The following is a 72,089-nucleotide window of genomic DNA, read 5'->3' as shown; positions in this document are numbered from 1 at the left end:
AATATGAAGTTTCCCGCCATTTGAAACACATCAAAAAAAGTTTTGCTCACTTCGGTTCAAATGGTTCAAATGGCTCTGAGCACTATGGGACTTAACTTCTGCGGTCATCAGTCCCCTAGAACTTAGAACTACTTAAACCTAAATAACCTAAGGACATCACACACATCCATGCCCGAGGCAGGATTCGAAACTGCAACCGTAGCGGTCGCGCGGTTCCAGACTGTAGCGCCCAGAACCGCTCGGCCACTACCGCCGGCGCTCACTTCGGTTCCGAGAGTTCCGGAGCCTATACAGAAAATTGGAATAGAGGTCAACATAAAAATCATTTCCGCCCTTTTTATTGCTCATGAAAACCACACATTGCATGTTATACTACCATAAAGCGAGACCTTCAGAGGCGATGGTCCAGATTGCTGTACACACCGGTACCTCTAATACCCAGTAGCACGTCCACTTGCATTGATGCATGCCTGTATTCGTCGTGGCATACTATCCACAAGTCCATCAAGACACTGTTGGTCCAGATCGTGCTACTCCTCAACGGTGATTCGGCGTAGATCCCCCAGAGTGTTTGGTGGGCCACGTCGTTCATAAACAGCGCTTCTCAATGTATCCCAGGCATGTTCGACAGGGTTGATGCCTGGAGAACATGCTGGCCACTCTGGTTGGGCGTTGTCGTTATCTTGAAGGAAGTCATTCACAATATGTGCACGATGGGGGCACGAATTTTCGTCCATGAACACGAATGCCTCGCCAGTATGCTGCCGATATGGTTGCACTATCGGTCGGAGGATGGCATTCACGTGTTTTACAGCGGTTACAGCGCCTTCCATGACCACCAGCGGCGTACGTCGGCCCCACATAATGCTACCGCAAAACACCAGGGAACCTCCACATTGCTGCACTCGCTGGACAGTGTCTCTAAGGCCTTCGGCCTGGCAGGGTTACCTCCACACACGCCTCCGACGATTGTCTGGTTGAAGGCATATGCGACAGAAGAGAAGAAGAGAACGTAATGCCAATCCTGAGCGGTCCATTCGGCATGTTGTTGGCGCCATCTGTACCGCACTGCATGGTGTCGTGGTTGGGAGTGAAGTTGCGCTTCATGCAGCCTATTGCGGAGAGTTTGAGTCGTAACACGACGTCCTGTGGCTGCACGAAAAGCATTATTGAACATGGTGGCGTTGCTGTCAGGGTTCCTCCGAGCCATAATCCGTAGGTAGCGGTCATCCACTGCAGTAGTAGCCTTGGGCGGCCTGAGCGAGGACGACATCGTCCGTTCCTGTCTCTCGTGATCTCCTCCATGTCCGAACAACATCGCTTTGGTTCACTCCGAGACACCTGGACACTTCCCTTGTTGAGAACCCTTCCTGGCACAAAGTAACAATGCGGACGCGATCGAACTGCGGCATTGACCTTCTAGGCATGGTTGAACTACAGACAAAACGAGCCGTGTATCTCGTTCCTGGTGGAATGACCGGAACTGATCGGCTGTCGGACCCCCTCCGTCTAATAGGCGCTGCTCATGCATAGTTGTTTACATCTTTGGGCGCGTTTTGTAACATCCCTGAACAGACAAAGTCCTGTGTCTGTGATACAATATCCATAGTCAACATCTATCTTCAAGAGTTCTGGGAAGGGGGGTGACGCAATACTTTTTTATGTGTGTATTACAACAAATAATGTAATTAAGGACGGGTTTTCGAGTGATCCTCAATTTGCTGATGTTTAGATACGACATATGTAGATACGATTTTTTAGTAAACACAGTCGTGGTCGCATATGGGCACTTATTTTTTATTTTGATGACCGGTATCGATCTACTACAGAGATTACCATCAGATCTACATTCCTTGGCGATAGTAGGATTCGCTTACGTGGAGCAGGCCCGTTCGCGCTGTCGTAGAGATCATATGGGCTTCAACTGAAAGCCATCATGGTGTATCGCGACTTTGTACTGAAGAGAGATGGCATGCGAGGCCCACTACATCTGTACAATGTTTAGTTCTTGTGCAATAAATAATTGAAAGTGTTCCCGGAGTTTATGTGCATCCTGTACTGCTCAGTGTGTCTTTCACGCGATGCCGAGTGTTGACGGAAAGCGTCATTTTGTTTTCCGCTGTGCAAAAGTATTGGTACCTGTAGCTTAGGAAAGGGTGGAAACAATGGACTGAGTGACAGATACATTACATAAAACAGACTCATTGAAAATTTCAGCGCACAGTAAATTACAATTGTGTGTTCCATGGAACAATTGCCTTTCGTCATCACACCTTTCCTAAGAACAAATTATTATGCTGAAATATGATAATTATTCAAACCGGCAGTAGCTCGAGATTATTAAACTGCTCTTATAACAATTAATGATCCGACAGCGAAGAGGCTGACTGCACGTAATAAGCAGCTATTCACGAGAGCATCAAGTAAGTTGTCTGAATTGAAATTACACTATAAACACCAGACTATTCACACGTCCCAATCTTTGGCTAACGTAACTGCACAGCTGATAATCCCACTAAGGCTTCAAGTTTAGAAGAAAAACTCCAGCATAAACGTAGTTTAGGGTACCACAAAACAGATTTACAACATTTGAATCTTACACCGGTTGTACTCATAACACTGACTAGCAATGAGCAAAATCTCATATTGAGCGTATTATGCTTATTTCATCTGGCAGCCAGAAGCCATTAGAAATTATAATAATTATTATTATCAACCGAAATTATCAGAAACGATTCCTTCCCTTTTGCAATGCTCATTCACTTTCCAGGTGCCGTGCGTTAGATGCAAATACTCGTCTGATCGGTTTCCAAGTCCTTCACACTGTATACAAAATACTCACGATTCGCCGGAAACAACGCAGGTGAAGAATAGGCACTGCGATATTTCACTAATGTATGCCCTCGGCAAGCTTGACATAAATCAGCAGAACCAGGTAAATACATTGCACCGTTTTAATGTAATACCGGCAATGCCGCAGTAATAAAGCTGAGACTAACGGAACATGCGCAAATAACAGTTAACATGGCGGTTATCAATTTTAATCAGCGTAGTAACACACTCTGGTGGCGCAGCGCCTATGAATACCTGTGATGTTCTGGTTTTCCGACAAAAGAAACGCAATGCTAGCTATCTGCCTGGAACCATCTTCCTTACAGACGCCATTTCAAAGGGGAAGTATAGTGCCGCTATCTATCGAAACTTCATGAAACTATAGGGGCTGAAGTGGGAATATTCAACGATGTACCATGACAAACTCCGCATTTTTTCAAGGGAAAGTGGCCGAGGAAAAAAAATGAGTTGCATTAGCCTACTTACTGAACTCGCCTAGCACTTTAAGACTGGACAGCTCAGGGCACAGTTGCTTGTGGCGCACAGAGGACGTGCGTAATCCTACATTTCATTCATCTCGCTCTAGAACTGAAATCAGTTTCTTCTGGAAGAGCTGATGCGGATAGCTTACGAAAAATTATTTTCTGGCGGCGTTACCGAATTTTCCATACGCGGAAAACTTTTTGTCCTTCAATTTAGATGAACATATTATGCGAGCGAAATCTTAAGAGTGCATTGTATTTTCATGTATTTCTAACCTGAACTCTGCTGGATGTTTCTTACACGAAATAATTTGTGTTAAAAGCGACGCATGATCCTGCGCTCACGCGTCAAAACCTCAGCGGTCTCCCATTTCCTTACACTGCGAGAAACACAGCACTAGCATTATAATTAACCTATTATTACGTTTTGTCATCAAACTTGCTAGTTATTTAACATAACAAAAATGTTGCCTGTTGATTCAGGTGCGAAAATTTATTGTATCAGTTTGGGAGAAAGAAGAACAGTGTTAGCATAATACACTACATTAATACTGCAACAATTACAATGTAAACAGTGCAAGGGATTTCTTTTGTGGATGAACTGATTTCATGAGATGAACTTTAATCGGACTCAGTTGGTCATAACAGGCTTTTTATTAATGGTCAAAACTTGGGAAAACATAATTTTCGTAAAATGGAGACCAACCGCCTTCAGTCACAATCGTGATTTTATTTCAATACACGATGTATATCGAGACCTGGGGCCCATTTTCAGGTGCTTTAACAGTCTACATCAACATTTTTATTTATTTTTTAGATTTAGGTTAATTGGTTGGTTGGTTGGTTGTTTTGGGGAAGGAGACCAGACAGCGTGGTCATCGGTCTCATCGAATTAGGGAAGGATGGGGAAGGAAGTCGGCCGTGCCCTTTCAGAGGAACCATCCCGGCATTTGCCTGGAGTGATTTAGGGAAATCACGGAAAACCTAAATCAGGATGGCCGGACGCGGGATTGAACCGTCGTCCTCCCGAATGCGAGTCCAGTGTCTAACCACTGCGCCACCTCGCTCTTGGGTTAATTCTTGTCCTGCTAAGATTAGAGTGGTACATCGTGAATATAAATTTACAAAACTAAGACAAATTGAAAAATAACTCACTGTTTCTAGTAGTGGATACATGGCTTTAAACACAGTGTGAGTAAACACGTTTACGTACATGTATACGCTTTTCAATCTACAGCGCATTTGTAAACACAAATCAAAGTAAGTCAAAGAATTCCAAATGCAAAGATGCTCCATTTTCATAAATTCACAGGTGTTATTATTTCAAAAAAGATAAAAAGCTGTTACATTGTAATTATACAAATAAACTGTTAATAAAACAAATATTAGTGAATATGTAACATGTGGCTGTAATTTATCAAGTGGTTGCACTGTTACATACGTATTTCCTTGGGAAAATATACCTTTTAGAACTACTGAAATAATTATGGCTGCTGAATTCCGTTTGCTGATTCAAAATGTTTTGTTAGAGTTACATTTTCTCTAATTGTTCTAGCAGATCAACTTCTTTTGTCATAGTTTTCTGTTTGGAGCAAAGCTAGTTTCTTGTGGATGTCAGTTAGTCTGTGTCTATTATCGCACATGTGGTTAGTTATTGTGGATTTATCGAAATGGTTCAGCTTACCATCTTTGGTGTCATTCATGACCCTCTATTCCTATTTGATAGCACAAATAATGAAATAGAATATCGATCAACATAATATATGGAGTATACTCTATGTCGTAGTCTTAAAGTAAATTGATCTGATTCGCGTTGGTGGGCTTACACTCAAGTAACAGAATTCACTCTAGATTGCTCGTGATGGTGCTGAGAAACGCTCGCCGTACACGTGTAAAAAACTCCAGGTAGAGTTTTCAGTGCGCCTCAGCATGGAGTCGGACGGTGGATCTCTGTCACCGGATGCCCCTTCGCACCCAGATTTCAAGTTAAAAAAATCAGATCTCCTTTGCGGGATGTGACCAGATCTCGTCTGCAGTCCTTCGCAGCTCACCACCGAAAACTGTAGAAAACTATCTGCACTCTTGTACAGATCGTGACCACATCCCTTCCTCCTTACACTATCTACAAGACCATGAAATGTTCCCAAGGAGTTTTCGCCAACAAAACTAAAACCGCCAATTGAAAACACGGAAAACACTTCGCGTACAGCCCCCCTCTATAAGATAGGAAAAACTGTTCCTCCAATCCCAGCACATAGGCGTCCGCTGTGACTATTTCTGACGTCACGGACCGCTGTCCAATCAACAAACTGGAAACTACGAGGTCCGGAGCGTTTACGTGACCTGAAAAAAAAAAAAAAAAAAAAAAAGAAACGAAGACGCCACAGCAGTCTCGGCTACCCACAGTCCACTGTCCGGTCCAGTCACCAGCAATGCTTCCACGAAATGTTTTCGCTGGTCTAGCCGATACCGGTCTTAGCAAAAGCAGGAAGCAGTATAAGCCCCTTGTCGAGACAGTGGATTGCACTGCGCCTCGTCCAGGAACAACTGCTGCTCTCGCATTCTTGTGCAACTCTGCGGAAGAAGTTGCTGGGGGCCCCGTGCTCCTGGCTCTTCGCTCCCACCTGTGACCACTGACTCCCGTGGCTCATCCGCTGCGGCTTCAGCCATGCATAAGTACCAGCCTGGCTGCCCTTCTCAGAAATGGCACGATTAAGTCTCACCTGCTACAACCGTGGCTCAAAAACAGAAACTCGTCTCCTCCACCGCAAGTAAAACTGAGTGTGTAACACTTATTTTGTATCTGTATCGACATTTCTATGTCAGTTGAAAGGTCTCTGTTGGATTCCTTTCATGTTAATTTCTTAAAACTATTGTCAAAATGGCTCTGAGCACTATGGGACTCAATATCTGAGGTCATCAGTCCCCTAGAACTTAGAACTACTTAAACCTAACTAACCTAAGGACATCACACACATCCATGCCCGAGGCAGGATTCGAACCTGCGACCGTAGCAGTCACGCGGTTCCGGACTGAGCGCCTAGAACCGCGAGACCACCGCGGCCGGCCAAACTGTTGTCATTTACGGCATAAATTCCTCTCCTAAATTTACTGTGGTGTTTCTGACTATCTGGGAGGAGACTGAGCGGTGGAACGTGTTACTTTTACAGATAAACAAGGACGATCTGTCACACTGCTACACATTAAAACACAGTTTATATGTAATTCATGTCACACAGTCTCATACGGAACTTACATCCGCTTTCTTTTACATACTGTGTATGATAAGATACTGTCATCCCCCTTCCCGTCTGTGTGAGAGGATGAATGGGCAAATGTATTTCTAGTTGCATGCTTGACGGTAGCAGACAAGGCTGTCTGCTAGAGAACAGTAGGACCAACGTCGGAACAGGTAGCTACACTCTCTAAAAGCAGAGAGGTTTCTATTCTTAGTATGGTCCAGTCCGTCCCTTGTAGTGTTGGTATAGGAAGCTGCCTCTCTGGTCACTTCCGTTTGTATCTGTTAAGCACCGTCAGTAGGGGCCCAGGTCAGTCTGTCCGCGGCGAGCGTCTGAAGTGGTAAGATCTTCGGCTAAGCGCGTGTCTACTGAGTCCGTAGGACAATGGATTTCTTAAGTTCAGCCTAACTGAAAATTTAATATCCTTCATTTCAGGTTTATCTCTAAAATATCTTGTCGTTGTTGTGGTCTTCAGTCCTGACGCTGGTTTGATGCAGCTCTCCACGCTACTCTATCCTGTGCAAGCTTCTTCATCTCCAAGTTCGTACTGCAGCCTACATCCCTCTGAATCTGCTTAGTGTATTCATCTCTTGGTCTCCCTCTACAATTTTTACCCTCCACGCTGCCCTCCAATACTAAATTGGTGATCCCTTGATGCCTCAGAATATGCCCTACAAACCGATCTCTTCTTCTAGACAAGTTGTGCCACAAACTCCTCTTCTCCCCAATCCTATTCAGTACCTCTTTATTAGTTATGTGATCTACCCATGTAATCTTCAGCATTCTTCTGTAGCACCACATTTCGAAAGCTTCTATTCTCTTCTTGTCGAAACTAGTTATCGTCCATGTTTCACTTCCATACATGGATACACTCCATACAAATACTTTCAGAAACGACTTCCTGACACTTAAATCTATACTCAATGTTAACAAATTTCTCTTCTTCAGAAACGCTTTCCTTGCCATTGCCAGTCTACATTTTATATCCTCTCTACTTCGACCATCATCAGTTATTTTGCTCCCCAAATAGCAAAACTCCTTTACTACTCATTTCCTAATCTAATTCCCTCAGCATCACCCGACTTAATTCGACTAAATTCCATTATCCTCGTTTTGCTTTTGTTGATGTTCATCTTATATCCTCCTTTCAAGACACTGTCCATTCCGTCCAGCTGCTCTTCCAAGTGCTTTGCTATCTCTGACAGAATTACAATGTCATCGGCGAACCTCAAAGTTTTTATTTCTCCTCCATGGATTTTAATTTCTACTCCAAATTTTTCTTTTGTTTCCTTCACTGCTTGCTCAATATGCAGATTGATCAACATCGGGGAGAGGCTACAACCCTGTCTCACTCCCTTCCCAACCACTGCTTCCCTTTCATGTTCCTCGACTCTTATAACTGCCATCTGGTTTCTGTACAAATTGTAAATAGCTTTTCGGTTCCTGTATTTTACCCCTGCCACCTTCAGAATTTGAATAAGAGTATTCCAGCCAACATTGTCAAAAGCTTTCTCTAAGTCTACAAATGCTAGAAATGTAGGTTTGCCTTTCCTTAATCTATTTTCTAAGGTAAGTCGTAGGGTCAGTATTGCTTCACGTGTTCCCATATTTCTACGGAATCCAAGCTGATCTTCCCCAAGGTCGGCTTCTACCAGTTTTTCCATTCGTCTGTAAAGAATTCGCGTTAGTATTTTGCAGCTGTGACTTACTAAACTGATAGTTCGGTAATTTTCACATCTGTAAACGCCTGCTTTCTTTGGGATTGGAATTATTATATTCTTCTTGAAGTCTGAGGGTATTTCGCCTGTCTCATGCACCTTGCTCACCAGATGGTAGAGTTTTGTCAGGACTGGCTCTCCCGAGGGTGTCGGTAGTTCTGATGGAATGTTGTCTACTCCCGGGGCCTTGTTTCGACTCAGGTCTTTCAGTGCTCTGTCAAACTCTTCACGCAGTATCATATCTCCCATTTCATCTTCATCTACATCCTCTTTCATTTCTATAACAATGTCCTCAAGTACATCGCCCTTGTATAGACCCTCTATATACTCCTTCCACCTTTTTGCTTTCCCTTCTTTGCTTAGAACTGGGTTCCCAGCTGAGCTCTTGATGTTCATACAAGTCGTTCACTTTTCTCCAAAAGTCTCTTTAATTTTCCTGTAGGCAGTATCTGTCTTAATCTTAATGAGATAAGCCTCTACATCCTTACATTTGACCTCTAGCCATGACTGCTTAGCCATTTTGCACTTCCTGTCGATCTCATTTTTGAGACGTTTGTATTCCCTTTTGCCTGCTTCATTTACTGCATTTTTATATTTTCTTCTTTCGTCAATTAAATTCAATATACCTTCTGTCAGCCAAGGATTTCTACTAGCCCTCGTCTTTTTACCTACTTGATCCTCTGCTACCTTCACTAATTCATCCCTCAAAGCTACCCATTCTTCTTCTACTGTATTTCTTTCCCCCATTCTTGTCAATTTTCCCTTATGCTCTCGCTGAAACTCTGTACAACCTCTGGTTTAGTCAGTTTATCCAGTTCCTATCTCCTTAAATTCCCACCTTTTTGCAGTTTCTTCAGTTTTAATCTACAGTTCATAACCAATAGATTGTGGTGAGAGTGCACATCTGCCCCTGGAAATGTCTTACAATTAAAAACCTGGTTCCTAAATCTGTGTCTTACCATTATATAATCTATCTGATACCTTTTAGTATCTCAGGCTTATTATGTTATCTTAAATTGCAACGCAGTGTAATTCGAGTGTGAAGTTTAGAATATCTTCCAGTAGTTGCTTTGTCACTACTTTGTGAGTAAAGTGGAACCACGTGTTGAGGATCCGTAACTCTAACTAAGATCATCTATCTTAAATGCGAATGTGTGTGAGATTATAACGTCTCGTTTTGACAATATTTTCCAGTATAGCAACTTTTCTTTATGTTCAACCCACGTGGGGTATACTTTGTGAGACCAGTACCATGTGCTTATACAATTGTTTGACCCATCAGGTTAATAATAAGACGATAGTAACCAGTTCAAGGTTTTTCTTTTGTAAATTGCGTTTCGATGTAATTTATTTTAATTATCAAAAGTATTGTGGAGTTACACTCTTGGTGTAAACCAAGTAGACCTCGTGTAGCTTGTGGTGTAATCATCAAAGCAGCCCTCAGCTATTCTTTTCGGGAAGATTTCACAGAGAGTTAGTATGCATTTAGTATACCAGTGTGTGGTAATTTCATGATGGGCAGGATTTTGCTACGAACGTAACTTCTTTGAGTGAAAATTGAATCGGTTGGTTGTGGTTAATTTCCTCTCGCATATGTTTCAACGTTCTTCGTGTCTTATTTTATGAATGCAGTGTTGTATGCAGTCTCCCAATCTTGGCTCTATATTTGATGTGTTCCATAAGTTTACCAACTCACATTTTCACAATCCTAAATAAGGCACCAGTTTAGTTATGAATCAAGTTTAATATGCTGAAATTTTAACGGAACAATGATCAAAGTTAATATAAATGTCCAAACATAAACTGATTTATTTCTTTTTATTTAAATTTTCCTTTTATGTATATATATCACCGGTTGTCTTAAGATGACTATTAACAGTTTCTAATTAATGTTCGTCTGGTTGGAAATTTGGTAAGCTAGACTGGATACCTGGTGAAACAGTTGCTCAGTAATGCAAGGATTACTTCCCAGATAGCTCACGGCTTTTAACCCGCTTTTATTATCTTGAACATCAGCACAGCTTTCAGAACAAACTAATGCAACAACATTACACAGTCTGTAGTATTGCTTATGTATGATGTTGTATCTGTCATGGAAATTCTTTGACTATGTATACGTGTTTCAGTTATGTGAATATTTGAACGTTGTTGTTAAAATTATGCTTGTGAATTTAAATAACTACTGAAACGATTGGTATGTAATGTACTGTAAATGACTTGGTCCATAGTTAGGGAACAAAGAGTTGAATGTAAAAGATGTAGGGAAGCCCCACAGCTACGGAAGTAGCCGGGCTGAGTGGAAAAGGTGTGGTTGGCGCGCAAGTGACAACTCGTCGTTTGTGATGGGAAGGAGTCTGGGCTGAGCAGTGCTGTGGTTAACACCTCGCTAGCAGTAGCGGATCATTGTGCCTCATATCCCTGGAGTTTGAGGCCAGAAGGGCTTAAGGGCAGTATTTATGAGTCTCGGATGCTGCATTTGGCGGTACCATTATCATGGCATGGTTTTTGGCCCTATGAAAATATAATTCTGACGCCAAGAAGATATGTAACAGGGCGAGGCCAACAGTATTGCTGTGATTGCATTGCCGCCAAGTTAATAACCACAGAAAATTGCGCCACCAGCCTTCACTAAATTGTTTATATTTGCCACTCTGTAAATGGACGAGGTGTTTGTGACATTTGGTTGATTTTAATAATAATCGTGTTGTTGCTAAAAACTCTGTCTTATACCCGTGATTATCCTAAATCACAAACCTGGACAGGAATCCTATCCTAGTAAATTTAATTCCGGGTGTCCTAATTTATTATCAGAAAGTGGTTGACCTTGAATTTAATGTTGTCTTGTCATTTGCACAACCAATTATAATTCTGAGTACGTGAAAAGACTGCTTATGAAATCACATTTGTTGTACTTCACTTAATTGACAATTAATGATAAGAATACTTACCATTTCTCATACATATGATGTAGTTTTGTTAATGGGCATGGTTCTTCTAACCATGAAAGTTTAAGGGTCGTCATGGACCAGCCTAGTTATTTAATGAAGCAATCCGAAGGCTCCTTCAGAGCCATTGTAGTTAAATTTGCATTCTGTTTAGTTACTTCAAACTGAGTTTAAGAAAGAATTATCTACTGTGTTATCTATTCTAATGCAAGTTGGTTAACGCACAGGCATAGAAACCCTGTATTACGCAATGAAGTTATAGATTATGGTCATTAGTAGACCCCTGATTTAAAATTAGAATCATTTCAAGCTTCTGCCTGTTCAGTATTGCCACTAGTTTCATGTGTGTCGGTATTTGGTTTTATAAACTGTTGCACTTAGTTCATTTAAGGTACATGTTATTGACAGGCATATATAGCTATGTACTATCTCATTGGCCATTTGCTTATCTGACGTACTAGTTATCAGTACATTTACTTGCAACGTCAGGTTACTATGTTGTAGTGTGAACAGATACAAGGAAAGAGTCTAGTGTGTATGCGTGTCGGGGAGGGTTGAGTTAATCTTAGCACTGCCTTCTGCTTCATCATTTTGCTTGAAACAAGAGTGCCTAATTAGGCTGGCGGCCGGTTTTATTATGTAATGTTACAGCATGCTTTTATGGTGCGAGAAAGACTGTTCCTGACCCACCTGTTGACTGCTGTTTATACTCTGCTCGAGTGTTTCGGAAGTGAATCCCAGTCTGATTGTTCTGTTTCCATTGGGCTATCTCGTGGTCATATTTTCAAAAATTCCTCGCAGAGGTATAAAGTTAGCATTGATAGCCTTTTAAGGTGGTCGGCGGTCTCGTTACACGTGCATCTAGTTATGACTGAATGCAGCATTACAACCACTGTCAACCCTCTCTAATAATCTCATTGAACAAAACGGATGTGATTATCAGTTTGATTCAGTAATGAAGTGGAATAAAGGCGGGTCGAAAGGACCTACCATCTTCACAGTTACGTTGTGTGCTGAAGAATAGTCATGGTTTGCGGGCTGAAACACTAGCCATTGAGTTCTCCAAGTACCTTCTTGGGAGATGTAAGTCATCTTGTTACAATTTCTGTCGGGTAAGATTTTCAGTAATATTTTTGTTACATTGTCTCACATATTAAAAACGTCTGACATTTCGTGCAATCCTTTTCCTATTGATAGTACTGTCGAACTGTATAATTATACCTGATCCATTGTAGAACTTAACTAGTTTTAAAAAACGTTTTTAGCTACAAAAAAGAATGCTCAGGTTTTACAGCAACCATAGCTTTTGTTAGATATATCGTGAGGTATTTGTATAACTCAGGGTAAATAAACATCAGATCTGATAAGTCTTGGACATCTGAGAGGTGGCAGCAGCCCCCTCTCATATTTCTATCTTACTCTCAGTAATTCGATTTTCCTCTCTAATTGCATGTGGTGAAAAGTTGCTATTCCTTCACATGCGGACTTCCCACGCAGCGTCTCTCGTCACCCAGGTGGTCCGGTGACAGGCGGGCACTGCTGATCTTGAAAGGGTTAAGCTGATGGGTGTGAGGGAGTCGAGTGAATGCTTTCCAGACGCCGACATTGTCATAATAGCGGCGAAGACATGCCTGCAGGGGCCTGAAGGAGCGGCTGGGCTAGAGGTTCTGATACTTTGCAGAAACTTAGCGAAAACACTTTCTGACGGGCTACCAGCGAGGCGTGGGAATGACTTGTATACCCAGGCAGTCTTGTCGGGCAAATTCCAACGTTTTCAGAAAAATCGTAACTGTGATTGGCTTGCTCAGGGCATAGCTCCGTGACGTAGCAAAATCGGCGCAGAAATCGGCGCCAAGAATCTCCATTGGTGGAATGGTAGTGCTTCGGCAATAGAGGGGAATTTTTCCGCCAGTTTTCGAGTTGCTGATTGGAACGTTTAACCACGGCCAGTCGTGGGGGCGGGAATGTTCTGTGTTCGGTTTGTACGGGTGCTCTTGTGAGAGTCGGCTCTCGCCTTTCGGTCGGAGTAGGTTACAAGACTGAGCTCTCGCTGCTCCGGACAGCCTGCCTTCCATTGGCTGTCTAATATACTTTTATTTAATTGTAACGGTTTGACGAAGTTGCTGAAGTTTCGACTTGAACGTAACTTTTCGAGTACATCCGGCAATTGAGCGTTCTGCGTACAAGCGGCTTATGTTGTCTGTCTTGAGCAGTTTTGGCTAATGTTGACTGTATCGGAGTTACTGGGTGACATCGCTTGATAAAATCAATCACTGTACCGTCAGTGATTGTGTGGCGAGCCTTCTTCATCTCCCTCAGAGACGCATTTGTATTGCTAGGAAGTCTTTAGTGTGGAACAACCAGATCAGGATAATTTGTTTCAGGCTATACTCTTGACATTATCATCACCACGATGGGACATCGAAGCAACCAGCCATCGCCTACAGTACGCCAGGTCATGTCCTTGCAGTTAAGAAGAGAGCTTGGTAATGTATGTCCGCAGCACCGGCAAAGCATGCAATTTTGCTAGGTGATAATCAGAGCTCAGCAGAGCGCGCCTGTTGGTCTTTTCTAACTTTGTTCTGTCTTGGGTGTTCATTGTCTGAATTCTCACTACTGTAGCAGCAATTAATGTTGGGATGGCTGTGTGCTTCTCTTAAGATTTGAGTTGCAAGGAATTGGCTCCACATACCACTTCGTCATAAATGTCACAATCTAGTTTAGGGACACCTTCACCTTCACAGCACTTATTTGAGTATCCAATTTGAGCCAATTTGATGTGTTGTAAATGTTTCATGTGTTTTGTTCATTATTTTGAGTTTAGTCATAATAAATCATATTGTTATTTTGGACAGAACTTTCATTCTGTTAATCAGTAGCACAACCCTATCATTTCTCACTACATTAATGAAACTTTCCTTTATTTAACTTATTTATCAAATTAAATTATTGCAGGTGCCAAACTCTTTTCTACTCCACTTGCGGGGTCGATTACAGTCAGTTTGCGTTTCTTTTTAATCCATGTGCAACAGCAAAAGTCGGAGTTAGAATGGGGGGGGGGGTGTTAGAGCAACATTTACATATGTAGATTCTAGAAGAATTTAGTGTTAAATACACTGCTACCCCTGGCACCTCGCATAAAATGGCGACCCTGCCAGGATCTTTCCTGTGAATCGCTGATAAGCGAGCAATATTCTCAGTACTAACATCCATATTTTTTTTACTTATTTTTTTAATGATTAATACCCAAGTTCTTTTTCTTGGAGTTCCACGATTTGTTTTTAAGTAGCCACACATTATTACAGTTTTTGTTTTCAGTGTATATATTTTTGTTTGTTCATTGTTTTTTGTGTTTCTTAGATTTGGTGGCCGTACCACATCTCACTTTGTCAGGTTTGTGTGTAGTTTCTGTACCACAGCAAATCATGCATGTAATTACAGCGTTGGAACGGCGCTGTTGAAATTTTATGTCTATGTGTAAAAATATAGGGAGTAGATTATTTTTATTGTGCATTTTTGATAAAAAATTTTTCATGAATGATCACGAGAAGTAAGGCACGACTATTAGCGAGGGAAGCTAAATCAAAAGAGGATAGCATAATGGACAAGAGGCAGGTTACTGAGGGGGATAGGTTCGGAGATGAGATGGGCACATTTTTAGCTGGACAGGATGACGGGCTCATTGATGAGCAAGATGATTTTGACGCGATCTTAGAGCAACGTTGCGGCCGTGATTATGATAGTGGGGTAGAGGATGAAACAGAGAGAGGCACACAGGTCGAGACGGTAGCAGAAGTTTATAGTCAAACGAACGAGAGCAGACAGAGGCCAGCTCGGTCATGCCAGAGCTCTAGCGCCCAGGTGTTCAGAGTTACATCGCCCATGTGTGACGAGGATCAAAAAGATGGCATTAACCCAATACTGAGCTTCCTACGATCAATGAAAGAAGAAGACTAGAATCAGCGTAAGAAGGATAAGGAAGAAACTGACGAACAGCGTAAGAAGGACACTCAGGCAATAATTTCGCATATAGGGGAAATTCGTGGGGAATTACTAACAATAAAGAAAGAATGTGGAGAAGCAAAACAAATGTCAATGGTAGCACAAAAAGTCGCAGGCCTAGCCAAAACGGCAGCAACAGGGACAATGAAAATCGCAAAAGTAACTTCTCAACTCGCAGGGCGCTTGCTTCGTGCGACACAAACCCAATCAAAATCCCTAGCGTTCTTAAAAACTCAAGGTAATATCGCGGTTACGAACATCACGAAACGAATGAAAGAAGTAGAGAGTCGGATCGCAAAACTAGAGCGAAACGGGCACACGAGCACTGCGCGTTGGGATACCACTGATGGAGTACACAAAATTGTGCCTTCGAGGAAAAGACCGCCGTGCTCTAGCCCAGTGACAGAGTACAGAACTAACAGTGCTTATGCAGAAACAGCGAGTAATAGCTCCAATAATTGCAGCTCACTTAGAAGAGTGAATGCTGAATGCCACTTCCACTGTGATACAGAGGTAGCACATCACAGTTATCAGCAAGATAGATCAGGACACTCAGCAGACGTGCAAGTATCGGAAACGAGTGACAACGCCAGTGCGAGGATCGGACAGGATTTTGATCACAATCACTTCCTGTCGATACTAAAATTCCAAAAGTTCAGAGATAATGGAGGGTCGATGCATCCGAAGAGCTGGGTGATGCAGTTTACAAATTCATTACCGTAATCATGGGCAACCCTGGCAAAATTAGAATTCATGTGTGGACACGTCGAAGGCCAAGCCGCGGAAAAGATGCGGGGTGTGGCAGCGACGTGTCAGACTCATCAGGAATTTGTTGATGCGTTCCTGGGGATCTACTGGTCAAAGGAAACTCAAGACAAGATTAAAGAGGAAATAATATTTTGTCCTGAAGTGGAAGTGTCCGGGCAAAGGAGCGCAACCAAATTTTTTGATGATTTACTCAAGAAGAATCAATTTTTAGATAGTCCATATAGCAAGGGAGAAATCATCAAATTTTGTTTTTCCTAATTGCCAGTTAGGTACCAACAGACACTTGTCGGGAAGTGTGGATCTGACATAGAAGCATTCAAGAGTCTATTGCGTGAACTCGAAGTTGTCTTTGACAAACAAGACACAAAGGACAGGAAGAATGGACAGAGTAACAAATACCAACGACCAGCAAGGGAAGACGACAACAGATGGCATAATCGCACTGGGCAGTTAGGAAACCAGGGTTACGGAAATCAAGATTACGCTAACCAAGGTTTTGGAAACCAGAGACACGGAAACCAGAACGTCAGGGAACAGGGTCATGCTAGACAAGGAAGCGGGAACAGGAGGAATATCGAACGGCAAAGCGACCGTAATTGGAGAGAGCGAAATCAAGGACAACAGGAGAACCAGGAAATTGAAATTAGACCTGCAAATCCTAATGCGCGTCAGAGGAGGGGGGAGTCTAACAAGGGATTGGCGCTAGTCCACAGGACTCCACCGCATCTCTCACACAAAGAAGTTCGTGGAATAATAGTAGTTTAGGTGGTGTACGTAGTAGAATAGACAAATATAAGAACCTTTCTTCGGGGAACAGTAAACGTTGCATTAACAGATTAAGACTGTTAAAGTATTAACACGCTGCGTTGTCTTGTAAAAGAATTTAGTGCTGCTAGTCTTTTTTTTGGTATATGTTCGCGACTTCCAATGTCGATGGAGTAGGAGGAACTACCATTCCATGAGAAATGTTTTTGTCCTTTCCTGTCTGGTGTCCATGTTGAGGGATAATGATGAGTGAGGAGATGTCGCACAAACGGGCGCAAACAAGAACGTGCTCCTAGAAGCGTTCTCGGATGTCGTGATACGCTCCATAGCGGCCACAACCAATTCGTGAGACGTTCATACCAATGCTTGCAGGCACACGTCAGTGCACTGCAAGATTGTGGTATATTGCGTGATTTCGAGGATGAATATGAGCAGTAAAGTTTTTACAGAGATGCGCCAGCATCGTTGTCTTGCAAGTCGGGGTAAACCTGTGAGCGTTTGACTCCAATGGTGCCCTAGACGGTAGAAATGCGGGCATAAAGCCTTCCATGCCAATGTGCTGGTTGGGGATTTAGCGTGCTGCTTGTGACTGTCACAGATGAATAACCAAGGAATTATACTTGGAGATTCGTGACATACTGTGTAGCTGGTGTGTGGTGGGCGACGGAATCCTCAACAGGAACCAGTCATATTACATTGCCTCTGGAAAGGTGTGCTTTGATCGCGAAAACCGCATCACATAGAAAAAGAAGTTGGAACCATAAATTTATTGTCTTGTATAGCCATTGCCAACCCAGTCTCTGGAGTTTCAGTGAGGTGTAGTGAGAATTCGGAGGCCATGTCGTACGGCGCGCACATCACTGTCGTCAATAGCGGCGAGGAGCGAGACATCTCAGCGCAACAGGAATTATGTAAGAGTGTTGTATAAGGAAAGAAAAAAAGAGAGAGAGAGAGAGTACCATATACTAGGATAAGTTAAACTTTAGGATTTAACAATAACTATATCCTTAATATTGTGGGGGTTTTCTACCACAAGTGTTTGGCGCGCGCCTGTTGGGATGCTATTTTTCAGATCAGCAAACCACAGACCTGAGATGGAGGGACGACGGGCGAGCGAAAGTAGAATAGTTGCATGTTCTTTATAGCACAGTAAAACTTCGACCTGCATAATAACACAATTTATTCAAAAGACATAGAATGTAGATCGTTGGGAAATGGTAGTTAATTCTTGAGCATGTCTACTGTCGATCTATATAATTAATAGTAATATTAGTGTGGGCCCGCACATTTAGTTGTTCATCCAATATAGCGTCACACACCATGTACAGTAGTGAGATCGGTCTCTACACAAATATCAAGATAGATTATTTCCACGTCTAGATTAGATATACCAAGATTTTGTTATAATGATAGCCATAGATTGATAACTATGAAATTAAAATAAGAGTGTCTGAATCGACAGACCATCAATGTATCGTTATCTAAATTTATTATAACGTAGAAGGTCATGGGGAAAAGTTAGGCATTAGATTTTTGTCAGAACTGTGCAGATGACGGGAATCGTGGCAATGCAGAGACCGGCCAGAGCAAAAAAAGAAGAGGTCATCAGCTATCTGCAAGAAGGGGAGCGCCAGCGTGCCACCTGACGAGAGGGGTGTGGCAGCGTCCGGTCCTACAAGCTGACAGTCACCGAGCCGTATACCTGAGGGATTAGGCGGCAGACAGCCCTTGCCGGGCCACAAGGGAAAGTGTGGCTGGCCGTTGACACTGACACGCGACCAGCACGCAACAGCCAGCTAGATCTCCGGACGCGGCAGCCGTTTGGAGGGATTCCCTGTGGCAGACCATGTTGTCGTGAGTACATGAAGATCACATAAGGAGCCAGAACCTGCGCCTCATGTGCCTCAGGACAGAAAGGGACGCTATATAATCACCTATTTGAGTTTTTTCAACTCACTAGCATTGGCCAATCTGCATACACAAAGCAGTATCATGCCACAAACTCTAACAAATGAATTGTCTCATTTCTAACTTCTCCTCTCACTTAGACAGCAGTTGTAGCAATCGTCGCTCCTAGTTCGATCCTGTCTGGATGACCTTCTTGTGGAGTCACTCCACGTGCCATCATCCCTCGTCGAACTGCAATATTGGGAAATGTCAAGTACTGTCCGGGGAGAGAAGAGACCTGGACTAGAGATGTAAGCCAACTAGTAGACCTCAGAGACAATTAATCGACGTGAGGAGGGCCTATCACTACGTCTTCCTACCGTACTGCCGTGATCATATGCGTGGGTCTTGCAGCAATCTCAACAGAGTACTGCAGATGCTCCAGCACACCCTATTGCTGTTGCAACAACGTAGCAAGCGCGACTTGACACCCCATGAACCCCGTTTTTTTTCTTAAATTTCTTTCTCTAGTGTTGTTTTTGTAATGTATGTTATACCTTGTATGTGTTTGTGAAATTGCACTGTAATTCTTATGTAAGTGATAGAGTAGGGCGCACAAATTACTAATTACTGTATTGTTCTCTACACCATGTTTTTTTTTTGTATTCTGAATTTTTTGTTGTGTGTATGCAAACAGTGTGTCTGGCGTCCCCATAAATTGAAGCAGATACCACCACTGTCATTGTAAATGGACCATCAGTTCAGGGAACATTTTGTAAAGGTTATTCTTGGCGCAGGGAGACAGAATGAATCGGAGGTTGTAATTAGATTCTGAAAGCTCACAAAGAGATTGTTAACTTAAATATTATCATGTGTGATTGAGTTCAGGTTATTTTTATGATTGAAATTGTTGTAACATCATGGGCATTTAATTGCGGAGCACTCCAACTCTGATTGTAAAGAATAAGCTGCTCCATATTTGGCTCACGTGCCCGGGCCATATTTAGAGCGTGAATGTCTGTGTGAATCGGTGTTTGGAAGGGGCTCCCTGGGTATGGATGTGTGATGTGAGTGTTAGAGTTCCATATTAAGAGCTGAGCTGCATTTTTCAGTTGCAGTGATTTTTTTTATAGAGTGCAGCATTTGGAGTCAGTTTGCAAGATTGTTCTTGGGCGATTGACTCACTACCTTGCTCCTAAGTGAGCCAACCGCTCACCAATTACAATCTAAAATGGCGTAGAGGCTTCTAACTTACTCTCAGTAATTCGATTTTCCTCTCTAAGTGCATGTGGTGAAAAGTTGCTATTCCTTCACACGCGGACTACCCACGCAGCGTCTCTCGTCACCCGGGTGGTCCGGTGACAGGCGGGCTCTGCTTATCTTGAAAGGATTAAGCCGACAGGTGTGAGGGAGTCGAGTGAATGCTTTCGAGACGCCGACATTGTCATAATAGTGGCGGAGACACGGCCGCAGGGACCTGAAGGAGCGGCTGGGCTAGAGGTTCCATTACTTTGCAGAAACTTAGCGAAAACACTTTCTGGCGGGCTACCAGCGAGACGTGGGAATGACTTGAGTACCCAGGCAGTCTTGGTGGGCAAATTCCCACGTTTTCTGAAAAATCGTAACTGTGATCTGCTTGCTCAGGGCATAGCTCCGTGACGTAGCAAAATCGGCGCAGAAATTGGCGCCAAGAATCTCCATTGGTGGAATGGTAGTGCTTCGGCAATAGAGTGGAATTTTCAGCCGGTTTTCGAGTTGCTGATTGGAACGTTTAACCACGGCCACTGTCGTGGGGGCGGGAATGTTCTGTGTTCGGTTTGTACGGGTGCTCTTGTGAGAGTCGGCTCTCGCCTTTCGGTTGGAGTAGGTTACAAGACTGAGCTCTCGCTGCTCTGGACAGCCTGCCTTCCATTGGCTGTCTAATATACTTTTATTTAATTGAAACAGTTTGACGAAGTTGCTGAAGTTTCGACTTGAACGTAACTTTCCGAGTACATCCGGCAATTGAGCGTTCTGCGTACAAGCGGCCTATGTTGTCTGTCTTGAGCAGTTTTGGCTAAAGTTGACTGTATCGGTGTTACTGGGTGACATCGCTTGATAAAATCAATCACTGTACCGTCAGTGATTGTGTGGCGAGCCTTCTTCATCTCCCTCAGAGACGCATTTGTATTGTTAGGAAGTCTTTAGTATGGAACAACCAGACCAGGATAATTTGTTTCAGGCTATACTCGTGACATTATCATCACCACGATGGGACATCGAAGCAACCAGCCATCGCCTACAGTACGCCAGGTCGTGTCCTTGCAGTTAAGAAGAGAGCTTGGTAATGTATGTCCGCAGCACCGGCAAAGCAGGCAATTTTGCTAGGTGATAATCAGCGCTCAGCAGAGCGCGCCTGTTCGTCTTTTCTAACTTTTTTCTGTCTTGGGTGTTCATTGCCTGAATTCTCACTACTGTAGCAGCAATTAATGTTGGGATGGCTGTGTGCTTCTCTTAAGATTTGAGTTGCAAGGAATTGGCTCCACATACCACTTCGTCATAAATGTCACAATCTAGTTTAGGGACACCTTCACCTTCACAGCACTTATTTGAGTATCCAATTTGAGCCAATTTGATGTGTTGTAAATGTTTCGTGTGTTTTGTTCATTATTTTGAGTTTAGTCATAATAAATCATATTGTTATTTTGGACAGAACTTTCATTCTGTTAATCAGTAGAGCAACCCTATCATTTCTCACTACGTTAATGAAACTTTCCTTTATTTAATTTATTAATCAAATTAAATTATTGCAGGTGCCAAACTCTTTTCTACTCCACTTGCAGGGTCGATTACAGTCAGTTTGCGTTTCTTTTTAATCCATGTGCAACAGCAAAAGTCGGAGTTAGAATGGGGGGGGGGGGGGGGCGTAGAGCATCATTTACACATGTAGATTCTACTAGAAGAATTTAGTGTTTAATACACTGCTAGCCCTGGCACCTCGCACATCAAATAGTTTTTACATTCGTACTTTAATTAAAGTTGTTATCAACATGAGATGTGTTGCAAACAGAAGAGAAACGTCATGAGAAAATGCCATTGAAAAACTTTATTTTTCATTTCAAGATCTTCACCGAAAGTGGTAACTATGAAACGTTGTATTGCGTGTATAACATGCATCACTCTGCGTCCTTCTTTAGTTGTGAATAAATGCAGTCAATCCCGTCCTCCCAAATGAGTACGAGTAAAGTGCTTCTCTGCTGCTTTAATTCTCTTGTTTGACAGTTTGCACTCCATGGCCCAACTTTCACAGCTGTTGAATCTTTCGTCAAGTACTTTGATGCTAGGTGTTTCCGACAGCAACCGTGAGATACGTCGCAGTGGTAAGACAATAGAGTCCCATTTTAGAATATGGCAGTTCAACATTCCTCTCCACCTAACCGGATTAACGTAATCCCCGATTTCCTCCCATACTGGTTCAGGGAACTGCCGGAATGACTCCTTCGAAAAATGTACGGCCGATTTCCTTATCCATCCTTCCCCTACCCGACGTTTTTAATGATCTCATTTCTGATAGCTCCGTTCCTAAGAAGTCGTATACAGCTGCAACGCATGTACCCTCAGAAAGCAAGGCGTAGAGTGCTGAATTACGGTATTTCTTCCTAGTTGTTTCTACTGAATTTGAAGATAATAAGACAACGTCTTACAGACTTATTGCTACACTTCTTTCGTTAAATTTCTTACACTTACGAATTATGTTCCTCAGATAAATCTCTTACTGTTATGAATTAAGTTCGCCAGATAGTTTATGAATAAAACCGTCTAGATAGTTTGTAAATAAAACTGTCTAGATGGCTTAATATATTACTTTATTTATCATGTCCTATCCGCTGCTGCAAATATCGAATCAGAACTTAGAAATTGTAAAACAAAATTCAGTGTCAACCAATAAAACCTACGCCTGACACTGAACATTGTTATACAAGTTCGAAGTCTTGATCTGATGATGGCAGCAGTCGAAACGACGTTGTAAATAAAATGAAGTTTAAGCGATCTACACCGTTTTATTCACAAAATATCCACAACGATGGCACACTCAGTCAGGGAATTTGTTTGTCGGAGCCTTAAGAGCGTCTATGAATTTTCCTTTAAGTGCACAGGTGAATCATATCTGCCAGCCCTACGCTTTGGATTTAGTGTCCTTAGCGTTAACTTGGAAGTACTCACGGAACAATTTTTGAAAATATTACCACCATAACATGCTCTGACCAAAACATTAGTAGATGTTGTCAAGTGCTTCGAAATATTTGTCTGTTTGTTGAATAGCCCCTTAGTCTCTACAGCGAATTTAAGGGCTAAACTTATATTATGATTCGATTATTTTTTGCGCGCCCTTGTAAAGCTGCTCATGACGGATGTTCCGTCATAGCTTTGACCGAAAAATTTTCTCACGTCTGGTCCCTATCGTTCTATACATTTTATGTAAATCGAAGGCGGAGGGCTGATGTCAGCTGCATCGGGACTTTATGTGGAATCAGCGGCGACGGGTGAAAATGCGTGCCGGACCAGGATTCTCCGAAATAACAGACACCACGCATTCATATTACTACACTATGGGATCATAAGTATCCGGACACCCCCAAAAACATACGTTTTCCATATTAGGTGCATTGTGCTACCAGCTACTGGCAGGTACTCCATATCAGCGACCTCAGTAGTCATTACACATCTTGAGAGAGCGGAATGGGGCGCTCCGCGGAACTTACGGACTTCGAACGTGGTCAGGTGATTGGGTGCCACTTATGTCATACGTCTGTACGCGAGATTTCCACACCCCCAAACATCCCTAGGTACACTGTTTCCGATGTGATAGTGAAGTGGAAACGTGATGGGACACGTACAGCACAAAAGCGTACAGGCCGACCTAGTGTGTTGGCTGACAGATACCGCCGACAGTTGAAGAGGGTCATAATGTGTAATAGGCAGACATCTATCCACACCATCACACGGGAATTCCAAACTTCATTAGGATCCACTGCAACTACTATGACAGTTAGGCGGGAGGTAAGAGAACTTGCATTTCATAGTCGAGCGGCTGCTCATAACCCACGCATCACGCAGGTAAATTCCAACACAATGTGGCGATGCGATGGCAGGGTGTGGGTATGGCGAATGCCCGGTGAACGTCATCTGCCAGCTTGTGTAGTGCAAACAGTAAATTTCGAAGGCGTTGTTGTTATAGTGTGGTCGTGTTTTTCAGGGAGGGGCCTTGCATCCCTTGTTGTTTTGCGTGGCACTGTCACAGCACAGGCCTACATTGATGTTTTAAGCACCTTCTTGCATCCCACTGTTGAAGAGCAATTCAGGGATGACGATTGCGTCTTTCAACACGATCGAGCACCTATTCATAATACACGGCCTGTGGCGGATTGGTTACACAACAATAACATACTTGTAATGGACTGGCCTGCACAGAGTCCTGACCTGAATCCTATAGAACATCTTTGGGGTGTTTTGAAACGCCGACTTCGTGCTAGGTCTAACCAACCGACGTCAATACCTCTCCTCAGTGCAGCACTCCGTGAAGAATGGGTTGCGATTCCCCAAGAAACATTCCAGCGGTTGATTGAAGGTACGCCTGCGAGAGTGCAAGCTGTCATCAAGGCTTAGGATGGGCCAACACCACATTGAATTCCAGCATTACCGACGGAGGGCGCCACGAACTTTTAAGTCATTTTCAGCCCTGTGTCCGGATACTTTAGACCACATAGTGTAATTCACCTCAATGGGCAATGAATCCAACATTGCAGATGCACAGTTATGTCCGACCTGCTGCAGGAATCTCAAAGTAGCGAGTATAGAGGACATCGATGGAGACTGTGGACAGGTGGCCATAGGTGAGCGTGTGGATCGGCCTAGGGGCGTGCTGAGGTGATGCGCGCAGTTGCGATAAACGCTGTGTCCGGATGGCGCCATTGTTACCACAGCTGCCGAATAAGCAGGCGACCCCGGGTTCGAGTCCCACCCCAGCACACATTTTCACTCGTCGCCGCTGATTCCACATATAGTCGCAATGCAGCTGACATCAATAGTTCCTTCTCTTTCCTTTCTCCTCACTCTACATTCAGTTTACATAAAATGTATCAAAAGCCGCCGATTCCGCGTGTTGTCAGTTCTTCCACACATGTCGAAAGAACAGGCATCACACATTCATATAATTAAGTTAAATGATGTTGGTACCCTAATGTAGATTGATCTTTGACCTGGGTGAAGGAGGTAAATGTTTCGCATTTCCTTACATCAGAATGATTTACAAAACAATCCGTCATTATTTTTACGTAGAAAAGACATCTCTTGACTGATCTTACTGCTTTTCCCACTTTTCCTTTCCGTTTTAATTTTTCCTCATTTTTTTCCTATGTTTTTACTCCAGAGGCACCTTATTCTCGGGGCTTTTTCCCAGTCGTCCCAGCCTTGTTACGCCCTGCTATTATCTTCAGACAGTTTCCGTAATTATGCGATCAATATTTCCAGCGCCCCCTCATAGAGTAAACAGTCCACAGAGACGTGACGCAGTTGTCAACAATGCAGGGGTTCCTGCAGCGGCCCCTACCGTTGCCTAGCATCAGTTTGAGACGAGGCGATCGGCGAACAACATGAATATGTGCGCTCCTGGTCAGCAAAATCATAAGGACACCGGGAAACGCAGTAAGAGCACGGAGCAACGATAACAGTCAGAAGGTAAGAAGTCAACAAATGTTTTGAGTTCCACTGATATGTTGCTGTTGTTGTGGTCTTCAGTCCTGAGACTGGTTTGATGCAGCTCTCCATGCTACTCTATCCTGTGCAAGCTTCTTCATCTCCCAGTACCTACTGCAACCTACATCCTTCTGAATCTGCTTAGTGTATTGATATCTTGGTCTCCCTCTACGATTTTTACCCTCCACGCTGCCCTCCAATGCTAAATTTGTGATCCCTTGATGCCTCAAAACATGTCCTACCAACGGATCCCTTCTTCTAGTCAAGTTGTGCCACAAACTTCTCTTCTCCCCAATCCTATTCAATACCTCCTCATTACTTACGTGATCTACCCACCTTATCTTCAGCATTCTTCTGTAGCACGACATTTCGAAAGCTTCTGTTCTCTTCTTGTCCAAACTGGTTATCGTCCATGTTTCACTTCCATACATGGCTACACTCCATACAAATACTTTCAGAAACGACTTCCTGACACTTAAATCTATACTCGATGTTAACAAATTTCTCTTCTTCAGAAACGATTTCCTTGCCATTGCCAGTCTACATATTATATCCTCTCTACTTCGACCATCATCAGTTATTTTACTCCCTATATAGCAAAACTCCTTTACTACTTTAAGTGTCTCATTTCCTAATCTAATCCCCTCAGCATCACCCGATTTAATTTGACTACATTCCATTATCCTCGTTTTGCTTTTGTTGATGTTCATCTTATATCCTCCTTTCAAGACACTGTCCATTCCGTTCAACTGCTCTTCCAAGTCCTTTGCTGTCTCTGACAGAATTACAATGTCATCGGCGAACCTCAAAGTTTTTATTTCTTCTCCATGGATTTTGATACCTACTCCGAATGTTTCTTTCGTTTCTTTTACTGCTTGCTCAATATACAGATTGAATAACATCGGGGAGAGGCTACAACCCTGTCTCACTCCTTTCCCAACCACTGCTTCCCTTTCATGCCCCTCGACTCTTATAACTGCCATCTGGTTTCTGTACAAATTGTAAATAGCCTTTCGCTCCCTGTATTTTACCCCTGCCACCTTCAGAATTTGAAAGAGAGTATTCCAGTTAACGTTGTCAAAAGCTTTCTCTAAGTCTACAAATGCTAGAAACGTAGGTTTGGCTTTTCTTAATCTTTCTTCTAAGATAAGTCGTAAGGTTAGTATTGCCTCACGTGTTCCAACATTTCTACGGAATCCAAACTGATCTTCCCCGAGGTCCGCTTCTACCAGTTTTTCCATTCGTCTGTAAAGAATTCGAGTTAGTATTTTGCAGCTGTGACTCATTAAACTGATAGTTCGGTAATTTTCACATCTGTCAACACCTGCTTTCTTTGGGATTAGAATTATTATATTCTTCTTGAAGTCTGTGGGTATTTCACCTGTCTCATACATCTTGCTCACCAGACAGTATAGTTTTGTCATGACTGACTCTCCCAAGGCCATCAGTAGTTCTAATGGAATGTTGTCTACTCCCGGGGCCTTGTTTCAACTCAGGTCTTTCAGTGCTCTGTCGAACTCTTCACGCAGTATCTTATCTCCCATTTCGTCTTCATCTACATCCTCTTCCATTTCCATAATATTGTCCTCAAGTACATCGCCCTTGTATAAACCCTCTATACACTCCATCCACCTTTCTGCCTTCCCTTCTTTGCTTAGAACTGGGTTGCCATCTGAGCTCTTGATATTCGTACAAGTGGTTCTCTTCTCTCCAAAGGTCTCTTTAATTTTCCTGTGGGCAGTATCTATCTTACCCCTAGTGAGACAAGCCTCCACATCCTTACATTTGTCCTCTAACCATCCCTGCTTAGCCATTTTGCACTTCCTGTCGATCTCATTTTTGAGACGTTTGTATTCCTTTTTGCCTGCTTCATTTACTGCATTTTTATATTTTCTCCTTTCATCAATTAAATTCAATATTTCTTCTGTTACCCAAGGATTTCTATTAGCCCTCGTCTTTTTACCTACTTGATCCTCTGCTGCCTTCACTACTTCATCCCTCAGAGCTACCCATTCTTCTTCTACTGTATTTCTTTCCCCCATTCCTGTCAATTGTTCCCTTATGCTCTCCCTGAATCTCTGTACAACCTCTGGTTCTTTCAGTTTATCCAGGTCCCATCTCCTTAAATTCCCGCCGTTTTGCAGTTTCTTCAGTTTCAATCTGCAGTTCATAACCAATAGATTGTGGTCAGAATCCACATCTGCCCCTGGAAATGTCTTACAATTTAAAACCTGGTTCCTAAATCTCTGTCTTACCATTATGTAATCTATCTGATACCTTTTAGTATCTCCAGGATTCTTCCAGGTATACAACCTTCTTTCATGATTCTTGAACCATGTGTTAGCTATGATTAAGTTATGCTCTGTGCAAAATTCTACAAGGCGGCTTCCTCTTTCATTTCTTCCCCCTCAATCCATATTCACCTACTATGTTTCCTTCTCTCCCATTTCCTACTGACGAATTCCAGTCACCCATGACTATTAAATTTTCCTCTTCCTTCACTACCTGAATAATTTCTTTTATCTCATCATACATTTCATCAATTTCTTCATCATCTGCAGAGCTAGTTGGCATATAAACTTGTACTACTGTAGTAGGCATGGGCTTCGTGTCTATCTCGGCCACAATAATGCGTTCACCATGCTGTTTGTAGTAGCTAACCCGCACTCCTATATTTTTATTCATTATTAAACCTACTCCTGCTTTACCCCTATTTGATTTTGTATTTATAACCCTGTAATCACCCGACCAAAAGTCTTGTTCCTCCTGTCACCGAACTTCACTAATTCCCACTATATCTAACTTTAACTGATAGGTGACATCCAAATCCAGGCGTCAAATCGATTGGAAATATCTACAGACGCATGACATATATTCTCGCAGGCATGTATGTTTCATGAACTTGGAGATATTCAGCACTGCATTTATACTCAGGGTACTTTGATTTTGCCGACTGTTCATGGTAATTTCCAAGACTGATTGCCTATCGAAGTCGCAGGGTCCAAACAGCACATATCGAACGTGCGATTCTAAATCGTCGCGGGCGTTATGAGTATGTTTACGGTTGTCACTACAGGAACGACAAAAGAAGAGCGTTAAAAAAATACTTGTAATTACAAAGGAGACGACTTATCTTACCGGTCGTCGGTGTGTCCACGTGATGTGTACGCTACAGGGACAATTCCCTTTTTGCCATAGCTTAGGTAAATTCTGCCAATATCACGCAAGAATATCGGCACAGTGTCACATGCGTTAACTTTTCCCTGTAAACGCAAGTTGTGGAAATAGAATTACTGAAACAAGTACAGTTTGTCTCTTTGTCTTGGACGCCCTTCTCTTTTAATGGAAGACTTCACAAATTTCCATAGGCGCTCGTTGTTCTGCGTGTGCACACTAGCATCATCCAAAGACACAAACTCTAAAGAGTGGTTCACGTACTCGTGGTCGAATCCTTCAGTTTTCAGAGTCTTGTAGGACTGAAACCCGTCTGTAATGACTTTAGTACCAGGCAGCATGAAGTGCTTTATCAGACCCACTAACGTGAGCTTTTCTCGGGACAATACTGTGACAACGAAACACTTCATGGACTCTCTTTCTATTCCACCGAATACCCAAATATTATCTATTTCACTCTTTGAAGGTCGTTTGCTCTGGTTCTTTCTTCTAGCTATATGAGATTGGCCCACTTCCACAACTTTACTCGCTCCACCAATTGGTACACTGTCGTTTGACACTACCACATAACAAGACTTCTCGGCAAAACACGAAATTGTCACACACAGTATTAGCAGATAACTCAGTTTCCTATTCTGTTGCTTGCAAGGTGTAGTCTCGAATCCAGCAAGATAGAAGAATTACGCTGGTCTGGATGGATAATTTGGAATTGTCGAACCATGTATTCTTCCTGATACTCGTTCCTTTTCCGCACTGTCCGCAATGAAATTGTAACGGTATTTCAGGATCGAAACTCCCCTTACGAAGTTTTACACACTTCGCACCACCACAGTGGGCACAGTCCCTCCTTTTGTCGTCCGGTAGAACTCCATATTTGCGACAAAAAGTCAAACAGTTTTGTACGCTGGATCCTGGCTAAGCATGGAATTAGATTTTTCCATGCGAGAGAATCCGCGGAAGAAACGTCAGGAATACCAGTCATCACACTCACTATCGACAGAAATCGTCTGGGTTTCCCAAACGTGGAGGAATGTAATTTAGAGCAACTAAAGGAACAACGGAAAACAGATAAAAATGACGATCACAAATAATTGATCATAACGTCCGCCACGAGACTCGCATGATCGATTTACAATCGCAAGTTCGATATGTGTCGTTTGGACCCAGCAACTTCGATAGGCAAACATTATTGAAAATTACCCTATTGATTCAGAGTGTTTATCGTGGTTTGTCCGAGGCGGCATGGATTGGGAAAGAATGAATTTTATAAATCTTGCAATTACATGAAAATCTGAATTCTTGAAATTGTACTTTATCCTACGAAGTTTTCGTGCCAAAAAATATCTGTATTCGGTGGTGTAGACATTGTTTGACAACTCGATTGCTTCACCGCAGTGTTTCGAAACGGACGATTTCCTTGCACATATCGTAAGAAATGATGCACCTTTACAAGGGTTTTTAGCAATATATATATACGATTTTCAGACATGAAATTACGTATAACTAAATATGATGGATCAGCTTTATCGTCTTTGTGCCAGTGAATTTCATATTCTCAGTCCCGGTAGAGCACGCGCACATTTTTTTGCCTACCCCTTTCTTTCGCACTGAACGGGTGGAGGTCACTGGGATTCGAGTAGCTAATACGTTGATTCTTCTCTCTGATACATTGGCTATCAAATGATGCTCTCCGCAGTAAGTCTGACACTTTAGGCGTCATTGTTTAATGCTGTATTTCGTTTCAGTGATAAGTAACTTGTTGTAGTATTACTTGCACATGATCTCTCACGCCACTGTCTACACTCTGATCTGATACAACAAGTATTAGTTGTTCACTCTAGGAAGAGTCTAGAAACATTGGCTGATAGGAGTAGCTGTTTCCATAGAAGTCGAGAGAGTGTCTACGACATTGGACTTTTATTCACTTGTTTCCGTTTTACCAAACTTAGTCCTCAAATTTGGGATTTATAGCCTCTGCTTTCTGCAAACACTATATATATATCTTTATTTTATTTACTCAGACCTGTTTTCTGCACCTATTTGTCATCCTCTGAGGGTCTCGATTTATTCCTGCAAAAATATTGTACAAAGTTTTCTATTATCTTTCTACTTTAAGCCTAAAAAGTGTAACTCGTACATTTTTTATATTGTTTTGATTGCTCTACTGAGATTACATTAACTGAGAAAGTGGATTTGTACAAGTTGGCTAGCTGTTATTCCTTTCTATGGTTTGACAGCATGTCATCCGCGAAGTGTGTGTAATCACCATCAGTAGACGAAACACACCAGAGGTACACAATAGGGTGGAAATCGTAAAGCAGAACATACACCACTGCTGCTCTCGAAAAAGTATTTCAGAATTAATAACTTGTTAAGCAAGTTCTTCCGGCTACTTAGCAGAAGATATCTTATCAAACCACGGAAAGCCGCAACTGAAAGCCACTCTGTACAAATCCACTTCCGCAGTTAAATTAATTTCAGTCGCGTAATCGAAACACAATAAAAACGGGCATGCTATAGTTTCTAGACATAAAAAATTCCGAAGGACTTTGTATAATATTTTTACAGAAATAAACCGGGAACATAGCAAGCTGATGGCATACGGATGTCGCAAAGTGCCTGGATAAACAGAAAAAAAGAAGTTCATTGTGTTTTGTAGAGGGCGGAGTTTAAAAACCCAAATTTAATCCGTACACACGAAAAAACGTGAACAGACGCTTACACCCCGAGCAAGATGTTTATCTTAGCTTCCGGTATCGCGAGCAGAGAATAGCTTCATAGAACGAATCAATAAATTTAAACCGTTTGATATTGAATTACATATGTGTTCCGTCTGATTTCATTTACGCTGAACAATGCACTGAACGCAGCATCATGTGCTAGCTAAAGTTACCTAAATTATTCGTATATCCTTATGTGAAAGTGATTTCTGAAGCCAACTTAGATTATTTTACGAGGGGATTTTTAAATGTTAGTGATACATTATTTCGGCATGCCAGGTATCTTTTACTGAACGCAGCACTACTCTTCAAAGTGACACAGATACATCACACCATTTTTCAACGTAGCCACCAAGTCTCTGGAAAGAACAGCTGGAACGTTCTACCAGTCGAACAGAAAAGCACTCCTCAGTCACGGAGCCATCCGAGAAGCGCTGTGCGAACTTTCTCAGTCTCTGAAAATATGCAAGCTGTGCGGATCAGTTTCTCGATTGCCTGGATACTGTCTGCACTGGTCTATGACCTTCCTTGTCGATCAGTACGCCCACGTCTGTGCAGCCTTGACCAAATTGTTGCCACAATTTTATTACGGCTGGACGTGACACTACATGATAACGCTTTTCCTACCTTATATTAGGTTTCGTAATGTCTTGTGTTTTGGTATTTCCGTATTTTTGTCTACTCCTAGTATGTTCATAACTCCTCAGAAAATGAGCGGTTTTTGCGCCTACCTATCTGAGCAAATATTTATTTCACTTATTACAAGGTACGTTCAACAAGTAATGCAACTTTTTTTCTCTTAAAGCAGGTTGGTTTTATTCGGGGTTCCAATGCACCGTACTATTCCCCACTCTTTTGGCTGTAAAATCCTGCTCTTTAACATATACTGAGGTCACGAATGTCATGGAAAAGCGATCTGCACATACGCAAATAGCGGTAGTATCGCGTAAACAAGTAATTAAAGGGCGGTGCATTTGTAACTACGTGATTCATCTGAAAAGGTATCCTACGTGCTTATGGCCGCCCGACTGTTATTGTCTGAGTTTGAACGCGGAATGGTAGATGGAGCTCGACGCGGGAGACATTCCGTTTCGGAAATCGTTAGGGATTCAGTATTCCGAGATTTACAGTGTCAAGAGTGTGCCAAGGATACCAAATTTCAGGCGTTATCTCGCACCACCGCCAACTGGGTGACCAAAGGACTTAACGACCTAGAGCAGCGGCGTTTGCATAGAGTTGTCGGTGCTAACAGGCAAACAACGCTACGTGAAACAACCGCAGAAATCAATGTGGGACGTACGTTGAACGTATCCTTTAGGGCAAAATGGCGAAATTTGGCGCTAATAGGCTATGGCAGCAGATGACCGACGGGAGAGGCTTTGCTAACAGCACGTCATCGCTTGCAGCGCCTATCCTGGGCTCTTGACCATATTTGTTGGACCCTGAACGACTGGGAAACCGCAGCCTGCTCAGATTAGTACCGACTTCAGTTCGTAGGAGCTGACGGTAGGGTTCGAGTGTGGCGTGGACCCAACGATGCCATAGATCCAGGCTGTCAACAAGGCACGCGCAAGCTAGAGGTGGCTTCGTAAAGGTGTGCGCTGTGTTTTTCATGGAATGGACTGGGTCCTGTGGTCAAACTGAACCAATAATTCACTGGAAATCGTTATGTTTGGCTACTTGGAGATCATTTTCAGCCTTTCATGGACTTCATGTTCCCATCGCACCAGGCCACATTATTCGTGATTAGTTTGAAGGACATTCTGGACAGTGTGAGCGAATAATTTGGCCACCCAGATCTACATCTACATCTACGTGGATACTCTGCAAATCACATTTAAGTGCCTGGTAGAGGGTTCATCGATCACCTTCACAATTCTCTATTATTCCAATCACGTATAGCGCGCGGAAAGAATAAACACCTATATCTTTCCGTACGAGCTCTGATTTTCCTTATTTTATGGTGGTGATCCATCCGCCCTATATAGGTCGGTGTCAACAAAATATTTTCGCATTCGGAGAAGAAATTTGGTGATTGGTATTTCGTGAGAAGATTCCGTTGCAACGAAAAACGCCTTTCTTTTAATGATTTCCAGCCCAAATCCTGTATAATTTCTGTGACACTCTCTCCCATATTTCGCGATAATACAAAACGTACTGCCTTTCTTTGAACTTTTTCGATGTGCTCCGTCAGTCCTACCTGGTAAGGGCCCCACACTGCGCAGCAATATTCTAAAAGAGGACGGACAAGCGTAGTGTAGGCACTCTCTTTCGGTCTGTTATATTTTCTAAGTGTGCTGCCAATAAAACGCAGCCTTTGGTTAGCCTTCCCCACAACATTTTGTATGTGTTCCTTCCAATTTAAGTTGTTCGTAATTGTAATACTAGGTAGTTAGTTGAATTTACGGCTTTTAGATTAAACTGATTTATCGTGTAACCGAAGTTAAACGAGTTCCTTTTAGCACTCATGTGGATCACCTCACACTTTTCGTTATTTAGGGTCAACTGCCACTTTTCGCACCATTCAGATATTTTTTTAAAAATCGTTTTGCAGTTTGTTTTGATCTTCTGATGACGTTATTAGTCGATAAACGACAGCGTCATCTGCAAACAACGGAAGACGGCTGCTCAGATTGTCTCCCAAGTCGTTTATATAGATGAGGAACAGCAAAGGACCTATAACACTACTTTGGGGAACGCCTGAAATCACTTCTGTTTTACTTGATGACTTTCCGTCAATTACTACGAACTGTGACCTCTCTGACAGGAAATCGCAAATCCAGTCACATAACTGAGACGATATTCCATAAGTACGCAATTTTACTACCAGCCGCTTGTGTGCTACAGTGTCAAAAGCCTTCCGGAAATCCAGGAATACGGAATCGATCTGAAATCCCTTATCAGTAGCACTGAACACTTCATCCGAATAAAGATCTAGTTGTGTTTCACAGAAACGATGTTTTCTAAACGCATGGTGACTGTGTGTCAATAGACCGTTTCCATCTAGGTAATTCATGATGTTCGAACACAATATATGTTCTAAAATCCTGCTGCATATAGACGTTAACGATGGGCCTGTAATTTAGTGGATTACTCCTACTAACTTTCTTGAATATTGGTGTGACCTGTGCAACTTTCCAGTCTTTGGGTACGGATCTTTCGTCGAGCGAACGGTTGTATATGATTGTTAAGTATGGAGGTAATGCATCAGTATACTCCGAAAGGAACCTAATTGGTATACAGTCTGGACCAGAAGACTTGCTTTTCTTAAGTGATTTGAGTTGCTTCACTACTCCGAGGACATTTACTTCTACGTTACTCATGCTGGCAGCTGTTCTCGATTCGAATTCTGGAATATTTACTTCGTCTTATTTTGTGGAGGCATTTCGGAAGGCTGTGTTTAGTAAATCTGCTTTGGCAGCACTGTCTTCGATAGTATCTACATTGTTATCGCCCGGCATGAACCCCATCGAAAATTCATGGCCAATAATCGAGAGGTCAGTTAGCGCACTAATTCCTGCACCGGCAAAACTTTCTCAGTTATGGACGGCTATAAAGGCAGCGTGGCTCAATATTTCTGCAGGAGACTTCCAACGACTTGTTGAGTCCACGCCACGTCGATTTGCTGCACTTCGCCAGGCAAAAGGAGGTCCGACATGATATTAGGAGGTATCCTATAACTTTTGTGGCCCCAGCGTTATCTGTGTTCGATGCGACGGCCATACGCCACCTTACTGGGAGGGCGTGTATGATGGCGTTGTACCACTCTACTGGGCGACGTCTGAGCCAACGTACTGATGGACCAAACAGATGGAAGTCAAAAGGTGCGAGATCCGGGCCGCAGGGTGGATGAGGAAGAAGAGTCCGATGAAGTTTTGTGAGCACTACCAACAGAGGCGTCCAATTGTGTAGCGAGGTGTTTGTCATTCGTCGATCACCTCGAATGAGAGTCTCCGCAAGTTCCAACACTGCAGCAGTCACAGCTGTGTGCGGCCGGCCAGCACGTGGTGGTGGGACAGGTTTGCCCGTCCTTGTTGCGACGGTGACAGAGGCCTCGCCCAACGGCTCACCGTGTTTTTGTTGACTGCCAGGTCTCCGTAGACAGTCTACAAGCGACAACAAATAGCTGCGATACTCTGGTTTTTCGCCAACAGAAACTCAGTGACAGCTCTCTGCTTGGAACGCACCTCCTTTAAAACATGTTACTTTGAAGGCTACGTATAGTATCACCAACTATCTGAAGCCATTGAAACTATAGAGGCTGAAGACGTAATACCCCACGATGCCCCACAACAAAGTCCACATTTTTGTACCGAAATTGGCCGAGAAAAAAAAATGTTACTTTACTTATTGAACGCCCCTCGTATTTTGGAAGGTTGTTATTGTTGTGGTCTTCAGTCCAGAGTATGGTTTGATGCAGCTCTCCATGCAACTCTATCCTTTGCAAGCTTCTTCATCCCCCAGTAACTACTGCAGCCTACATCCTTCTGAATCTGTTTACTGTATTCATCTCTTGGTCTCCGTATACTAAATTGGTGATCCCTTGATGCCTCAGAATATGTCCTACCGAGCGATCTTTTCTTCTAGTCAAGGTGTGCCACAAATTTCTCTTCTCCTCAATTCTATTCAACACCTCCACATTAGTTATGTGACCTACCCATCTAATCTTCAGCATTCTTCTGTAGCACCACATTTCGAAAGCTTCTATTCCCTTCTTGTCTAAATTCTTTATCCTCCACGTCTCACTTCCATACATGGCTACACTCCATACAAATACTTTCAGAAACGACTTCCTGACATTTAAATCTATACTCGATGTTAACAAATTTTTCTTCTTCAGAAACGCTTTCGTTGCCATTGCCAGTCTCCATTTTATATCCTCTCTACTTCGACCATCATCAGTTATTTTGTTCCCCAAATAGCAGAACTCCTTTACTACTTTAAGTGACTCATTTCCTAATCTAATACCCTCAACATCACCCGACTTAATTCGACTACATTCCGTTATCCTCGTTTTGGTTTTGTTGATGTTCATCTTATATCCTCCTTTCAAGACACTATCCATTCCGTTCAGCTGCCCTTACAGGTCCTTTGCTGTCTCTGACAGAATTACAATGTCATCGGTGAACCTCAAAGTTTTTATTTCTTCTCCATAGATTTTAATACCTACTCCGAATTTTTCTTTTGTTTCCTTTACTGCTTGCTCAATATACAGCTTAAATAACATCGGGGATAGGCTACAACCCTGTCTCACTCCCTTCCCAACCACTGCTTCCCTTTCATGCTCCTCGACTCTTATAACTGCCATCTGGTTTCTGTACAAATTGTAAATACCCTTTCGCTCCCTGTATATGACCCCTGCCACCCTCATAATTTGAAAGAGAGTATTCCTGTCAACATTGTCAAAAGCTTTCTCTAAGTCTACAAATGCTAAAAACGTAGGTTTGCCTTTCCTTAATCTATTATCTAAGATAAGTCTTAGGGTGAGTATTGCCTCATGTGTTCCAACATTTCTACGGAAGCCAAACTGATCTTCCCCGAGGTCGGCTTCTACCAGTTTTTCCATTCGTCTGTAAAGAATTCATGTTAGTATTTTGCAGCTGTGGCTTATTAAACTGATAGTTCGGTAATTTTCACATCTGTCAACACCTGCTTTCTTTGGGATTGGAATTATTATATTCTTCTTGAAGTCTGAGGGTATTTCGCCTGTCTCGTACATCTTGCTCACCAGATGGTAGAGTTTTGTCAGGGCTGGCTCTCCCAAGGCCGTCAGTAGTTCTAATGGAATGTTGTCTGCTCCCGGGGAGTAGGTGCAGAGGGAAATACCTTATCTGGAACACCGCTCGTACGGAATGTTCTAAGAATGTAGATGTGCCTTCCGAAACCAATTACTACGGTATGAAGTTAAATACAATTTGAATAATGGTGCCACTATCATGAATAGAGAGATTACTGCTCTCTTGGAAGCTACAAAGTATGCGCGTATCATTGTTCTGCCCGTCTCTAAATCTTTTGTCAACAGCTTAAAATCGTGAGGTAGGGTCAGTCAGACCGCTAAATATCCTACTTGATAGTGACCGACATCTAGCAGTTGACTATAAATTAAAATCACGTCGTAATTTCTTGGATTAAAGTACTTATCAACAGACCAGGATATTATATATCTGACTCTCTTACGAATGAAGTCACTCACAACAGCAAAGAGAATACAAAGTTGTATAGTCGGGAGAGTTTATCAACAAGATTAAGCAAATAGAGTACGAAGAATAATAGTGTGGTTCCTCGCAGGTGACACAGGGAAGGCAATTCACCATGGTAACCTCTACTGTACCAAAGCCTTGGTGCCGCGGACTCATCTGTGCACAGAAATTCGTAGTCATTACATCCCACATCACATTTAATAGCAGTTACCTCAGACAACTACGTCGGATAAACATCATACCATCAGGTCTATGCGACTACGTTTAAGAAGTCCTAAGTCGCATTTTCTTCGTGTGCATTCACGGGAAGGACTTGTCAACAGTGTTAGTAAGCACCTCAGTCCTTCAGTCCCCAGCATCAAAACACATTTATCGTATACAGCGCTATATCCTTTCAGTCCAGAAAGTTTCGAAACGAGATTAATAAAAAATAGAGAAAAGTTAAGATGGCGACTTTAATGACTCAAGCGTTCTAAATAGTTACGGCCATGTGAAACTATCAGAAAACTCATTTTTGGGATATTGTAGAACTCGTGCTTCACATTGACTAGAAGTCGGTTATGTCATCAAAGCGTTGTCCTTTAATTTGAATTCCTGCATTTTTCTCTTTTGGGGTAGCTTTGTACTGATAACACCATGTCTTGTTACCCTTGATGATTTTTTTTTTTTTTTTTCAGAAAAGAATTCTTCTCGCTTTTCACTTCATTCAATGAGATGTTACTTCATTGCAGTTTGTGACACAACAAGATGGACAGTAAGACGGCACGCCCACCACTTACCGCTACCTTCTCACAACTTGGTGGTCGAATGCACATCTGTTGTTTACATTTGTTAGTTCTAGCTGCCACCATAGTTCCTGCGGTGACATCGCTTCTACGCCAGGAATGAAATCAGACTTGGAAACTTTTTGGACGTACGGTATATACCTCCTAAGTCAAAGCAAAAGTAAGAACAGATGTTCACAGAATACAAAGAATTAAGGATTGTAGATCGACGATGCAAACAGCCATAAATACTTTTAGAAAGCTTTATTTTACTACCATGGCCGGTTTCAGACTAACGTACCAATCTTCAGGTGGCTGCCCTTGTCTGCTTACATTCTCCGTAAACAGTCCTTACTTGAATAACAGCCACGGAGATCAAACAGATCCAGCACGAATAAATTAATATGTTTTTAATGGTGGTATGTGATTGTAAACACCTTATCTGTACTTATGTGCTCATTATTAGCGTGCTGCAATTACACACCTACCTATTACGTTTCATGTTAATAAACTCACGCCTGTTATTTATACAAGAGCCTGATTGGTGTCACTAGACAGCCAATAAAATGTATAAAATGTAGGTAATATGTTGTCGACTATTCCTGTCTGCTCCTTTTAGCAAGGACCAAGAGTGCACAGTCCTGACACTCCATCACTGCACGGCCAGGGCAAGGTCTGACAACATCGCAGTCAGGTGACACGCCAGAGCGTTCTATTCACACTCTGCCTAACACAACAACTGTCTCGATTTAAGCTATTGGCGATTATAGAACTTTCATTAGGATGTGTAAGCCTTGGTTACTGATTTGAAATTATAAAGTGATGAGCGTAAAAACTGCAATAAATAGAAAGGAAAATATATGTCGCATGTTGGGAGATGAGGATCGTCCGAAATTCTGACGGGAGGGTAAGGATAATGCATAGAGGTGCGTGGATGGTGGATTATCGGCGTAATTTACTAATCCATCTGCATGACCTACCGTTTTTTTACTGCTTCCCTATTTTCGCTGGTTACTGTAATGTAAACAGAGCGTGAAAGTATGCTTTGAAGCTCCACATTTAGCGTTACACCATATCACCACCTGCAATTTTCCATCCATGCACATAGATCTTCGCCGATTCCGGGGAGATACGAGGCGTGTTTTTTTAAATAAGAAACGTTTTGAAATTAAAAAAAAGACGTGCTAAGATATCTCAATAATTTTATTTTTACAGGAAAGCCTGTACCTTAATCTACTTTTCTACATAATTTCCGTCAATATTGAGGCACTTGTCATAGCGTTGTACCAGTTTTTGAATACCCTCCTCATAGAAGTTTGCCGCCACTGTTTTGACTTCGTCATCGTGTTGAAGACGCTGACCGCCAGGTGTTTCTTCAAGTGGAGGAACAGATAGTAGTCACTGGGCGCAAGATCGGGCCTGTACGGAGGATGATCTAGAGTTTCCATCGAAAAGATGTGATGAGATCTTCGGTCTGATTCGCCAGATAAGGACGGACATTGTCTTGCAGCAAAACGATGCCCTTGCTCAACTTCCATGGACTGTTGCTTTGATTCTGCTGTGACGTAGGCCACCCATGTTTCATTTCCCGTAACAGTTTGGCTTAAGAAATCATCACCGTCGTTGTGGTACCGCTCAAGGAAAGTCAATGTACTGTCTAAGCGTTTGGTTTTGTGCACATCCGTCAACATTTTCGGTACACAACGTGCGCACAATTTTCGGTAATTCAAGTGCTCGGTCATAATGCCATACAAAACACTACGAGAAACATTAGGAAAGTCATCTCGCAAGGAGGAAATTGTAAAGCGTCTTTTTTCTCACCTTATTGTCCACTTCCTGCACCAAACTTTCATTAACGACTGAAGGACACCCACTCCGTTGTTCACCATGCACATTTGTGCGGCCATCTTTAAATGCTCTCACCCACTGTCTTACCATTCCATCACTCATAATGTTTTCTCCGTAAGCTGCACAGATCTCACGATGAATATCGATCGCTATTAGGGCTTTAGCAGTAAGAAATCTAATAACAGCCCGTACTTCACAGTCGGCGGGACTCACGATTATCAGAGGCATCTTAAACACTCAGTACACAACGTAAACAAGGAAGAATCACACTGTAATGGCGTCAGTGCGTAGATTAAGGTACAGGCTTTCATGTAAAAATAAAATTATTGAGATATCTTAGCACGTCTTTTTTTAAATTTCAAAACGGTACTTACTTAAAAAACACGCCTTGAATTACTATAAAGTTAATTCCTATGCTTAAGCTTGGGGACCTTTTGCACGAGATGCTTTGTGACTCTTCCCGGACACCAAATACCTGCGCGGTGTGGAGGCAGTTGTGCGTTGCCACTGGAGGATCGGCCGTGGCAGTTCGGCCCCCCGGTATCGACGCCCAGTGGGAGGTGTCGGAGCGCTCGATAGCCACCCCCGCCGCCCCCGCAGCCACCACCACCACCGCCGCCGCCGCCGCCGCCGCCGCCGTCGCTTTAATTGACCCTCGACAGGCGCCCCACCCCCTCACCACCCCCGCCTGTCGATAAACCACACGGCCGGCGTCACCACACACAGCAAGAAAACCTGCTGCGGCGGACCGGCCGACTGCTTTCAAAACACACTGCACCAAAAGCTCCGAAAAGGAAAGTCGGTAGTTAATGAGTTAGTGAAAAGGCACGCTTATAGCGGAAATGATTGTGGACCATTAGCGGTTTAATAAGTCTTATCTAACTGTATCTAACTGCTACCCAGTTTGCTTTAAGTCAAAATTTATTTCACGTCTTCCGTTTTATGCTGACATTGTTCTCAATAAAGATAGTCATCATTATAATTAAATCACTTTTATCTCCCCTTTTGTGTTTGCATCTTCACGTTGGCGACTGTTTCACGGTGAACTAGAGTTTAGCCTTCTGTAACACCAAAAAACAGACCAAAGCAGTGATGTTTCTGGAACAGAAACATTTTTCCCCAAATATTCCTGTGAAACACTGCATGCTTGTTTAGCTTTAACGAGTACTATTTCTATGTATTTAATCTATTATCTGGCCCTGAAACATAACCTCCTATTTGCTAGTACAGTTTTTCTCTCGATTATTTTTATTTTTGTAATTGAGATATGTATTTCACTTATGTGTAAATGTATTATCTTGCGCAGAAGTGATCAAATTCCTTAATTCAGGTAGCGACAAGAACAATACTCTGTATGTTCCAATCCCAGTTGTGCAGAAGTATACGTTTACATGCAATATGAACGAACAGTTTTGACATATAAAACATTTAACTGCATTATTTCACTCTAGTGAGAGAATTTGCACATCATATGTTTTAGTTAAAGAGACATTAAAGTGAGGCACGGCTACTCCTAATGATTTCGGTTTCGAAAACTACATCGAAACAGAGAAAATAGCGATAGTACCTGTGTAGTTCAACTCTTGATACAACAGCGGTGATTACATTGGAATCTTGAAGTTTCAAATATTTCCCTTGAAAACACTGACCAACACCTGATTCCCACTTTCTCAGCATGTCTATGGGCTCTCTAAAAGCCCATAACAGTGTAATAACATACACGAAAATGTTGACAAAGCTACACATATTGAGAAAACCACCTGTGTCTATAACCATAGCCGGCAGACACGGTGAGGCAACGGAGAAACCTGAAATAGCGTTATGATCGTCAGCGAACCTATGGCAGCCATCATGACATCTACATGTTGCCATCACACACAATTCTCATTTTGTTTATAGCGCCCTAATTTATACACATGGTAGATAGACATACGGTAAATGAAACAGAAATGGAGATAGGTCACCAAAACAAAAACATAAAGTTTACATGGTTGCCAATTCCTAAAGATAATCACAGAAAACAAATGAGCAAACAAAGATTAGGAATTTTAAACAAGCTATTAGAAACATCTGTCAAAACAACTCAAGAGAACAGGATGTATACCGTGGAAAATATCCAATCCCATTACCACACAAACCCTCCGTAACATAACATTTCTATTTATGTGCCTCTGGAATTCGCGATGCCTACACCCATATGTCAGGATTGGTTCAAATGGCTCTGAGCACTATGGGACTTAACTTCTGAGGTCATCAGTCCCCTAGAACTTAGAACTACTTAAACCTAACTAACCTAAGAACATCACACACGTCCATGCCGAGGCAGGATTCGAACCTGCGACTGTAGCGGTCGCGCGGTTCCAGCCTGTAGCGCCTAGAACCGCTCGGCCACCCCGGACGGCTATGTCAGGAACCCTTGAAATTATCACATTAGTAATATGGCACTGATTTACAGAAACATTTAGAAAAGAAAACTGTATGCAGCGGAAGTAACTGTAATTTACAACAGAAGCTATAAAAATTTAATGCACGCATTGTATGTCAAGCTACATTGTAAGAGGTAGATGACACCACATATCTCATCTTTAATAAATGTACGATCGTAAAAATTTCCTCCGCATTCTGTAACAGTGTACGACGGAACTTGATAGCGGAAAATTATTAAGAGACAAGAATCATACGTTCAAAATCTTTCTCACTGAGTATGAAAGAAAGTAACATTGTGTAATTTGCTAACATCCAAGTACGATGTGTGACATAACATAAAACCACGTTTTTTTTCCAAAATCTGGTCATGATTAAAGCTTTCTTGTTGCTCCTGACTTAATTTAACCCTTCAGAGATAGTTCATTTAAGTATTACATTAGGACTATTGTAGTTTCAACTACCCGCTGTCGCCCACTTTTATATGTCACTATCCATAAGACATATGTAGATTATCATAAAGAGATACTTTAATACACATTTCAACATGGTATTCATATATTGATGGGGACAGTCTACATCACGTATGTTTGTCAAAAGAGTAGGATTTTCGATAGGATATCGAACATATGTTTGAAATTATAAGGAAAATAAGTATAGCGTAGGGCCAAAAATGAGTTGGAATTTTTGTGTCGAAATCAGTAAATTTTGTACCAATATCAACAAATTTTGTTTCAAAATCAATCAGTTATGGGTCAAAATCATCAAGTATTGTGCATTAAAATAGATTTTTACAAATGGTTCTTTTAGAATTTCTGATAGTGTTCAGAGTCACAGTAATCAAAAAACAATATTGTAACAAACTACCCTATATTAGAGCAATATACTAAAAAAACCATCCATGTTACACCAAAAATTAAATTTTACCAAGTTCTTACTAGTCTTCTTACACACAGGATTATTGTTAGGCAGTCAGACATCACCAGCTAAATCTAGCATTATATCCAGGTCCAGATCCATACAATAATAATAGTCTACATGGGGCTCCTGGTGTATTGAAGGAGCTCATTCATTAGTATAACAATTTTAACATCTACGAATTTCCCAATGTACTGAAAATTGTAGACAGTCGGTTTACAGATATTCGAGTATACCATAAACTGATAGTTGTTGTCAATGACCAGTTATCATATATTTTTCTAGTAGCAGAATCTGACAGTGTACACTATCATATGAGAAGTATTCAGACACCCTCCTATGCAAAGAAAACATGATCATTAGATATCATGGTAGTCGAACCCATCGGTATTAAAGTAGGCAGGGAGTGTTGTGCTGTCAGTAGAGAAGCAGTAACAGCAGTATGGTTCAGTCAGTAGAGCTCAGTGGAGCCGGTGGTAAGGAGTGCTTGAGATGGTGTGAAGTGAAACATCACTGGACAGTGAATGATAGGAAATGAGTGATTTGGAGTGGAGATTAACGCTATACCGTTGGAGAATGTTGTCCACCATCATGTGTTACGATACCGATATTGGATCTATTTGTCCTTAGGATATGAACACATTTTGCAGCATTTTGCACTGCATACAACAGAGGAGTAGTTTGGAGATAATGACTGTTCATGTCAGTATGACAATGCACTATGTCATCAAACAGCATCTGTGAAGGAATGGCTTATGGACAATAACATCCTTATGTAAGCGGGCCTGCCCCGAGTCCTGCCCTGAACCCAATGAATCACCTCTGGGATGGGTTTGACCATTGGCTTTGTTCTGGATCCCACCATCCAAAATCACTACCCTCTCTGGTTTTGACTCTAGAGGAATAATGAACAGCCATTCTTCCACACTTGTTCAGACATTTCATTAAAAGCATTCCCAGCAGGTTTAAGAATGTTATAAAGATGAAAAATGGACACATCTCATATTAATATTCACTAATGGGCATCCATATACTTGTAATCATATAATGCATGTCCCATAACTTGACAGTATAAGTGTGTGTGTGTGTGTGTGTGTGTGTGTGTGTGTGTGTGTGTGTGTGTGTGTGTGTGTGTGTGTGTGTGTGTGTGAGGGCATGCATGTCAACTGCTAAACTGCCTGTAAAAAAAACTTACCCCATGGTGTTTAGAATCAATTTTGTAAGTTATAGTTCACAGGAGTTGAAGGAAAACAAATATAAAACAGGTACTTTATGGGGAAGTTTTATCCTCCAAATACAATTTCATCGTTTCTCTTCCATTACTCACTGCCAACCCTTGATCTCCAAGGAGTAGTCAATAATTTCTTCAGTTTTTAGAGTGATAGGCAATTATGAGATTACATGATAACTATTTTCATAAGATCCACACCTAATGGAGATGATAACCATTTTACTTTCTCATCACTCATTACCATAATGAAATTCACATGTCTACACAGCTCCCACAGCATGTTTCTTCCAGTATGTAACTACACTTCATCACTCTCCCACTGCTGTTGGTGGTGATTACATGTTACCCAAGAGTTCGTCTTCTGGGTTTTCTCTAGTGGGTTGCTGAATGCTGGATCCTGTACTATAGCCAGAGAACCTTGGTGATAACTTGCTTGCCATCTATGAGAGTAGCAGCTGCTTGTTGTAGCAAAAAACTATATACATAATGTTTAAATCCTTATAGGCCTACAAATGCTGCCTTAATTCCGAAAGGACAAAGATACCATCTAATCTGTTAATGGTATTAACTGGAATACAAAGCATCAAATAAAATGTTTAGTACAGTGTCTCCTCTTACCTACAAAGCATTTGCAGGGCACTTCTTCTTCCAAATGCTTACCTAGAAAAAGAAAACCTTCTGTCAGTATAATGCTGTCAAAGCTAACTGTTACATTTAAAGATATGGACTGTGGAGATAGTTTGGGACATTAAACCTGTCAGCACATGTTGAAACTGTTTTTGAAATCTCTCTGCATAGATACTACATACACAACAATTTTCAGCCCCATATGTCACTATTTTATATCTTGTTACAGATAACCATCAAATAAAATTGTAGCAAATTGCCCCATGCTATAACAAAAATTGTAACAAATTACCTCATGTTACAATAAAAATTATAACAAATTGTTCCAAGTTACAGTAAAATTGTAACAAATTGTCCCAAGTTACATCGAAATTGTAACAAGTAGGGCAACCTTTTGCCCCACACTTAACAATTTTCCATTATCAATTTCGGTCATATATTTATCCAGACAAGTTACTGCTGGGCTTACAACTCGAGTAAGAGGGAAATAGTGACATTACTCAGATCCGACATTATGCCCAGAGAGAATGGTACCAACACTTGGCATCAACAGGCTGTGAGTCCCAAAGAAGCTGATTTATACATTATATGATAAATAAATTCTGTAATTCACTACAGACATTTAAAGAAATATCTAAAAAATAATCTTATCCTAAACAAAATTTGCCAGATATTATCATTCCATCAAATTAACTGCATGAAAATATACATCGATATCAATGCTGAGGAATGCATGAATGCAAAAAAGTTTCCAAAAAGACTTTTTCAAACTAATTAATAATGGTGTTAGGGAAAATTGTGGATAATGTGCAAAAACTAAGTGATATGAAGTTAATAGCAAGTTTGAAAGGGAGACACTGAGCTTCTGCTCTGATTCCAACACGAAATTTGAAACACAGTATCGTATTTAAGAAAAATTTCGTTGGTATTGTATTAAATAAACTTAACATTGTTTTTGACAAACCCATAACATTAAGAATGGCCTTTGTAAATATTTGTAAAATGCTTCTTGTAGATTTCTGTAAATGTAAAATGTTAGCATGTGTTATATGGGCGTAGATAACTTAATATTTATAATGTTATTAAAAGTGATGTGTGTAGATTTTTTGACACTTCAGGCTACCCTGATAACAACATTCATTTCATCTCATGTGTCAATAAAAGGACAGTGAGTTTAATGAAAGATGAATTTTTGGTGGGCACCATGACAAAATTCATGGGACTGAGAGCAAAAAATGTACTGTCGCTAAAATGAAATACAACGTATAATGGGTAGGTCAAATTGTGTGACACACTCATCAGGAAAGGAATTAAGCACTGACGATTTCTGAGAATGCGTGTTAGATGATGTTGGTAAATCTACTGTTCGCTATCTAATTTGATGCAAGTTATATGCATTTTCCATTGTAAACCAGTGTAAATTGACATTGTCACCAAAAGATGACAAATGATTCATACTCAATGAGAATATGAGCACAGTAGCGTAGATTCATTCTCGAGAATGCAGAGGTATTCAGCATGTATGTACGCAACAGGGGGCGAATTAAATTGTTTTAACAGATAGATAAACGAAAAGTAAGTAGCGTCCTACAGTTGTAAATGTAATGTCCTCAAATTGTAACCTACATGTTGTAGATGTAGAAAAGATCTAAACTGAAGTTGTAACTTACGTTTGATCTTACACTTCGAAACTGAAAGTTTATCTTGAAACGATTTTGGGTAAAATTTGACATTTGACTGTGCTTGTCATCATTCACGTAGAAGATAAAGTCTTCTGTAATTTTATAAGTCTTTGAAATACTTGTGGGGGCACTAGTATGGTCTTCTGTGTCTAATCTCTGACATTTATATGGCTCTCTGCATTCAGTCAGCACCTCAGACTATTTTGATTATGGCCGAAATGCTGACCATGCCTAGTGCAACTGTACAAAGTCACAATTTTCTTGCACTCTCATGAAATTAATAGGAACCGTTTGTTTTATAACTTTTCTATCATTAAGTTATGGTAGATGAAGAGAAACAACGTTTGACTATAAATGAAGAAAGTGAAGTAGGGATATTAGAAGTTATTACAAATTTTTCGATTTTTTTTGTTTACTCTCAAGAAAGTGAGACAGAAAGTTCAAAGTTGGCAAAAACGTGTAATCTAATGTAAGAAACACTTTCACAGCTTTACTCCTCTGTGTATGTAGTTTGAAATGAATAAATCCAGTAAAATTGGTGATACACAGTGTAAGTAGGCTGTTTAGATTTTTTTATTGGTAACGCCACCTCTGTATGAAAATCACTGGCTGTGCTGTGTGCAGTCTGTGGCTGCTTTGTATTGTTGTAATACTCGCCATTGTAGTGTTGGGCAGCTGGATGTGAACAGCACGTAGCGTTGGGCAGTTGGAGGTGAGCCGCCAGCAGTGGTGGATGTGGGGAGAGAGATGGCGGAGTTTTGTAATTTGTCATGAACTGCTATATATATTATGACTTTTGATGATACTAAGGTAAATACATTGTTTGTTCTCTATTAATATCTTTCATTTGCTAACTATCCCTATCAGTAGTTAGTGCCTTCCGTAGTTTGAATCTTTTATTTAGCTGGCAGTAGTGGCGCTCGCTGTACTGCAGTAGTTCGAGTAATGAAGATTTTTGTGAGGTAAGTGATTTCTGAAAGGTATAGTTTAATGTTACTCAGGGCCATTCTTTTGCAGGGATTTTTGAAAGTCAGATTGCGTTGCGCTAAAAATATTGTATGTCAGTTTAAGCACAGTCTTGTATAATTGTTCAAAGGGGACGTTTCAACAGTGTTTGGTGAAACCTACATTCTGATTTGAACAGGCAGTTTTAAATTTTCGTATGTTGTAGAGTCACATGTTAACATCGTGGTATGCCATCTGACCATTATAACTCCAACCTTTTAGCCACAATCTACATCTGAAGGGATATCTGAGAACATGCACTCCTTTGCGCCATGTTTTAAAGTAAGTTATATTTGTTTTATCCTATTAGATAAGATAATAATTTTACTGGACTTTACACCAGAAAACATCCTCTTTCAGTAAAAACTTATCTGATCACTTAAAAGTCCAAATGGGAATTCTAGGATCAGTAATACGTGTCGGTAGGGATAAGACTGACAGAGACAGTTGCGGTCACACGCTGTTCGGAGCAGGGTGACCTAAACGCCGTATATGCAGGTGCACGAACTGTGCTTGTCTGGACCACCAGGCGAGAAGTGTTGGCTGTGAAGCGGCGCAGTCTCCGCGCCCCTCTGCCCTTTATCTTGGATGTGCTACGCTATGATGAATTTTGGTGTTGATTTTCTGGGCACTTTGTAATTAGAGCGATGGAGTCAATGCGTCCTTCTTATTGGCTGTCATCTGTAATGCTACACACGTTAAATAATACAATTAGAGCGTTTCACTTCTGAGGAACTGAATTCCACAGTGATAGTTCTCTGATGACGTTCACTTAGGGCGAGGAACTTTCTTGATTGAACTGTATCGATGGCATTTACTAGTCATCTTTTCATGTGACGTAAAAGTTACAGTTCGAGAATTTTCACTTTTAAATCAAAGAGTGTAGGATGATAGTGAACATGAAGTTATTAATTCAATAATATGATCTAGTTATTACAAAAAAAGTGTGTTGATACAATTATCAAACAGAGCTGCTGTGACAAGGAAGCTGCAGTTTTCAGGCAAGGCATCTGAAAGAAGCCTATAGTAGGAAGTTGTATGGCGACACTGGTTTTTGTTTTCAGGGTTTTTCTGGTGTCAGTACTGTATCCGGCAACGGCCTTGCCGCAGTGGATACACCGGTTCCTGTCAGATCACCGAAGTTAAGCGCTGTCGGGTGTGGCCAGCACTTGGATGGGTGACTAGCTGGGCCGACATGCGCTGTTGCCATTTTTCGGGGTGCACTCAGCCTCGTGATGCCAATTGAGAAGCTACTCGACCGAATAGTAGCGGCTCTGGTCAAAGAAAACCATCATAACGACCGGGAGAGTGGTGTGCTAACCACACGTCCCTCCTATCCGCATCCTCAGTTGAGGATGACACGGCGGTCGAATGGTCCCGATGGGCCACTTGTGGCCTGAAGACGGAGTGCCTGCTACTGTATCCGCAGTCACTGCAGAGCGAGAAGGAAAGGTAATATCGTAGCTAGACAATTAAAGGCCTACGAAGATCACTAGGCAGATGAGTAAGACCAAAAAGCAGTTCCATAGAGGAAAAATAAACACACTGCAGGAAAAAAAATTAGTACACTTTTTTCGAGGTTTACAATTCAGTCAAGATTTACTGTTGCAACAGTGCATATGGAGTACATAAAATGATTACATTTACAGATCAACAGCACAAACGGTTCTCCAATATCAGGTATCAACCGACACTGAAACACCCATATGGGTGCGTGGTGTATCCTCCACGGCGGCAGTGCAGCCGCTGACCCTGGCATCAAGTCGATCGCACAGATAGTGAATACAATCCTGCGATGATTTATGGCATGCCCGCCCGACTGTTCATGTAGTTCTGTAAGAGTTGTTGATCGACGAGTTACTTCTCAACCCCTCATATCCCACACCAAAAATACTATTCGAGCTCATTGTAAGGGTCTGTTCAGAATACTGGGGATTTTATCTGCTCCGTGTGAATACATTTACCAGTCAGTTGTACACATAAAAAATAACATTGGTAATTACAGCGCAAACTGCTCTGTCCATGACCATGCAACAAGAGATAGACTCAACTTACATTTACCAAGAAAAAATAAACATAATACTCAAAACAGCATTTTCTACCAAGAAATAAAACTGTACAATAAATTACCGAAAGAGATTAAAGAAACTACACTTATTTAAAATACAATACATTTTATAGACTGAAGGTTTACTTAGCTAAAACAGGGTAGTGGTTTGATAAAAAATGTTTACAAATAAATAATAATAATAATAATGATTATGAAATAGTCAACATCCCACATAACGCCTTCACTTTATGTTTTTTCCTTCTTTTTTTTCCTTTCTAGAAATACAAGCTATGCATGGCACAATACTAAGACCTCTTCCTCTTTCTGAGCTCAACATCTCACTCATTATGGAGGGATGCTGACTCAGTTTTTCAGGATAGCAAATGGGAAGTTGCGGTACAGAAAATGGACCAGAGGTCACTTGTGTGTGTGTGTGTGTGTGCGTATTTTAGTGAGTCAAGTGTTATGAAACAATGTATGCATAGTTTTGCAGGGACTGATAGTGAGACATGAGTGAACAATGTGGCATTACATTATTACATTATTCAATAAGTTATTTGTAAGAAAAAGTATACCAGGAGTAAATCTAATGATTGTCTCTAACTAGAAGTCTGTAAATATATGTGTATACGAATTAGCTTATTTTAAGTTGATCTAAATTTGTAAATACTTTGACATGTCCTATATCCTTGTAAAAAGAGATCTACGGATGAATAAAGCTACGACTACCACTACTACTACGTCCTCGACTGGAGACAAGTCCAGTAGGGAAATTGTTGCACTGTAAGCAGGCTGTTTAGGTTTTCTTATTGGTAACGCCACGTAGCGCTCTGTATGAAAATCACTGGCTGTGCTGTGTGCAGTCAGTGGCTGCTTTGCATTGTTGTAATACTCGCCATTGTAGCGTTGGACAGCTGGATGTTAACAGCGTGTAGCGTTGAGCAGTTGTAGGTGAGCCGCCAACAGTGGTGGATGTGGGGGGAGAAATGGCGGAGTTTTGAAATTTGTAAGACTGGATGTCATGAACTGCTATATATATATATATATTGATTTTTCAACACTATTAAGGTAAATACATTGTTTGTTCTCTATTAAAATCTTTCATTTGCTAACTATGCCTATCAGTAGTTAGTGCCATCAGTAGTTTGAATCTTTTATTTAGCTGGCAGTAGTGGCGCTCGCTTTATTGCAGTAGTTCGAGTAACGAAGATTTTTGTGAGGTAAGTGATTTGTGAAACGTATAGGTTAATGTTAGTCAGGGCCATTCTTTTGTAGGGATTTTTGAAAGTCAGATTGCGTTGCGCTAAAAAAAAATATTGTGTGTCAGTTTCAGCACAGTCACGTAGAATTGTTCAAAGGGGACATATCATATGTCGACCCTTAACCGAGGATACCTCACTGGAATCTTCTGATTTTTCTTGTAGTTTGTGTAATTAGTGTAGCTTTTGTTTATTGCTAGCGCGTAATTATAGAGAGGATTTCCTTTGTAGTTGTTCATTGTTGTACAGTAAAACAGTTGTGGCATGCATGTAGATTTGCACCAAGTATTTCGCAGCTGCGCTTGCAATTAACTAGATATTATTTTCAATGCTATGTTCATGTGTTTTGTTATTTTGCTCTTCAAATTGAGCTTTTCTGTGTTGTCGTGTGAAATATTGTGACAATAATGGCGTGTGAAAAATGTTATACTAGGCTTCAAAGTAAACTGAGAAATGATAGTGAAGACGAAAGCAGTGTGTTAGCGCCGCAGAGTAATGAATTAACTAATGTTCAAAGTGGTAACTTGGTAATTGTGCATAGGGAAATGGAGTGGGCTGCAAATAATGGTGTAGGCAGTGAAACAATTAGTGAACAGGGAAGCATTATCGATCGATCGGTCGGCAACAGCTCGCCTCAGGAATCCGAAATGACAGAACACAATATTGCAAATACTGTAGACTCAGGTTTTGGGTCCTCACCGTTTTCTCAAATGAGTCAAGACACATTTTCTGTTTGTCAAAACGTGAATGTTGCCAGTGAAAATGCACTGCCAAAAAGCATAGAGAAACACATTCCAGACGCTAATACATTATTATTGCAATTAATGCAGCAAATGAAAAAAATCAGAGACAAACACAGCAACAGTTAGACACAATGGAACAAAATCTTCAAAAGTTAGACACAATGGAACAACACCAGAGACAAACACAGCAACAACTTCAAAAGTTAGACTCATTGGAACAAACTCTTGAACAAACACGTGAAGATTTAACTACTGAGCTACATAAAATCGAATCGAAATGTCAAAAAGTCTGTAATGACGTAAAAACACAAATTTGTGAGCATTTTCAACCTATTTTTTCGCGGCATGAAAATCCATTACAGAATCACGAAGCAGCCATAAAAGAACAGCAAACTATTGTTCATGAAAATCACGACACCTTGCAAGCTAAAATTGACTCAGTGGCATCTACCAATTCGGTAACGCAACTTGCAAAAACTCAGGAAAACTTAAAGGACACAGTAGATACGATTTCAACACAAATGGACACTCTGAAACTTGGTTCAGAAAAACACACAGAGGAAATAATTTCACTAACGGATAAAGTAGCCAAACTTTCAGATCAGTTCACTAACTTATCCACAAAGGTAGATTTTGATCTGAATGACAAGACCTGTAGCCTTCACCGACACTGAAGAGTATGAACAAATTAGAAAATTCAAACAAAATCAAAATCAAATCAATATACAGTACAAAAGAGAAATCCGGGAAGTACAAGATCAGTTGGCACAAGTAATACAAGAATTACATATTTCAGTGGACACTCGCACTCCAGTACGGGAAGAGGGACATAGAAATACGGAGCAATCACAAAATAATAAATCAGGGCACTTCGGAAATTATGAAAGAAATTGGCAAGGTGCACCGAATTTTGAGATGGAACCACCGACACGACATAGCAATGACCGACATGCGACTCGCCGAAATGATCATTTTGACTATAAGCTGTTCATTACTACACGTAATTTCAAAACATTTAAGAATTCTGACAACGACATTCATCCACAAGCATGGCTCCATCAATTCTCTCATTGTTTTCCTCCCAACTGGTCGTTAGAACACAGATTAGAATTTATGTGTGGCTACTTAGAGAATGAACCAGCTGTAAGAATGTGATCGGTCATTCACGATTGTCACAGTGAAGGAGAATTTTATCATGCCTTCCTCTCAGCATATTGGTCTCAAGCTACACAAGACCGAATAAAACATAGCATCATAATGATGAAACATTTCGAACAATCTGAATTCTCAAGTCTTGTGAAATATTTTGAAGACATGTTGCACAAGAATCAGTACCTGTCAAACCCATACAGCCGCTCAGAACTCATTCGCATTTGCTTAATCAAATTGCCTGAACATTTACGACACATTATTTTGGCAGGACGTTGCAAATACGACATTGAAGCTTTTCCGGGACTGTTACAAGAATTGGAAATTGACACTGACAATCGCGGAACGCGAAAACAGGAACACAAAAATTACAGGTCACATCCATCACAATTCCGCAATGACAGAAATAACAAATGGACACGACAAGGCTATTCTTACAACGTAAATCGTGACCAAAACAGACACCACCCGTATGACAACCGTTGGCAGAGTAGTAATAATTACAGGGAAAGAACACCTCTCAGCGGGAATGACTATCACAGAGACAATCAGAGAAACAGACAATATGGGAACCAAAATAATTATTATCAAGGGAGACAGAATAACTTCAGACGCAACGGTCCAGCGCGCAGTTACGATTCAGGGAGAAATTCTCCACCACGTGACCGATAAGAAAGAAACTATGGAATCTACCATGACGATAGACAATATGATCGTAACGACAGACCTGAATTGCATCAGAACTGGCGGGATTCAGATAGGGCAGGGCCTTCTCGTCAAGGTGAATTTGTAGAAGTTAGGTCTCCTAATCATAATAACGACGCACGCCAACAAAGAGACAGACAATGGCTCACACCGCAGGCAGCCACGTGCGCAAGCTGGCTCAGAGAAAAATAACGTAGACACTACGTTGAGAAAAATTTGAGCTTGCTTTACCGATGTACCATACACCACATGATAATTCCATTGAAGCTGGAGCTCTGCATAGTAGGAAGAGTAAAGGCTTGCACCACATTTCACATGTAAAACCGTTTATTGAAAGAGAATCTGCTTTTTAACTTTGTCTTTGCCATAAAACTTTTCGCTTCACATTTCTAGTATGCTTTGTCAAACTTAGAAACTGTTGACATGCAACAATGTTTGAAGTTAAATATCCAGACAAGAACCGAGAGAACTTATTTAAACAGAAAATTACGAATGCATTGTTATAGTGAACAGACGTCACAGTGTTATTGTGTGTGTACATTCTTGCTTGTTAGTTGCATGATTGCGTAACGACTATAAGGCTTACACACTTAGAACATATATTGGTACTGCTAATGAGATTTTAATGCAACATTTTGGTTTACTTGAAGATACATTCTGGATTTAACGTACTTTCTGTGAGATACCAGATGCCACAGTGGTTGGTTTATGTGACAGCTACACGATTATATCATGACGTTACTAATGAGTGACAATTTACAATGTTGCTTTTGCGGTGTATCTGTTTTATATCTGCACAGTTTTTCTGGGAAAGTAAAACATGTTTTAGTAGTAACTTTTGTGGTATAGCAACAATGAGATAGCCTTTTCTGTAGCACAACAATACATTACATTACAGTACTTTCTTCATCATGGCAATAAACGTAATAAGTAAGATATCTATACGCAAAGCATTTGACTTTTGTTTATCATGAGGTAAGTACATTGGCTTCTTCAGAACTTAGCTTTCGGAGGACAATAACTACAACACTTCCACAGAGATTATCTTACAGCAAGACGCACATTTAGCGCTACAGGACACGTATTAGAGTGATTAATTTTATACTTAAAACATTTATTTTTAAGTGTTTTTGAATTACAAAGAAAGTTTTCCGTGATACATTTGATTCCATTGCAATAATCTGTAACACGTGAGGGTATAATTACATTAATCCTGAGGGGGGTACACGCCTACTTTGTGTACCATGTGTTTGGCAAGCACAAGGAGCCCTAGCTAATATGGTATTTGCTTATACAACTTTACACTTCGGTACCATATTTCTCTAACACATAAATCACAGAGCTATCTGGTTATTTAACTGAGAGAGACAAACATTTATTTTACTACATCAGTGACACATGTTTACGCAATTACACAGTTGGGTAACTTCACACTTATGAAATTGTATTTTGTCTGTACTTTGTGAACTGTTCATATCTTTTCAGAACCATTGTGATACTATGAGAGCTTTGAATGATGTATTTGGTGTGAGATCATGATTTTTAAAGTACATTTGAGGTAGATGACACTATTGAAATTTAGGGTTTGAAATTATTGCAGAAAGCTACGATGTTTTTGAGATTTGACTGAGGTGTTATGATGTTATTACTACAATGACTATGTGTATTATGGTGTTGAGGTATGTTTATGATCAATAAGATGATGCTACCGTATATGAGGAATTTGATTATGCTACGTATTTCTTATGATGAAATATTGAAGAAGTGTCGACGAATATATATATGTATAATAAGGTAAGGAATAATGAGTAGTGGTTAGGGACTCTGATTTGTGGAAAAGGATGTTGGAAACCAAGAATCGTACTTTAAGAGTGATGAAATGTGTGTAAATGTGTGAATGTATTACAATGCCGCCGAAAATTTTTTGGACAATGTTCTATTAATAGGATTTTGTTTCTACACATTTGTAACGCAAATTCTTGACCCGTGAAAATTTTTGTATGAGACTGTCACTGTAGCGGAAACTGCTGTCGTAAATATATCAGTAAGAAAGGTAAGTGACCTTGACGTAATGCGTTTTGGGCACCCAGCTGAGAGTTAGTCATCTGACAAAAGAAAGCCGTTAGGTGGAGAAAAAAAAAAGAGGCCATTATCCTTGCTATTAACATTTCTTTGTCGAAAGCATCGGAAATACGACACGCTCAAACTTGAAAACATATGATTACACTGTGGAGCTCTTAATTTATGGTATTTACTAAAATGCCTAATGAAACGATGAGAAACATTTCATATCTATTGTCTTTCTAGTTGAGAGATTGCTCATTTTGTTTAATATCTAATTTCTAGCGGCACTGCAGCATTGGTTAAAATAAAATTTAATAGATGTACTAATATAGTTATTTTATGCCTACAGATCCAGTCAATAAGAAATTTATGATCTACTTCCAAGAAAACGAGGGCACATAAATAGAAATTTCCCTTCACATGAATTGCATAAATAATTTTTTTACGATTTGGCAACTTATCTGCTAGTGTATGTTTTCGTGATGCATCACTCTAGTGTTAAGATGTGACATAGGTATTAAAAATGGCCATTTTTACTATAATATTTTTTCTGCTTGAGCTATGTCATGTTTAGGTATAAGTTATTGCATTTGCTGCTGCTGTTTGCCAGGCATAGTCCTACTGAATTTTACAATGTATTAAGCCAGTTTTACTACGAATTTATTTTTCTTGTTTGCTGCACATCGCCTTATATTAGTTATAATATTGCATTTGCTTTGCTAATTTATGCTGCTTGCTTTGCCTTCTGTATTTTTTATCATTGCTGTTTGTGTTAATTGTTTTGTGCTGCTGCATTGCCTCGTCCCTTAGTTTAGCATCTGAGCTCAGTAGATTTAAGTTAGCTTAAGATGGGGTAGGCTATATAAGAGAACGAGATGTGATGAATTGGAAGAAATGCATTGAGAAGCTATAAGAAAATGATTTGTCCAAAAAAGTATTTTGAAAGAGGATATGAACAAAAAAAGTAGGGTTTAGGGACAACAGGTTTAGGTAGGATTTTCTTGGAAATAAATGATGAGGTAAGATAATGGAAAATAAATAATGAGGTAAGAAATACGTGAACATATAAATACAGAAAGCATGCTTGGATAGGATTTTTTTGGTGGAAACAAATGTTGAAATAAGACGAAAGATCTATGGAATGAAGTTTTGGGTTGGACTGCAGTACCAAATGTTACACTGAAAACAAACTATGTCCTTTCCTCCTGTGTTATTCTGGTATGTGTTTGTGTACTCTTGTGTATTGGTATTTTTCCTGTCTTTATGTGTTTATCTGATAAGAGATATGTTGTAGAATTTTTCTAATACTATGTTATTTGCTTTGTAAAGATGTTTAGACATTATTTATTCTGTTTTGTTGCTCATGTGTGAAGCTGATGTTTCAAAAGTTATTCTGATCTTTTATGTATGTACTTATGCCATAATTCTTGTAACACTGATGTACATGTTTGTTTCGATTCTTTTGTAAAGCCTGTATTACCACAAATGTTATCTGTATTGTTATGTTCTTTAATGATGTATTTTGTACCTTTGTAATTGTATTCTTATGTTATAAAATTGTAATTGACACCAGTTCATCAAATTAAGTAACTTGTAAGTTCCATTTCACTGCACACGTTTCTGTTGGTCACAGTATATGGACAATATGTGAGAAGTAGGGTCTGTTAGTGTTTGGACGTGTGTTAATAATTCAGCAAGGGACTGGATAACAGCATTGCTGGTTCTGAGGACAATTCCAAAATCTTTGTGAGTGCACAAGTGGTGGTTGATGTCAGTTCTAGTATAACATATTTGTCCAATGAATACCCGTTTATCATCTGCATTTCTTCTTGGTGTAGCAATTTTAATGGCCAGTAGTGTATATGGCCCACCGGCAGTAGTCGCCTTAACCAAGAGGCTGTCTGACTGAAGACGTCTCTGTTCGTGTACTACGAGGGGCTACTGCTTGTAATCAAGCGAAGAAGGAAACGACGTCACTGACAATTTGCGGCTCTGGAGGAATGCTCGTATGGAAAAATGGATAAGGCGACTCCTGCCGAAAATCATGGCATCAGGATTTGAGTCACAGACTGCCGCGAATTCCTGTTCGTCACGATATATTCTCCCTGCGTTATGTTCGACGACATACAGACTTACAGATATTATCTGCCGTGTTAGCTCTGTATTCGTGAGGTCTAAGATTAGTATTATCAGTGGCAGTGTTCAGTCACAGCAGATTTCCTGCGGCAGCGCCAGTGGCCATAATAACGCGGCCCTGTAACACCAGGTTATGTACTATTAAACACGTACTGCGGCCGATTTACATTTAATAGTCTAGTCAGAGGTGTGCGTCGGCTGCTCGTATTTCCGGATTTGCCGCCGCCGCCACTGGCGTCGGCCGTAGCCGGGGCGGACTGAATAATTCAGCAGGCGGCCGCGGGCGGCGCTGGCGGCATTGATTCAGAGCCGCCGAGCAAACAGCCGAGCAATAGGCGCGAGTAATGCGATTACAGCGGCCGGGACACGCAGCCGCCGCTGCCCTCGATAGCGCCAGCTGGCGACGTTCCGGCGCCCGGCACCGCCTTATATACACACGGCTACTGTAAATGGCTCACTCGTTTTACAAGTGCTATGTTTTCCTAAGTACTAAGGCTCTCGTAAACGACCGAACTTGTTTGTCAAATTCGCTCTTATTTAGCCGTGAATTCGTCAAGCAAACCTGTACAAGTGCCAAAAAAGTTTGTCAGTTTAACTTTCGCAATACTAAGGGGATGGGGGGGAGTGGGGGAGGGGGGGAGTAGGTACTATAAAGTACCCACCTTCTGAAAATATTGTATTTTGATGAATGCTTCTTCCAAATTCCAGTCGGCCTCTGTGGCCGAGCGGTTCTAGGCGCTTCAGTCTGGAACCGCGCGACTGCTACGATCGCAATTTCGAATCCTGCCTCGGGGGTGGATGTATGTAATGTTGTGATGTTCTTAGGTTAGTTAGGTTTATGTAGTTCTAAGTTGTAGGTGACTGATGACCTCAGATGTTCAGTACCTTAGTGCTCAGAACCATCTGAACCATTTTTCCAAATTCCATTTCTGTCGTAAATTTTTGTGTTAAACTTAACCCAAAAATTTTAGTCTCACCAGGAGATTTCACTTTTCCTAGTGAATTTCGTGTTCAATATTTCGCGGTTCAGGGCGTTACTTACACTTAAATGTCTCTTTAAGGAGTATGTTGAGAGTAAAAGTCGACAACCATGAGCGAAATGAGCGTTTTATAAATTTTTTGTGATGGTCATAAAGTCAGTAGCAAGCAATATTGAAAGTGCGTTAACATCTCTAAAAGACTGCTAAATAAATTTTCACGTTCTGGATCCTAATTACACATCATTACCACTTTAAAAAGTATATTGTTAATAAAATTCAACAATTTTTTCTCGGGTAGGCATAAAGTAACCCCTCCTTCCTCGTTATGGAAAATGCCTTGGTATTACTGGGTTAACCTCGCTTTTGAAACAACGATGTTCGTGTATACTGCATTGTGACACTACTGGAAATGGCTACTGATCCGATAATGCTTTTGTAACACTAATTCTAGCACTATACTTAAAGATGAAGAACAAAAACAAGGAAACAAAACGCTGATCCAGGGAACGGTTCAAAATGAAACCTCTTAAGGGAAAGTCTTTGGTAATCTATCAAGGAAAGTGGGACCGGAAAAATTTGGAAATTTGTGGTGTCTTATGGGACCAAACTGCTGAGGTCATCGCTCCCTAAGCCTTCACACTACTTAATCTAACTTAAACTAACTTACGCTATGGACAACACACACCCATGCCCGAGGGAGGACTCGAGCCTCCGACGGAAAGTGGGACCACAACCGGACACTTAGTACTTGAGTAATGATAACAAAACCAGCGGCTGTATTTGAATCTAATGTCGTTTATTCTTTTTTTTTTTTTTTTTTTAAATTGCTACCAGTTTCGAAACGACATGGCGTTATCTTCACGCCCCAAACGCAAGTTGCCGTCCGCAACTCTTTTCATGCGCAATGAACAGAATTAACTGGATTCCATATTTTCCGTGGCAATAACAAGCCCAGCATGGTCCAGATCGTATTATCATTATTCAAGTCCTTAAGGGAAAGGTTACACTGTAACCTGATAACTACAACTTCCTTCGAATGGACAGTAACACTTTTAAAAATTTATGTAGAGTTATTACGCTCTCACATTGAAAAAGAAGTCACAATTATCCGAAAATTTATTCTCTTCTACTTGGTCCTCTAATGACTATTGATTAAAATATCGCAACGTGGGAGCATATAGCCTACAATGTTCGTGGAAGAGCCGAAGAATTTCAATTTTTTTCCCCATTTTATTGCACTGCCGCTTATATGTCGTCCGCAGCATTTTGACTTTCTTCTTAACCTCTTCTCGAGTCTCGGAAAGGTGCGTCACCTCTATCATTTTGGTAATTGCCAGTGATATTTCGGTTTTGTTCTTGGCGTAGTTTCCACAGTTAAAAAAAATCAAGGTACAGTGAGCAAATTATGATAAAACTAATTTTCACTAATTTGACACAAGATGTAAAGCATCAGAGCATCCAAATATGGATTGTTCGAAGTGATGAACCCATGTTTCATCACCTGTGATGATGATCGACAGAAACTTGTCACAATCAGCCTCGTAAAGCTCAAGCAGCTCCACACAGATGGTCCTTTTTTTACTCTTTGTGGCCTTCTGTTAGGGGGCCAGGAACACAGCGGGCACACGCCTCTGAGTACCCCAACTGGTGGACTAAAGTCTCAGTACTGCCAACAGAGAAGCCCAGTTGGGCAACACTGGCTCGCATTCGGGAAGACGACGGTTCAATCCCGCGTCCGGCCATCCAGATTTAGGTTTTCCGTGATTTACCTAAATCGCTCCAGGAAAATGCCGGGATGGTTCCTTTGACAGGGCACGGCTGACTTCCTTCCCAAATCCACTGAGACTGATCACCTCGCTGTTTGGTCTCTTCCCCCAAAACACCCCCCGTTCCCCCCCCCCCCCCCCCCTCCCCAATCATCATCCAGTTGGGCAGCGAGGTGTGTGACTGCGATCTGTCCATCACCTCGAATGAGACTGTCCGCACGTTCTACACTGCATGAGCCACAATGTGTCGCGCCGGCCGCCGCGCAGGAGATCGGACATGTTTGCGCGTTCTTGTTGCGATGACGACAGACGCCTCGCCCAACGACTCACCGTGCTTTTGTTCACTTCCAGGTCTCCATAGGCATTCTTAAAGCGCCTATGAATATCTGAGATGCTCTGGTTTTCCACCGAACTACACTACAGCTCATTAAAACTGCTGCACCACGAAGATGACGCGCTACAGACGCCAAATTTAACCGACCGGAAGAACATGCTGTGATATGCAAATGATTAGCTTTTCAGAGCATTCACAAAAGGTTGGCGCTGGTGGCGACACCTACAACGTGCCGACATGACGAAAGTTTACAACCGATTTCTCATACACAAACAGCAGTTGACCGGCGTTGCCTGGTGAAACGTTGTTGTGATGCCTCGTGTAAGGAGGAGAAATGCGTACCATTACGTTTCCGACTTTGATAAAGACGGATTGTAGCCTATCGCGATTGCGGTTTATGATATCGCGACATTGCTGTTCGCGTTGGTCGAGATCCAATGACTGTTAGCAGAATATGGAATCGGTGGGTTCAGGAGTGTAATACAGAACGCCGTGCTGGATCCCAACGGCCTCGTATCACTAGCAGTCGAAATGACAGGCATCTCATCCGCATGGCTGTAACGGATCGTGCAGCCACGTCTCGATGCCTGAGTCAACAGATGGGGCGTTTGCAAGACAACGACCATCTGCACGAACAGTTCGATGACGTTTGCAGCAGCATGGACTATCAGCTCGGAGACCGTGGCTGCGGTTATCCTTGACGCTGCATCACAGACAGGAGCGCCTGCGATGCTGTACTCAACGACGAACCTGGGTGCACGAATGGCAAAACGTCATTTTTTCGGATGAATCCAGGTTCTATTTACAGCATCATGATGGTCGCATCCGTGTTTGGCGACATCGCAGTGAACGCACATTGGAAGCGTGTATTCGTCATCGCCATAATGGCGTATCACCCGGCGTGATGGTATGGGATGACATTGGTTACACGTCTCGGTCACCTCTTGTTCGCATTGACGGCACTTTGAACAGTGGACGTTACATTTCAGATGTGTTACGACCCGTGGCTCTACCCCTCATTCGATCCTTGCGAGACCCTACATTTCAGCAGGATAATGCACGACCGCATGTTGCAGGTCCTGTACGGGACTTTCTGGATGCAGAAAATGTTCGACTGCTGCCCTGGTCAGCACATTCTCCAGATCTCTCACCAACTGAAAACTTTTGGTCAATGTTGGCCGAGCAACTGGCTCGTCACAATACGCCAGTCACTACTCTTGATGAACTGTGGTATCATGTTGAAGCTGCATAGGCAGCTGTACCTGTACACGCCATCCAAGCTCTGTTTGACTCAATGCCCAGGCGTATCAAGGCCGTTATTAGGGCCAGAGGTGGTTGTTCTGGGTACTGATTTCTCAGTATCTATGCACCCAAACTGCGTGAAAATGTAATCACACGTCAGTTCTATATATGTCCAATGAATAGCCGTTTATCATCTGCATTTCTTCTTGGTGTAGCAATTTTAATGGCCAGTAGTGTACATAGGAATGACTGGCAGGACATTTGACAAAAGATGTAAAGTACACATAGGAGCATCGAAATATGGATAGCTCGAAGTGATGAACCCATATTTCATCGCCTGTTATGATGTTCGACACAAAATTGTCACGACTCGTAAAGCGCAAACAACTCCACGCAATTGGTCCTCCTTTTTCTCTTTGTGGTCTTCTGTCAGTGGGCGAGGAACCCAGCGGGCTCACACCTTTGAGTACCCCAACTGGTGGACGAAGGTGTTTGATTGGGATCCGTCGATCATCTAGAATGAGAGTGTCCGCACGTTCCAACACTGCTTGAGCCACAGCTGTGTTTCGCCAGCCGCCGCGCAGGACACCGGACGCGTTTGCGCGTTTTTGTGCGATGTCGACAGACGCCTCACCCAACGACCACCCGTGCTTTTGTTCACTTCCAGGTCTCCATACGAATTCTGAAAGCACCTATGAATATCTGCGATGCTCTGGTTTTCCACGGAACGAAGCTGAATTACAGCTCTTTGCGTGGAACACAACTCCGTCGTAGAGGCCCTTTTGAAGTCGATGTATAGAACCGGCACCTGTCGGAACTTCATGAAATTATAGCGGATGAAGCAGGAATATTGCACGATGTCCCACAACACATTCTGCACTGATTCAACCAAAACTGGCTGAGAAAAAGAAGTGTTGCATTACTTGTCGAATGGCCGAGCGGTTCTAGGCGCTACAGTCTGGAGCCGCGCTACCGCTACGGTCGCAGGTTCGGATCCTGCCTCGGGCATGGATGTGTGTGATGTCCTTAGGTTAGTTAGGTTTAAGTAGTTCTAAGTTCTAGGGGACTGATGACCTCAGATGTTAAGTCCCATAGTGCTCAGAGCCATTTGAACCATTTTGAACTTGTTGAATATCACTCGTAGAACGAATGAAAGAAATAGACTTTGATGTAAATGTTACAGGATAAATAGTTACTAATTGTGGCTAAGTGTTTGCTGTAATACATCTTTGATTATCATTAGTGTAGAGGATGCGGTACAGCCAGTTTTTCGCTGGTTTAGGCCGCCGATAAGAAGACAATGAGCAACTGAGTCCACTGTTAGAGAGGCACCTGTTTACGCCGCGTGTGATTTATGGCGGCCCGGGTGCATTACTCGACGCGCAGCTGGCGTTGGCAATCGATACGGAAATGCGTGCTCGCTCTTCGCTTCCTGCTCGCCGCGTGCGTGGGTCTGCGTGTGCGATGCGTGGCCAGCGCTCGCGGATATCGATTGTCGCCCCGCACGTGGACACCGCGTGCTTTCCCCACTACAGCAACTGCAGTTCCCACCCGTGATGGCTCTGACAATTCATTTAGTGCAAAAATATCCGAATTATACCACAAGAGCTGTTAAAATCGACAATATGGAAGTTAATTTATTTTGAGTGATATGAACGCTGTTTTTGCACTAGGGTTTGCGGCAGTGTAGTCACCAGCGCACATGCATGAATGAATAAAAAAAACCTGCAATTAACAAGAACATCAGAGCAATAGAGGAACAAAATGAAGTTTTTAAACAAACTATGTGAGTGCCCTGTTAGTTATTTATCTGAATTTTATGTTAGATAGGGAAAGTAAGAGAGTCTGTTTCCACCTGCATCCCTAATAGATCTAGTCTCACAACACTTATTTTGAATTCCCAAATTGTAAGATGAGTACGAATTTTGGATGAAATTGTTCCACACACTTCAGATCTGTACTCACATGTCACTATTTTTTCACTCCCACCCCCATGCTGCTACAAGTGTCCTATACCAATGATAACACAATTAGTGTTTCTTGGTATCTGAAATTACTCCAGTTGTTCCATCAGAGTTATGCTGCAACATAGAGATGCATTTCAATTTTACTGCCCCTACTGATGGGTTTCATGGAACCCACAACACTTTCCAAAACAACATCTGATATTTTCACGTTGTTTCACTCGCTATGCGCAAAGTGTTGGTCCTATAGAAAATGTGAATAGCACCTGTTTGCAGGAAATTTAATGCAGTTATAAATTTTGTGCTGACATACGCTTTTGCTGGAGACCCACCAGGGTAGGCGAGCGCACTAACATGCTGCTTCCTGGACTCAGGTAGGGCGCCGGCCCAGGATCGAATCTGCCTGGTGGACTAACGACGAGGACCGGTGTGCCGGGCAGCCTGGATGTGGTTTTTAGGTGGTTTTCCACATCCCGGTAGGTGAATACTGGGCTGGTCCCCACGTTCTGCCTCAATTACCCGACTCGCAGACATTTGAAACAAGTTTGCACTATTTCATGGCTTACACTAGATCCATACTGATTCAGTCCCAGGGGGTATGGTGTGGCTACAGGAAGGGCATCTGGCCGCCTCTTAAAATTAAGATCCCACATCCGTTTAACCAAAACAGCAGACCCCAAAAGTCAGGATTAATGCTTGGAAAGCGAGAGATACGTTTTTGCTGGAGGCCACAGGTTTTCAGTTATGCAAGAAAAAGGTGTTTGATGGTCACTTTTGTACGTTTTTCTTGAATAATTTGAAAATCACGGCGTCTAGGGAAAACATGTACCAGTTTAAAATTTAACTACCTTACATTTACTACAAAAAAGTCTTGTTCATTTTTCCTGTAGGAGAAATATTTCATGGGTAGTGAATGAGAGAATACTAACAATCTCGTATGCAGTATTTGAAGGCACTGCAGGTTGCATAAAACACACTAGCAAGGGCAGCTGAATCGTCTTGTATACAGAAATTAATGATACAGTAGGTAATTCTAGAAAATATGCATTAACTTCAAAATGATAAGTATTTACTGTTGAAGAAGTGGGAACTATCCTGTAGGAGGCATGAGGTCTTCCTCCACAGCAATATATACATGAGTTTAGAGATCATTTACAACTGTGTGAGGCACTTTAAGACTTCTACTGTTGTCCTCCGAAATAATGAACACTCCCATTGCCAAACTCCGGGCTGCCTTCATCAACAAAGACAACTGAGTGTGTCACGATGCAAGCAACATGGCCTCTTTGATGATGCGTCCGAACCCAGCACGATGAAACGTGTAACAGTTAAGTTACATACAGGACTGTAATTACCAGGGAGCTTCTGCACGAATTAATACGAAACGTTACCATCTAATTACCTAGTCCTGCAGGGAGTACAGTACGTTAATCCGTCTTCACTCGTGGCAACTAAAGACCAAAGCCACATTGCCACGGGCTTGTGGACACACTGGCTCAGATAATTGCAGTGCCACTATGTGGCAAATGCATTGTCATCTACATGCATGGAATGTTACAGACACTCCCATCATCACGACTCGTAATACTGAGAATAGGCAGCACCTCAAGCTTACGAAATGATTTTAACTTAAAGAAAATAATCGAACAATTGTACAGTACTCTGCACCGTAGTACAAAACTGTATAATATTGTCTAATGGAGTAGCTGAAACTCGAAAGTAGTCCAAGGGACGACGTCACACAGTATCTGATAGTCACTTTGTCCTTAAACTGGCAGGCTGGCAAGTACTTCAGTAACCTCCCCAAGCTACAGGCAAAAATATTTAACGTTTGTCAAATCACATTCACAGTGCCCATTACGATAATGGGTACACTTATAATATTTTACCGCTAAGACAGCTGAAACAACTATTTACGGTAAATCCTTATAAACAACATCATTAGCTATCTGAAACACTTGTCATGCAGCCTGTCCAAAGATTAGCAGTGAGGTGAGCATTTCACAAGTACTTGTTCTCCATAAAGCGATCCATCAAGATTGTCGCCTTATGCGTACAAACAGCTACATAACATTGCTTGAAAGTCTGTATCGGACATTGGGACCAACCATCCTTGGTTCCCCTAATCCTCTCTTCGCGGAGTCACAGTTTACTGCTTTGACAGCCCTCATTACGAGTATCACCCATACTGAATGAGATCTCTTGCAGCGTCTGTAAGTGTCTGGCAGTTTTTCGGTTCTGGAGTAGGAACCGACATAAATCAGGTTTCATTTGGAAGTTCTCTTACATTTTATTTCCAAGCATGGGAAATTTCATTTTCGTTCATTTTCGACTGTATTGTTAGGATTGCGAGTGAGTAGATGAATTTGGGGGATTGTACCCCACTAGCCCACTTTCTGGGTCACCTGGAGGATGATGCACAATCCGCCAAATTCATCTACTGTAAACCTACTATTTCAAGTCTAACTTACCTCACTTTCATTCAAAAGAATATATTTTTTACAAAGGTGCACATAAGAAAAATGAATTTAAATTTTTTTTATAAAACGTGCACTAAGAAAATAGAGTTAATGCAATTTTTATAAAAGGTGAACGTAAGAAAATAAATAAAATGAACTGCAAAAACCTCATAGCCCACCCATCATCTTCTTCTGGCAGCATCTTGTCATCTATCTCTGGAATAGATGGAAGAACTGCTGATGGCAGATGTTGGCGTCTCCTTCTTAATGGGCTGCAGCGGTAGATGACAATAGGAAAATAAAATAGTATTGACTGGCCGAACCAATTCTATAACAATTCAGCTTTTGCCTCTACAGGGCTAAGCAATAGCGCTGCCAATCTGTATATATATTTGGTATTCAAGTTTCAAAGAACCTTCTAAAAGCTCTACTTTTATGAACGAATTTTGATGGAAATGGATAATATTTTTCACTTTGTTACTTTTACGAACGAATTTTTATGAAAAAAGATAATATTTTCCAATCTACTACATTTACAAAATGTAGTAGAGTGAAAAATTTTATCTATTTCCATCAAAATTCGTTCATAAAAGTAGAGCTTTTAAAGGTACTTTGAAACTGGAACATATGCGAAAAACACGTAAATGTGAGTATAATCGTAAAAATTAAGTTTTAAAAAAGAATTATTTACGTTTGAAACCAATCATGTTCCCCTGTTAATTGTAATGAAACTTGCATGAACGCCATCTATCACACACTCTCGAAACTTTTGAAATGCCATTTCATTTTAGTAGCTTAGAAGTAAGTCGCTGTACTAGGCTAATAGAATGACTAACGAGGTAGCGCGTTTCTGCGGGAGCGAGAGTTGGCTCAGAGCCACGATGAGCGAGCGCGACCTCTGCACTGACAGAGAAGGCACAACATTCAGGTAGCAAGCCGTGGCTCGCGCGCCGATGGCCATCGCGGTTTCAGTCTGAGTTAGTATTCGCTTGGAACAGGACCTTGCGCAACACTGAGCTTACCACAGCGACAGTAATAGATCGATTTTTCGCTTATTTCTCAGCCAAATATTAACCAATTTTAAAAATTCAAAGTGCTAACGTGATGAAGGGAAAAACTGCGTTAGCTGTTGAATTTTTTACTTTATCTTTTTAAAATGTTTCAAAATTGTGTATAAGCACGAACATAACACCTCCATAATTTTTTAAATTTTTCTTTCATTTATGTAGAAGTAAAAATTAATAATTAAAAACTTTCGGTAAGTATTCTGTGTTGAGCATAGTATGTAAGATTCTTCTTTCCATACATAGAATCTGCAGGAATTTTATCATTAAAAGTTGCACACAGTTTCATAGTCATCTTCTGTAATGTTACAGCATACTTTCTTTGAGTGATATTAAAGACATAAATCGGATAATTCGTTATAAAGTATATGGGCTAATATCAAGATCTGTTTTCAGTTGTGTAACTCGTTTAAGGGGCTCCGGAAAGGCTCAAAATCATGAAAAGTTCAATTTTCACTTTTTTGCGTTTTCTGAATCTGCAGACTATTACCTTTTAATAGATATATAATTTATTCAATTCCGAAGACTACAACTATTTTTAAATTTTTTTTTGAAATGTGTTCTACATGGGCGTGACCCACTGTGGCGCTGTTAAACTGCTGTCAAATGGTGTTGTTATTAACGTCCGTGTTCATCAGGTACATTTTAGTGATGTGAGATAAAGTATGTGTTGTGGCTAACCTGTGATGGTTCAATATATATCGCTGGTGTGATTGTCGATTGTTTAATGTTTATTTACTCTGTCGTTATCTCGAAAATATTCGTAATTAATTCTGTTTCTTGAGTCTCTGTTTCGTTGAAGTATAATAATGAGTAAAAGTAAAGTTATTAGATATCCTCTGAAGGCTTTTAAGAAAAGGAGAAATGTTGGAAAGCCAAAGGTATGTGTTATTAGTGTAAACAATAAAGACGATAACCAAGTGAGTGAACCTAACCTCTCAAGTACACCTACCCATAGCAGTCAAAGTGGGAAAGAAAATACTTCATAGAAGAAGCTTGGTTCAATGAGTGAAAACTATGAATGTTTTATGGGCGAATCGGATGTGAATGAAATATTTGATATGTCGGTTCTCAAAGGAATTTTTTCAAACTGTGTAAGATGTATTCATTGTAGTGAAGTTGGTCTGGAACTCTCCATAATAAAGCACGTAGGACTTGCTAGTGAAATACAACTGAAATGTGATAAGTGTTCATACATGACCACCTTTTGGAACAGTGTTGCAGTAACTGCAACTGAAGAAAATGGTAGCAAAATCTACGGACACAACAATGAGCGATGCTTGCTTTAGACAAGGAACGCCTTCGGGCTGCAGACAGGGCTGCAAAGAGTCTAGAAGTACAAGCAAGAGTAAACAGGAGGAGGAACAAGAGGAAGCTGGAGGAGGAGTTTGCAGAGGATGAAGATAATCCATCCTATGGACCTGGAATGCACTAAAAAGTTAATCCAATCTTTGTCGCTCGATTCCCAAAACTTTTATTTTCTCATACTAATTACATGTTTTCTAAGGATCTTCCAAACATATTTGTTTAAAACTTTCAGTAAATGTTACACAGTACCTTCTGCATAATTTAACACAGCCTTTTTCCAAAAAACTGTATATTTTTGAATATACAAATAAAAAATTGCAAAAAAATGTTGTGAATTTTCATTACAATTGACAAAAAATCATCTTTAATAACTGAACTAAAATTTTGTAAAATCCCTGTGTTAAGTTGTAGCCCATATTCCAATAAATAATCTGTAAAAAGTTCAACTTCCTACCTCAAATACTTTGTGAGGAAAGATGTAATTTATAAGCGTTATTTTAACATTGCAAGTGTAGGGCGTTCCGGAGCCCCTTAAAATCGAGAATTGCATTGTACGCTTTGAGGAAACTATTTGGAAGATTAATATTCCACATCTCCTGTGGGAAAATGTCGTTTCTTCCATTTCTCAAGTATATATTCTGTAGGTTAATGTGATCGAATAATGAAGAGTCAGCTAACTGTTTATTTTTACGATTTGTCTGAAATGTAACAAATAAGAAATATGGCATAACAAATTCTACTGAGTTATAGTAATTCGTGATATCTAGTTCAAAATTATTCTTGCCACTCAGTCCTTCAACTTCTACAGTTTGTAGTTCATAAAAAGATATCGAAAGTTTTGGATTTTTCAGAATATTTTTCCTTTGTTCTAACTAGTAATCTGGCTCATATTTAACAATTGGTACACGTATTTCCATGGATTCTACAACAATTTTCCCTTCTTTTGGAAGAGTGTCGTTTATTTCAATTCCAGCACAATTATAATCAGACCATCAAAGAACAGAATCTCTAGCACTTGATGACCATGTAAAGTTACTGTTAAATCTCCCTTCCACATAATTTTGCTAACAATCTTTAAAAAAATCCACCAAGCTTTCCTAACGGATAAAGCACTTCATTTTTCTTGCTCTTTATTTTTCCATTATTAAGAATATGCCCTTCTGTGTCTATTTTGTCAGCAAGAGATGACGTCAAATGCAGTAAAAGTGATGAGGAACTGAAAGGATGCTCCATTCTAGACATAACATTATTTCCCTACTTTATGGTTATAAAATCAAAAAGTGTTACCACATAATTATCGGCTAATTTTTGATTGAGTGTCCCATCATAAGTTGGATAATCTGTGCCATCATTTCCAATATCACTGAAATTCATGTATAACTGGGCATGATTAGGATGAAGCCATCCATCACCAAAATTTATGTTAATTTCAGTATACTTGTTGGATACATTTAAATTAGTTTTAGTCTTCTCATTCACAGGGAATGAGTAAAACTGATAACACTCGATTTTGCCCATGCTTTAGCTATTGCTGATTTATTAAGAAAAAATTTATTAAGACGTTTCTAAAACAATTGTTACAGTAGCTCCATTGAAGTCGATCAGTTTATCATGTTCATTAGTTATAGTTATTTCTAAATTCTGAATTGGATCAAAAATAGGAATGTTTACAGGATAATGTGGTTAAAAAAATGGTTCTGAGCACTATGCGACTTAACTTCTGAGGTCATCAGTCCCCTAGAACTTAGAACTACTTAAACCTAACTAGCCTTAGGACATGAAACACATCCATGCCCGAGGCAGGATTTGAACCTGCAACCATAGTGGTGGCGCAGTTCCAGACTGTAGCGCCTAGAACCGCTCGGCCACCCAGGCCGGCTAATGTGGTTAATGAATTATTGGTATACCAAATTCTGCATTCGGTTTCAATGAAGCAATAATATTAGTTTCTCAATGAAAATGATCAGTATGCTTTACAGTCATCCCATCAGCCAAATTAAAATTCATATTTATTAATTCAAATGGAATAATTTTAGGAACATTGTTAGCAACATTCTTTTCATTATCCTCAACAATTTGGTTAGTAAAACCAAGCACACTTCCAATACCATATTTTATATCCATATACAATTTTACATCACTCTCAATAGTAACTCTGTTTAACATTTCATCTGCTTAATGTGAATACTAGGATTTTTCGAAAGAATAAATTTTTCTAAATTTTTCAAACAATACTGACCAGTTGGAATTTCTATTGTTTCTCCATTGCAATATAATTTATTATTTTTCAATACAATATTTGGTGTTAAAAAAGTTGAATAAAAACCAACCAGTGCAACATTACTAAAGCTGTCTATATAGGTACAGTTGATCGATCTCTTTTTGAGAATAGATGACTTGTCATTCAGTTGAAATAATCGGCTCATTTGCTACTAAAATTGTTATTTAATTAATCGAATACTGATTGGGAACCAAAATTAAGAATTCCTGAAAATAAATCAAAAAAATAAGCACAGTAAACCTTTTCCAAATTCTATTCAATATGCTATTATAGGATCAAATTGTTGCGAAGAAACTACATCAATGATTGACAGTTATATTCTAGCTCCAATGTGGTTGACTTGAAATAAAATTAATAACTTGTATGTCTGTTCTAAAAGCTTAGATCAACCAAAGTATCAAGCATTTATAAAGAGATATGAAAAAACTAAAGAGATGCATAAAGAGAAAATTGCTACTTTTATTGAAAATAATGATGAAATTATTCCGTTTGAGGAATGCCAAGAAAATTCTGTAGTGGTATTTGGTGATTTCATTCTTGAAAATTAGGATATAGCTAGAGAATATTTTACTAGAGGAAAATATGAAGAAATAGACTTTTTTACTTAGATCAGACATAT

The 72,089-nt window shown here is 41.0% G+C and overlaps 1 pseudogene; it reads left to right on the top strand.

Annotated features, from left to right (window-relative positions):
* The first annotated feature begins 49,057 nt into the window (after positions 1 to 49,057).
* LOC126485719 (5S ribosomal RNA) lies at positions 49,058 to 49,175 on the top strand (annotated as a pseudogene).
* Positions 49,176 to 72,089: the final 22,914 nt, after the last annotated feature.

This window comes from Schistocerca serialis, chromosome 6 (assembly GCF_023864345.2).
Source record: "Schistocerca serialis cubense isolate TAMUIC-IGC-003099 chromosome 6, iqSchSeri2.2, whole genome shotgun sequence".
In the NCBI taxonomy this organism is placed as follows: Eukaryota; Metazoa; Arthropoda; class Insecta; order Orthoptera; family Acrididae; genus Schistocerca; species Schistocerca serialis.
The sequence above is the reverse complement of the archived record's forward strand: the minus strand, read 5'-3'. Positions and strand labels throughout refer to the sequence as shown.